Here is a 71,388-nt window from a genome sequence, read left to right as displayed (position 1 = left end):
TCTGCATGTAAGAAAACATAACCATACCATGAAATCCCAACCACCAAGCTGTCCAATATGCCCTGCTGCTCTTCTTCGTCTCTCTTCTCTTCACAAGTTTGTTACAACCCAGCCCACCTCCTCACACAACATTATTACCTCATGGTATCGGCAAAGAAGGAACGTCAAAAGACACAGGGAAGAACCATTGATGATAAAACTGCAACAAAAGCATGAGTGTATGTTTAGCGTAATGGCGGCAGCAGAAGCGAAAACAGAACGAAATATAGGCTGGCCAAATGGAACATTATTTGTAGACCAAAGGACCAAGTTGGTTTGGGAACTGAAAATCTTGAAGTGAAAAATAAATGATTACTTAGCAAATGGCTCTACAGATTGGCGGTAGAGAGGGATGGGGTATGGTTACAGTCGTTGCGTAATCACTACATGAAACAAGTAATTTGCCGTCTGTGGATCACAGACGGCAAAGACCTAAATCCAGACGGCAAAGACTTTGCCGTCAGGAAGCAGACGGCAAACTCAGACGGCAAAGATAAGTCGGCAAAGAATAATTTGCCATCTGCTTTTCGTCGGCCAGACGGCAAAGACTTTGCCGTCAGCCAAATCTGGTTCGCCGTCAGCCTTATAAATCACATACGGCAAAGAAAAGTACTTTTGCCGTCAGCCAGACTACATCATTGCCGTCAGCTATTCACAGATTTGCCGTCAGCCTCGTATATGACAGACGGCAAAGAAAGGATCATTTTGAAAAAAAAAACACAGCTTCCCAGGGATACGGTCAACGCATGCAGTGCACTACCTATGTTTCTTCTTCTTTTTTAACGGGGAAAGTCCCAGCCGTCTTTAGTGCCTTTTATTCAATGTTAGTCCAGTACAAAATACAAACATGATCCTGAAAAAACTAATGTTACAGAATAGTCCTCGAAACTAACACACAGGACCCTAAAAAGTAAAACTAAAAATCAATCGGGTCCTTCTCTATTGTAGTGCTCCGCTCGCTGCACCGTCGTATGGCCCTGCTCAGCCGCGCTCGGGAGCTGGCTCGCTCCGGTGCTGCGAGGAGGCATGCGAGGAAGCTCGGGGATGGGCGGTGCTCGACCGTCGGTGACGGCCCTGCTCAGCCGCGCCGCTCTGGCCCAGCGGCGCTCAGGAGCCGACTCGCTCCGGTGCCGCGAGGAGGCACGCGAGGCGGAGCTCCTGGCTGCTCTAGCGGTAGAGCTCGTGAGGCGGAGCGCACGAACGGCGGGTTGAGGAGGAGCTGAGGGTGTGGACGGGCTCGGGTGCGCGGCCAGAGGAGCTGGGGTGCGGACGGCCGGCAGGTGAGGACGAGCTCGCGAGGTGGAGCTTCACACGGCGCTGGTGATGTGGCGGACGGATGGGCGGAAGGAAGGATGCTCGGCCCCGCGGCGGACGGACGGGCTCGCGGGCGTCGGCCGTAGTGTGCGGCTCCTCAGGGACGGACGGGCGCTGGGCTCAGTGTGCGGCTGCTCGGGGGCGCCGGAGGCGCGGTCGGGCATTGGCCGGCGACGTGGTTCTTCTCGAGGGAGAAGGAGGGATGAGGGAGCAGGAGAGAGCGTGAAAGATGGAGAGAGGAGGGAGCACGGGGGAGAAGGAGATGGAGTCATGGGTGGGGCAGGTACGGTCGTGGCATCGTGGGTGGGGGCATGTGTGGGGGCGCGTGCATCATGGCCTGTTGGTGGGAGCGTGCGTCCGACGGCTTGAGAGTGGCTGGGATCTGCGGCTAGGATGCCGCCAAGTCATCGATCCGTGTGATCGATCCGCGTGGTGTGCTTTTCCTTTGCCGTCTGCAAAAAAAAATACAGACGGCAAAGAGCTCTTTATCGTCTACAAAAAAAAAACAGACGGCAAAGATTTTTTGCCGTCTGCCAAAATAAATGCAGACGACAAAGGTTCTTTGTCGTCTGTGATTTTTATTGCAGACGGCAAAGTGAGCTCTTTGCCGTCTGTATTTTTTTCTGCAGAAGGCAAAGTTTATTTTGCCGTCAGTTTTTCTTTGCCGTCTGCGAGTGACGGCAAACCCTTTCTTTGCCGTCTGCCCGACGAAAAGCTGACGGCAAAGATGCCTCCTGACGGCAAATTAACTGTTTCCCGTAGTGAATAAGTACTTGCATTCCAAAACTCTGGCACAAGCAACGGCACAACCGACTGGCTCTCTTTTTCGGATGTGGCTAATGAGGACAAAGGTTTCCTTCTTCAACAGGAGGAAGTTCATTGTTGGGAATAGAAATGGTACTAGGTTTTGGGAAGATATCTGGCTGGGAGAGGCACCACTAGCCCTGCAGTATCCTTCCTTATAACATTGCACAATGGAAAGAAATATCATTTAGTACAGTGTTGGGTTCTGTTCCTCTTAACATTCAGTTCAGGCGAACACTAGTGGGTGAACAATGGGATAGATGGTTGCATCTCCTGCGTAGGTTAATGGAGGTTAACCTTTCTGATACGTCGGATACCGTACACTGAAGATTGTTAAGTCGATGTATACGGACCTGATAAACACCGGACCTATCCCGAGGTCGATTCCCATTTGGAAAATCAAGGTGCCGTTAAAATAAAGGTATTTATGTGGTTTGTTCATAAGGGAGTAATTTTGACAAAGAATAATTTGGCAAAGCGTAGTTGGGAGGGTAGTAAACGATGTTGCTTTTGTGATCAGGACGAAACAATCCAATATCTTTTCCTCAAATGCCCACTGATTAAGTTATTATGGCGGACCATTCGCACAACCTTTAACGTACCTCTGTCCGTCACAGTTTCACATTTATTTGGGACGTGGTTAACCGGGGTAGAGCCTAAGACTGCGGCACATATTCGAGTGGAAGTGTATGCATTAGTTTGGGCTATATGGAATAGTAGGAATGATGTTTCCTTTAACAGATAAACCATTACAATTTTTTTAGGTTATCTTCATAGCGTCTGCTTGGATCCGTACGTGGTCGTTCCTCAGCCATGCGGTTCACAGGGAGCTTATGGATATTGGGTGCAACCGGTGGGAGCTGGTCGCGCGAGATACTTACAACCGGTTTGGATGACGGTCCAACAATAGGATAGGTGTCTAGTCATCTTACCCTATTTTCGCTTGTTGTGGCAGTTTGTTTGAGACCTTGTTCTGAACCTGAACCTTTTTTTAATAATATGGCTGAGTGCATCAAGAGATGCAGAGGCCGGGGGCTTTCCTCCTTTAAAAAAAAGCAAAAGCGATCAAATCAAAGCTAATTCTTCACACCAAATCAACAAGCATTTGAATGATCACTTTGTCTGCATGTAAGAACCTTCTCTGCATGTAATTAAGAAAACATAACCATACCATGAAATCCCAACCACCAAGTTGTCTAATATATACCTCGAAAACATTGTAGGACTAAGCTTGAATACTCCAAGTATTCATCAAGATATCAAAGAACCACATGTATGTCATGCCTCAAATGTCACACAATCAAACATTGTCAAACTCAAACCAATAGGTATCAATAGTAAGAATTTGAGCAAAAACAAATATGGCAAGAGAAGAATCAAATCGGGGCGGGGGCGGGGGGGGGGGGGGGGGGGGGGGGAGGGGCGGAGGCATAACGGTTTACGAGACAAACAAATCCATGAATGGTGACGAGCAAACTTCCACTAGAAGCCAACAAGAGAGATTCCAAGTCTTCAACTTTAACATCCAAATTTAGGTGGACTTGTAGATCGAACAACCTCAATTTTCTCCTTACTCTAGAACTCTCTAATTAACAGAAAAGGAACTCAACTCTCTATGTATTTCGAGTTTGGAGAGAGATATATATTGACAGCTTTGCAGAAAACCATTCCAAACCACTTCTTCTTTAGCGTGTGGCATGCATATGCAATGTTTTTGGATGATAAAAGAGCAAAAATATCTTTCAAATGGTGAAACAGAAGATGCACTATGTCACAATATAGGTAGGATGTTTCCATGTCACGACCTGCATGCTACAACCGGATCCCATCCCAAACTAAGCCATCGCCGCGGTTTTTTACCCCATTCACCTCCGCATTGAAGCTTGGCCACTCCGCCCGCTGCATTCATGGTCGGGCAGCGGGTGATTCGCTCGAGGAGCCTAGTCTGGCCTTTAAAGGGCGTCCGGCGAACCCAACACTAGCTCACATCACATTTCTCTCATTTCCACTTGTCCATGTTCTCGACCGTAATAGAGCCCCCCCCCCCCTACATCCACCTTCCCATCAGTCGTCGTCACCATGGTTCGCTTCAAGTTCACATGGTATAAGATGTTGATGTCGCAGCGCCGCGCCGAAAACACGGCAGAGCCCCCGCGCCAGGCCCACATTGAGGTAGGACAACCTCCGAGCTCTCCGAAGTCGCGCTCGGGAGGAGGAGGAGGAGGAGGAGGAGGGAGAGGATGAGAGGGTGATCCTATGGCGTTGGTGAAGAAGGAGGAGGAGGATGAGTGTGATCACATGGCGCTGCCGGAGAAGGAGGCACCGGGGAGGAGGAGGAGGAGGAGATATGGCAGGTGACGCCGCGACCGCAAGGGCAGACAACCTCTCCGTGACGGAGGCGGAGGAGCAAGTCTGTCTCACGCTATTGAAGGAGCACCGCGCAACAATGGCCCTACTGGAGGCGGAGCGTGCAGATGACGCAGGCATGGCGGAGCTTCTTGTGGACCCGGACCCCATCGACAAGAACCGAGCTATTTACTCATCTGTGCAGAGCAGACACACATGTGTCGACGCTAAGTGATGCCAGCTCCACATCAACAACAAGTGACACGATGCCCTATTGTGGTGCTAGAAGGCGAGGACAACGAGGTGCCGGAGCAACATGACGAGGATGGCAAAGAGGCACACATCGGCAGCTCCCGCTGGTTCGCTCCAGCCGCCAATGACAATGAGGCCAACGGCTCTGGCACGGTAGTCACTAACCTCACATCTGACACGAACGATTAGATTTAGGCATTTTATGAAATTTTTTGGGCGGGCAGATGTTTGTGGACATTTGAGGGTGTCTGTTTGATGAACGTCACTGAAGATGCCCTAAGGCTTGTAAATGCAAATTCCAATGTGAAACGACACAATTGTTGTACCTGCATCATGGGGGTGTTGTTGAGGAGAAGTCACAGTATTTATCATAAAACATTATGATGCCAAAAATTATGAAATATCAAAAAAAAACTCGAGAATATGGTTTTGTGAGAGGTTGTATTTTTTCTTATCTCGCAATTTTTGGGAACAAGTAAAAATAGTGATGATATGGCATACACGTAGCTGCCACATCACATGATATGGCGTACACGTAGGTGCCACATAATCAAATTCTCGTTTTGACGTCCATCGTCGGCTCCGTGGCCGGCCAGCGTGGGACACCGACCGGTTCAACTGCAGGTAGCGAACAAAATGATCCCCTTCAATCGGCCGGCCGCGCCGGAATCTGCCGTTCCGTTCTCGCTCGCGGCCGACCCATCCGGTCCAGCGGGCCTTGTCCTCTCCACCAACCATGGGGCCCCGCTCCAAGCCATCCCGACGCGGCGCTCGCCGGGCCGGCTCCCCGCCAGCCGCGTCCACATCCACACCGCGGCGCGCGGCAGCTGTTCGACGGAATGCCAGCCGCGCCGTGAGACGCCATCTCTTCTCCTGGACCGCGCGCGCGCGCACGCTGCTAACCACGATTATGCCGCGTGCGTGCTCCCATGCGTGCGCCTCTTCTTCCACGGCATTGCCCCGGCGGCCGCGATGCAATGCTGTTCCCAAGGTGCGGATGTCCTCCTTCTCTCCTCTGCTCTGCTTCATCGATACCATTGGCATACAACTCTCCTGATCGGTCCTGAAAAGACTTGATTGTTTGAATGAAATATGCCAATGCAAATGCGGAGATGCTGATCGACCTTTTCTCATGTCTTCGTCGCAAAAAGGAAAAAACGTTTCTCTTGTCTGGAAAAAGATGCTGGGCGAACAAAGTGAGCCTTACCTAGCTCGGGTCACGATCCTCCTTCCTGATAGTCCGTATTTGTTTGAGTGGAGGTGAGCTCCCAGGGACTTGTTGATGTTTGTGGATCGGTGTATAGGTGTTCACAAGCTAGCTTTTGCTGAGACAGAACGCAGCTTCCTGGTTCATCGTTGTCGTCGCGTCATTTGTGTGTCATTACATTATATATCAAAATTTTGAATGTTGTGAAGATATATAATGGAACAGTTAGACCCTGGATAAGTTAATCAAGTTGCTCATTAGTTTAGAGCCATATTTTTATCTGTGCTAGTAGTGGGTAGGACATAGATGCTTGCAGCTGGCATTTGTTTTAGGCATCCTAAACAAGTTGCTTTTGTTTTGTATGTACAGTTAGGGGTAATAGTGGAGTAATGGTAGAGTTGGCTGGCTATAACAGAAGGACTTGGCATAGGATAGCAAGTCTTGGTACCTGACCCCTTGTTTAATTTGTGTTTTGAGACGTACGTATGCCCTGATGTCATGTGTTAGAGTTGACCCATATGTTAAGAAAGATTGCCGTTAGGCGAAGGAGCTTATACATTAGCAGAATCCTTATTTCTTTCATGATGGTGTAAAGCTGCGCCGGATTAAGGTAGTGAAAACCGTCATAAAACTTTTCCTGTGAGGTTTCCTGAGGCATTACTTCACACAGATCCTTATCCAGGGAGAGCTATTATTCCTGGAAGGACTGGCATGGAAAGCTTTCCTGACAGTTACCGGTGATGGTTAACCTGCCGTATTGTACAGTTCCTGGGAGATACATGCCCTGCCAGTATGACACATGGATCAGCAATTCGAGCTAGCCCAAACAAATATCCGTCAATAAGTTTATGTCTCATGTGTGCAAATCTGCACCTTAATCTCTAGGGATAATCAGCATTCTGGTATTGATACGCCATCTTGGTCAACTCATCATATTAGTATTACGGATTAGCTGATGAGAACTTTTCTACAAAGCGCTGCAGGACTTGCAAGTATTATATTGATATAGTAGTGTGTGTATACTTACACAGGGAGGTGCGTGTACAAATGGAAGGAAGAAAGCCCACCAAGTTTCAGAGTTAGCTGCAGCGCATGCCCAGCCTCATCAGTTTCTTGCTACCAGTCCTAACAAAACCAAGAATTTTTCGGTAGAAGCTAGTGAGGAGCAGCAAGGGTGTCATTTCATGAGTGAAAGGAAAACCTGGCCGCCAATCTACATATGCATTCTCTCTGGTGAGATTTCGAAGCTCTTTCGGAAATATTGAAACAATGCAGAGCGAAAGCTCTGACATTATGATCTGTAGACATGTGCATGGCCAAGTCTTCACTGGCTTGCACATGGAAATGTGTATGACTATTTTCTGTGGTTGGGTTTGGCGTGGATCTAGATGATTAATTGAAGTTAATTAACTATGAACTGCATGCATGCAGCCTCGTTAACACTAGGCAGGGTGAATCTAGAGGACAACTACAGTTAATAATATCCTGCCAGTTGTTGGCCCTAGCGTGAACGTAGAGGTGATCCAGTCTCGATTAGTAGCTCGCAAGGAAAAAAGAAAGTATAAACTGGAAAGCAACTGGGAACCAACTCTGTAGGGTAAGTTCAGTGCAGGCCCGTCCTGTGAGAGAGACCTGTTGGAACGCGTGTCTCGTGTTAGGTTAAGTATTGCACATGCTTAATTTTTTAGACTCCATTATTGCAGAGGGCCGGTATCTTGTTAAGTTATGCACTTTCTTTCGTCTACCTCACTTGCAGCTGCAATTCAATGTCATCTTCTCCATAACCAGTAGGTGCGAGCTATTCCATTTTTCTCACAGACCAGATCTTGATCGACTGGTGAACCAGCCGGCATTCGGTGCTTCTCGCTTTGGCCATGGAACAGCCCAAGCACACGCTGCAAATTTCAGGTAACTAAATCTCTCCAAACTCAAGCTCATTTGCTGTGAAATTGCTTCCAAATCATCAAACTGCATTGCTTTCTGTTGGATTGGTTGGTATCTTCATTCCCTCTGGTTATCATGCTAGCTAGCTATCGGCATCTCGGAAGTTGTCTGGAGTCCCAATGAGGGTCATCTAGGAAGAAAACTATTCTGAAGTTCTGATCCATCCAATTCCCATTCTGCAGGAGTATAGTTAACCTGGGGCCAAGATAAGCTGTTCATCAAGAGATGGCTGGAATAATGGTGAGTGCTTCTACTGGTGTGATGAACTCTTTGTTGGGTAAGCTGACAACCCTCATGGGAAAGGAGTTTGCAAGGCTGAAGAACCTGCGAAAAGAAGTGAGGTTCATTAGCAATGAGCTTGCCTACATGAAGGATGCTCTTGATGGGCTTTCAGATCTTGAAGAGCTAGATTCACAAACTAAGAGGTGGAGAGACTCGGTGAGGGAGATGTCCTATGACATTGAGGACATCATCGATGACTTCATGCAAAGCATTGGTGAGAATGGTAAAACTACTGGGCTTGTTAGCAATACTGTTCGACGCCTCAAAACTTTGAGGGCTCGTCATTGGATTGCTGGACAAATTGAAGAGGTCAAAAACTTGTGCTAGAGGCAAGTGAACGTCATAGAAGGTATGCGCTTCGTATACCCCCATCAAGTGATGTTGACATTGATCTACGATCCACTGCACTCTATACAGAAGTGGCTGACCTTGTGGGTATAGAAGGGCCAGCGAATGAGCTTGTCAGTTGGTTAATGGATGAGGAGAAGAAGTTGAAGGCGGTATCAATTGTGGGATTTGGAAGTCTGGGAAAAACAACACTTGCCAATGAGGTATACCGTAGAGTCAAGGGAGAATTTGACACTCATGCGCTCGTGACGGTGTCTCAAAAGCCTGACATTCAAAAACTTCTCCATCCTTTACTATCCAAACTTGGCACAGAGACATCTATTCACACTTGTGAGTCACGTCTTATCGAAATGCTCAGAGAACATCTCCAAACTAAGAGGTACAAGTTCTTGCTTCATGTATTGAGATTTGTTATTGTGTCCAATAATAGGATTTCTCAAAGATACATTTGTAGTGTATATGCATAATTTAGTCTAAATATTTAAAACATGGGAGGAAATCATTAGATGACCTAAGAAACACAAAGAAGAAATATTGTTTAAAATGCATTAGTTAGTTGCTTTTAATAAACTTTGTACCAGATTATCAACTTAGTTTTATACTTCTAATTGGTTGCTACATTTCTTATGGGTGAAGAACATTTCTTAAACAAAACGTGTTAAATAGTTTTCATTTCTAGATATTATGATGCTTCCAGAAATTTACTTTACCAAGAACCATGATCTAAGTAAAGATCTATTTTGTTATTCAATCACAACTAATATTTGAATGAACAAAGTTAAGTTTTTCTAGTTCGACCTTTATACATTACTAGATGACCCGTTGCGCCAATGGCGCAAAGGGCGAGAGGGAGCCAAGTATTGAGAGAATATTCAGACACTCAAGTCTCTACTGCTCGTACATAGAACTCATCAAATATGGCTGGATTCTGGTCTGGAAGTTAGATAGGCTCGCCCCAAATGCCCTCTCAACATAAATCTAGTTGCTTCTTATTTTTGGGCAAAGTGAACTTTTTCTGGCCACTTGAATCGGGAATGGTCTTGACAAAGGTAGCCTACGGAGGATAGACGCTCTCAAGTCGATAATAGCCCGTGTTGTATCCATGTTGATTGAGAGTATAGTGGCAAGAAGGAGGTTTCCCTTCAGCCTACCTAACAAATAGAGAAATGGTGTTGAAGTCAAGAGAGAAAACAAATGCAGAGAGGAAGATGGGAGGATGAAGGCGCGAGGTATTCACATGTTGGTTTAGAAATATTTTATGACATCATAGCTTGTCGGTTGATTGAATGACAACATACAGGAATCGCTGTCGTAGTGTCATGTGTGCTCCGTCCCGGCCGTTGCCATGGCCGTGGAGTGGGGCAAGATCCGTGGAGGCGCGCATGGGGCGAGCATATCAACCCACACTCATTAGTTCTGGCCGGGAGTCATTTGGACTGGGCGGCAAAGATGGCGAATTCCAGCGCCTCGGGTGCCTCAAGTTCGGTTCCTTTGCTTTGCTATTGCTGTTTGGGGTTGTTGTGCGTTTCCTTGGCTTGTTCTACTTGAATTGAGCTTCCCTGGAGAGTAATGAGTTCCTGGGTGGATACTAAAGAAGTAGAGATGTGGACTTGGGTATAATTCAAGGAGACCCGGCATTGTTTTCTAGCACTAAATAACTTTTAGTAATATCGTTGTCTAGGTTGATTGTTTGGCACTTTTGTTATGCCTTGATGAAATCCAAAAGGGCATAGAGAATTTCTAGTAGTTTTGATAGTTTGGTTGATACATTATCTTTTCCTTTCCTTTTGGATGTTTGCAAATTCCAACCTGTTTAGTGGGGAAAAATGCTCGATTTGGTGCACCTCAAATTCTCAAATTCTGTGTTGAATAATCACAATGTGTTTTATCTTCACTTCTTATGGTTGTGGGAACCCTGGCTTCCTACCCGCTGTAAAACTCTTGGTTCATTGATGAAATGGAACAGGGTGCTGTAGTCCATGAAGCTCCTATATTTTGAGAAATAAAATCTTATGGTTATATTGTAAATTGGTGCTAGCACGTCAGGCAAGTGGTGGATCCCTGATCCCTGCATGTAGTACCCGTTTAGATACAGTAATGCTGGTTAAATTAACTCATGATCAGCTGCTAAAACCTACCACTATAAATTAAGGTGAAAGGCCCCTTGAATTGTATGCCTCGTTCACATAATAAATCCTTTGTGCAGGGAGTTCTAGCGACGCATTATACAGGGAGCTATGGCATGCTTGAGCTAGGCCATGGATCACAGTGCCTTGCCAAGGTGAAAGGCTTTACTACTTTCTGCATGGTTAATGGAACAGGTATGTCTCACAGCATTGGTGTTTGCTCTTCTTGATGCCCCATGACTAATGAATGAATTTTGCTACTCAACACAAACATTAGCTATCTGTGTTACGGGACACTGCTTGCTTCTTGTGTTAAAATGACAATGACTCTGTTTATGTGGAATAATCATCCAGGTATTTAAATAATAATAATCTAGGTATTTAAAGATTGTCCACGTACACATTTACAACCTGTTAGGGTCCTTGTGTGCGCGCTGCATGTGCCTCTAGTATGGCCATCTATTAGTTGACAAATGAGTATCCATGAGAGGGTACCACTTTACATGCAGTGCTTCCAGCCTTGTAGGCCTCACCAGAAGTCCCTTCGCCAAGCTTCACTGTGATGACTATCTCACAAACATCTTTCTTAACTAATAAAAGCAACAGTTAAGGTAAATAAACTCATTTTCACATGTCATGAGAAACTGATTTCTTCAAGTTGCCCAAAAACAAAGTACTGATACACAGAGAGACTGTACAATTGTTCAGGCTACTTTACAAATTAATTTTGGAACAGACTAAACATATCAGCATATACACCAGTTGACTCTGAAGAAAAGAAATCATCATCTACTAATACTCTACTAAATGAACTACATCCATTCACATCTCTAGTATTGTATTATACATGCCAGAGAATGACTAACAGTATTTGTTCTTCTCTGGAAGCTGTCAAGAAAATACAGTTAGTAGAGAAGTTAGAAGGATTTTGAGCTCTAAACTCCAGTTATCAATACACTTGACTGCCTACCGATCTCCAACCGGTTAATTTATGAATCATCAAATTTACCTATAAGTGGGCAATTGTATGTAAGATGTGACTTGCTTGGATGCATTTCATTGATAAATATGTAAATAAATGTTAGGACTTGCTTACATACCTGGATATTTATATTCACATACAGAGACAATATATCTTCAACTCACATGTAGGACAAGAATGTATAGTCACAAACTCACAATTCCATGGCAGCAAAAATCTTCAATAATCTGTTAACTCCATAAAACAATGATATCTTGTTTTGTTGATATATCAACATATAGAGTCAGCAGATGTGGTTGATAGGGGAGGACAAACAACCATCAATTGTGCTAATGTCACCTCTCCATAGTACCATATGTCCAAAGGCAATCAAGTAAAAAGTTATAACACAAAAACGACAAACGGCACTGGGAGTTTGGAGCCCATCCATCTGATTTAGATGATCTGGGAAAGAGCATTGATTTTACCCTCTTGTGGATTTAAAATACAATTAGAAAAGTTCAGTTAACTTCTGAATAGGCGCTTTAAGCTCATCCAACTTCCTTAGTATTTTTTTGAACTGACAACTTCCTTAGTTTTGAAATGAACAAATCCCTCTCATAACATAATTCAATACATCATATTTATACAGACATTACCAATTCATTTTTCTGGTACGCAATAGTCAAAAAATAGGAACTGCTAGTACATCACGCATATACACAGTATATCAGAAAGCATGGATAGAGTTCTTTTGTTATTAAAATGCTCCCTCTTGTGAGTTTAATAGCAGTTAAGGATAAAATCCTGGGTCGCTAGAGTTCTTTTGTTAATAGCAGTTTTGGTAGAAAATGCAAGCTTCAGCTAGCACCAAGTCATAAACTTACAGTAGATACTTCCTAGAAGAAGTAGGTTATCAGTCCGTCGTGGATTTTTCTCATAAACAATGTTATCATGCTCTGAAGCCTCTCTGCAGCTACAGTCGCTCCTTCAGCTGTAGGCATTGAAATTGTAGCCCAAACAAACACACTCTAAGTAATACTAAGTAATTGGTTAGGAATAATATGTAACACATATATAAATAACCAAGAGATATGGAAACTCATATGCATATTTTATTTGATAGTAGTTCTTTATCTAAGATACCTAATTCCATGTAACAAAGATGCCTAGACGGCCAAAAAAATTGAATCACCAGAGCTTACCTCTCAAACTATGGCACATCTCAAAGCAGATAAACCTGCCTAGGAGACCTCGACCACGGCAAGGCCTCTGCTTACATCCAACGGCGGCGAGCAAGACCTGCAAAGGTGAGCCTGCACATCAACACATGCTCAAAGAAGCGAGGACATAGCAGATCGAGGAAGGGGAAAGGGAAATCTTGCCTTGACCAACTGCGCGATCCCATCCACGCCGTCCACACACGTCAACCCGTCCTGCTGCCCCTCGTGTTGGCCGCTACCGCCTCAGGTTGATGATGTCGCAGAGTGTCTTCCTCCTTGTCAAGGTAGCGCCACCGCCGACGCATTCCTGGTCTGTGCCATCGCCATCTGTGGTGAATCGATCGGGCGGTCAAAAACGTCAGGCGCGAGCGATGCCTTCACATATGCAGGTGGTTTAAATAAGGCATGTACATAAACAAAATTGTAAACTTAAAAAAATTCATTTTTTCATTGATGCATGTTAATTCCGAAGGGCATAAGAAGGTAAAACTATAAAATATAAGCACCGTCACCATCAGATAGCCTAATTCATAAATCCTGGCACCTCCACCAAGCAGCTATTTCACATCTTCGGTACAAAAAAAAGAATGTTTATTTGAAATGATTGACATGTGGTTGATGATTATTTAAATCACAGAGTTTGCTCTGTCGTCCATCAACATAAACAGTGAAAAAAAATAGAACAAAACACCTTTTAATGTAGAGGAGGCGAGCAGACTATTGAAAAAGATGGCATATATTTCTGCATATTACTGAATCTGAAGCGGAGTACTGGCTGACCTTGCAAAGACTCCTTTTCTCGAGGGAGTTAACCCATATATATTAGAGGTGAGTAGAGAGAGGCTGTACCTGTCACCGGCTTCATACATATTAGAGGTGAGTAGAGAGTGGTTGTACTTGTCACCGGCTTCCACGCAGCCGCACCATACACACGAAGCTGAGAGACCATAAACACGAAGCTGATAGACCATAAACACGAAGCTGAGGCTGCTTTCAATGATTACACAGGTTACTCTCCAGGAAGAAATATATAATTCATAGAATTATACTGACATAGCAAAATCTTTTGATCTACATGATTCCACTAAGATTGGTTTTGCCTGGGCTGGGGACCCATTCAGAACTATAGGATAGCAAAATCAACAAATCAAACAAAGTGCAAGACAATGGGAAATGTTGGGGCAATGCAAGACCAGGAGGAGGGAACCTACGATAGCACGGTGGATTCAGTTGGGGGTGATGAATCCTGAGCTCTCCATCGCCAAAGAGTCCATCCTATGAAATTACTCTCAGTTAGATCAAGATAGTTCGGGATTCCAAGCCTGTGCAAAATTTCTAATCCCTCACATGCTTCTGTAGATAAGCTATTCTACAATCGACTATTGGATCGAAAGGTTCCACAGCTTTTTACATACTTGGAAGGGGAAACCACAAACGCTAGCAACCTCAAGCAGAGGTGTGCCCGGGTGAGGGGGCGCGTACCAGGAGGTGAATGCCTCGTAGGCAACGCGGAAGTCGTCGGAGGAAACAGTCGTAGGTGCAGGCGCCGCGCCCGTGTCCATGGCGACGCCGCACACCAGCAGTTCGAGCGGCTAGGTTTAGCCGTTGATGATGTTGGAGGACCTGCAGGTCGAATTAGATCAGTGGAAGATGGTAGGGCAACGATAGGAGAGCACGGGAAGATGCTACTCCTCCCTCTCCTCACGCCCAGCTCGACTGCGACCCCGAGCGCTGGCACCTCTGCCTCGACCAACTGCGCCGACCGAACACGATATCCGTCGCGCCGCCATGACCACGGCCTCCTCCTCGTCCTCCTCACGCATCTGCCATCATCGCAGCCACTCCTTCTGCCAAGCACAAGTGGCGGCGTCGGGGGAGTGGAGGGAAAGAGGAAGCCTGTGGGGGGATTGGGCTGGAGGCGGGGTCGTGGGGAGCCGGTGAGGGCGAGGGCGCGAGGCCCAGGAGGCGGCGGCGCCAGGGGAGGAGGCGGGGGTTGCGGGGAGGAGGTGGCGGCGGCAGGAGAGGAGGCGGGGGGGGGGGGGGGGGGCACGGGTTAGGTTTGGTCGCTGCGGGAGGAAGCAAGCGAGAGGAAAGGAGCGCTCATGACCTTATCCACTGCCTTGTCGCTACAGTAACGCGCGCACTGTTCATATGCGAATAAAAGGAGACGTGGCTATAGCCACTAGTAGGGCGAATGGCTTCATCTTTTACTATGTAAATTTGATAGATTTCTGCTACTTAACCTAACATTATGTTGAATGTTTGGCAGATACTTGATCATAATTGATGATATGGGCTTGGGCGATGGGCGACTCCACTGGCGCCTTCGCGGGCCCCTCCGCCGCCTCTGCCTCCGCGCCGCCGGTGCCCCTCCCCGCCCCCTCCCCGCCGGCCTCTCCAGTCGCGGCCCCGTCGCCGCCCTCCGCGCCGGTCGCCCCGGCGGCTCCCTTCCGGTGGGCCGACTGCGCGGAGGACGCGCCGTTCCCCCTCCCCCTCTCCCCCGGCTCCCTCCACCCCCCGCTCCTCCCGCCGGCCCGTCCTGCCCCGCCGGCTGGCTAGCTCAGCCCCCCACGTGAGGGGCTCTGCTCCCGGCAGGCGGGCGCCGCCGCCGGCCCCCTCGGCGCATCGGAGCCCGGCTCGGGTGCCGCCCCCCAAGGTGTGGCCTTGGCCGGTAGGCTCTCCGCCGCCGCCGCGTGCTGGCTTGGGGCGTGGCCGGGCACGCCGATCGGGGCCCCGCCCGCTCCTCCTGGCGCCGGCCGGTGATGAGGGCCCGGCCGCCGGCTCCTCCTTCCCCCCCGCTGTCCCTCTCCCTCCCTCCCCTCCTCCCGGTTCCATCGCCACGCCCGGCGCCGTACCGGCCGTTCATAGCGCATTTCGGCTCCTCCGGGCTCCATGTGCAGACGGCCCGGGTCGCCCGGCCCCCTCCCGCTGCCCTCGCCGGTCCGGCGCCGGCGGCGGCGCCGCTGGCCGCTTCCGGTAGGGTTTTCCCCTCCACCCCCGCTCTCCCCCGCGACAAAGGCCACCCGGCGGGGCTTGCTGGGCTGCTGGGCTCCGGCCCATCGCGCCCGGTGGCCCCTGCGCGGCCCACCGCGGGTCGCCCCCCCCTTCCCTCGCAGGCCGGCCCAATCTGGGTGGACCAACCCCGTGCCCTAGGCCCAGCGGAGGGGGCATCTGCTCGATTTGGCCTCCCCGTGGTCTCCCTCTGCCCCCGTCCCTGTGCGTCGCCGCCTCCTCTCCCCTTCCCCGTCCCGCTCCCCTGCCCACCTCCATCCCTCGCCTCGCTCCTCCGGCGCCCCCTACCGCTCCCCCTCCATCGTCCGGCCGGCCAGCTCCCCCTTCCCCGCCCGCTCCCCTCGCCCCGTCCCTCCTGGCCGCCGCCGCGCCGCGGTCGGCCATGCCGCGGGAGTGGAATGACCCGGCTCCCGGGCGAAGCGGAAGGCGGGAGACCCCCCCCCTCCTGCGCGACTCGTCCCGCCCCTCCCCCGGCTCCCTCCGGCGGGAGGAGGAGCTCCGGCGCGAGCTTCGGGAGCTTCGGGACGGCCGCCGTTCCCCCTCCCGCCGTGATGACCGGGCGCGGTCCCGGTCGCCGCGGGCGTCGTCGGGGGACTGGCGTGCCCGCCGGCGCTCCCCGTCGCCGTCCCGTCGTCGGGAACGCTCCCCGTCCCCCTCCCGTCTGGCCCGGGTCGGCTCGCCTCGCCCGCGGGACGGTATCCTCCCCATCCCGGACACTCGCCGCTACGTCCCTCCGCACGCGGCCTCCACTGGGGCTGCGGCCCCAGCTCCGGCTCATGGTGGTGGCACCTCCCGCGGCCGTCCTGGGCCTGCCAAGAAGAAGAGGCGCCGGGGTGTCCGCCTCACTCCGGCCGTGCCACCCCCCGCGGGTCCGGGAGCCTCCTCCGCTCCGGGCCCCGTCTCCGATCTCCCTCGCCCCCCATGCTTCAACTGTGGGGTGAGGGGGCATTCTCAGGTTGCTTGCGTCAACCCCAAGTGCTGCTACCTCTGCAAGGATCCCGGCCACCCTGCCATTCTGTGCCCGGATAGACTGGTGGTTTCGGAGCTCATGATGTATGGGCATGGGATCGAGGGGTTGGGCTTCTTCCACCTCGAGGTCCCGGACGCCCCTCCTCCGTCGCCCTCCCTTCTGGCGATTGTCACGGTCGTTGATGGGGTGGCGTCCCCAGAGATGATCGAGGCTGAGTTCAACCACCTCTACCGCCACCAGTGGGACTGGGTGGTCACCCCCACAGCCGGTCACATCTTCTCCGTCGTCTTCCCCGACTCCGTCAGCTTCGGCTACGCGACGCGTAGTGGCCGGATCACTCTCGCGCTCAACCAGCTGGTTGTCGAGATATCCAAGCCAGTACTCGACGCTCAGGCCGTGGCTGTCCTCGACACCGCCTGGATCCTCATCTCCGGTCTCCCTGATATTGCGCGGTCCGAGCTCGTCATCCGCCAGATGTCTCGCCTCTTGGGCAAGGTGGTGGTGGTCGACGAGCTCTCATTGCGCAAGGAGGAGGAGGTGCAGGTCAAGGTCAAGTGCCTCGACTCCTCCAAGCTGCGCACTTCGGTCCGGGTCTTCTTCAACGACCAGGGCTTCGACCTCAGGATCGCCCCCGAGCCTCCCAACCACGTTGGGCGTCCCCGCTTCCTCGATGTCGCCCCCCCTGGTGACAACCCGGGGGCCGGCGGAGACTACCACGGCCGCCACCGCTCCCGTTCTCACCGCTCGGATGAGGAGGGGGCGTCCGAGGACTCCCGCTCCCCATCCCCCTCGCCCCCCCTCCGTCTGCGGGGGGCAAGGGCCGCCAGGCCACCTCTCGCCCCCCGGTGGATGGCCCGCCGATCTCTGACGTGTCGCCATCCGAGGGGAGCGACATCTCCAATGTGGGCCTGGTGGTCGGCCCGGCCTCCTCCCCGCGCTCCCCCACCTCGTCCCCGCCACCTGTGCTGGCCCCGGTCGGCCTGCTCGGCGGCCTGCTCTTCGACTCTTCGGCGGCGCCCGCGGGTGGGGGGACGCCTCCTGTGGTTGTCCCCCCCACTCCGGCTTCGCCTCCCCCCGTCGCCGTCTCCTCCCCACAGCCTGACGTTCCTCCGGCCCCGTCGTCTCCACGGGCTCCCTCGGAGGCCTGCTCTCCGGCCCCCAGTGCGCCTCCTCCCCCTCTGGCCGCACCATCACCCCCGGCCCAGATCTTCCTCGGCTGTGCTGGGTCGGGACTGCTGCCCTCCCCTCCGTCGTCTCCTGGGGCGGGGGCGGCCCGGATCATCACGCCTCTGGCGGCCCAGCCCCCCCCTCCCCGGTCTGCCGCCTACTCCCGTCGTAGTCGGTCGGCCTCCTCCCCAGTGGTGGCCTCCCGCCGGAGTGCTCGGTTGGACGCTGCCCACCCTGAGGGCAGCCCGGCGCTGCCCATCCCCGAGCGGGCGGAGCTCCGCGCTGCCGCCCGTAACCTGGAGCCAGGTACGCCCTCCATTCCCCCCTCTGCTTCGTCTTGTTCTTTCTCTGCGCTTGAGTCTGTTCCGCCGGGTCATCTCGCCAAAGTGGCCTCCTACTCCGCGATCATTTTTCGAGGGGAAGTTGGCCCCCCTCTCGCCCAGATCGCGGCCATCAGAGCCCGTGAGGTTCTCGATGGGAAACTTGCGGAGGCCCGGGCGGCCCTCCTCGTTCCCCCAGCCACCTCTACATCTGGGGGATCTTCCTCTCCGCCTCGGCCGCAGCCGACGGCCCCTCCTCCCTCGATGGCCGTGCCGGAGATTCGGGGACGCACCCGCTCCCGCACGGCGGCCCTTCGTGCGCTTAGCGCTTCCTGTGTTCTGGGGTCAAGCAGCACCCCAATGGCTCCTTAATGCGGGCCCTCTTCTGGAACATCCGCGGCTTCGGCCATGATGGCCGCCGCCGCCAGTTAGTGGAATACATGCGAGATGAGCACATCGACATCGTGGCTGTGCAAGAGACCATGTGTCGCGATTTTGCGCTCCCTGAGCTTGACCGACTGAGCTCTCACCTCTTTGCGTGGCACTGGCTCCCTTCTAGTGGGAGCGCGGGCCACTCGGGTGGCATCCTTTTAGGTGTGAAGGATGCCACCTTTGAGGTGGGCAGCATGGATAGGGGCGAATTCTTCGTCAGCATGGAGCTTTTCGAGAGGTCGCTCAACTTCAAGTGGGAGATCATCATTGTCTATGGACCGGCCGATCATAGTAGGTCGGCCTCCTTCTTGGAGGAGCTCCACCAGAAAATCTCGGCCGCCTCCCTCCCCGTGGTTGTCGGGGGCGACTTCAACCTGCTGCGCGTTGCGGAGGACAAGAACAATGGCAATGTTTGCTTTGCCCGGATGGACATGTTTAACGACTTCATTGCCGACCTCGCCCTCCGGGAGATTGATCGGGTTGGGGCCCATTTTACTTGGACCAACCGACAAGCCTCCCCGACCCTGTCCGTCTTGGACAGGGTCCTAGTTTCCCCGGAATGGGACCTCCGATGCCCCCTAGCCTCTCTTCGCGCCATCACCCGGATTGGTTCCGACCACGTCCCCTTGCTCCTCTCCTCCGTGGACGAGCGTCCGCCGATCCCCCTTCGGTTCCGGTTTGAGACCTTCTGGCTTTCCCAGGCCGAGTTTACCGACGCCGTCTGTGCTTGGTGGATCGAGGCTCGGGCCCACCCCCACCCTCGCCCCCCTTCTGCTATTGACGCGTGGCACTTCTGTGCGAAGCGTGGCCGGCAATTTATGAATGGCTGGGGGGCCAACCTGGGCCGTGACGCCAGGGAGCGTAAGAAGGCGTTGCTCACCGCGATCCAGGCCCTCGACTTTCGGGCTGACGCGGTGGGTCTCTTCCTAGACGAGTGGCTCTCCCGCTATGACCTCGAAGACCAGCTCTCTGTGATTTACACCGATGAGGAAGCCTATTGGCACCTTCGGGGCGCTCAGCGTTGGGTCCTGAAGGGTGACGCGAATACGGCTTACTTCCAGGCGATTTCTAATGGGCGCCGTAGACGCAACACCATTCCCTGCCTTTGGGATGGGGTAACCCTCCTCCAGGACCCCCGGGACATCCGCTCCCATGTCGACGGCTTCTATCGTTCCCTCTTCTCTCCCGCTCCTCGGAGCGGCATCTCCCTCGCCCCTGATTGTTGGGCCGGCGCCCAACTTGCCTCTGACGCAGAGAACGCGTCCCTGACGGCCCCCTTCTCTGAGCAGGAGGTCTGGGAGGCCATCAAGGGTATGAACTCCTCCTCTGCTCCGGGCCCGGACGGTCTTCCGGACCATCTGGAACGTGATTAAACCAGAGATCATGGCCATCTTTGATGAATTCTTCGTGGGATCTATTGACCTAGGCCGCCTCAACTTCGGGACCATCTCCCTCATCCCCAAGGTCCCTGGGGCGACTGACATCCGCCAGTTCCGCCCGATTACGGTCATTAACGTGATCTTCCGGATCCTGGCCAAGGGGTACGCCAATAGGGTGACCCTGCTTGCAGATTGGATTACCCACCCTAACCAATCAGCCTTCATTAAGGGTCGATACATCCTGGATGGTGTCCTGGTGCTTCATGAGGTTCTTCATGAGGTCCGGGTCAAGCGCCTGAAGGCGGTCTTTCTGAAGATCGATTTTCACAAAGCCTATGATACGGTTAGCTGGTCCTTCCTTAGGGAAGTCCTTCTTCGGAAGGGCTTTGACGACCGGTGGATCACGAGAGTCATGCAAATGGTCTCTTGCGGTCGCACGGCGGTCAGCATCAACGGCGAGATCGGTCCCTTCTTCCCTACCCTATGTGGGGTGCGCCAAGGCGACCCCTTCTCCCCGTTCCTCTTCAATCTGGTCGTGGACGCTTTGGCCTCCATTCTCGATAAGGCTAAAGCCGCGGGCCACATCCGAGGTATTACCCCCCACCTCTCTGGGGGCTCGGGAATCTCCATCCTCCAGTATGCTGACGACACGATCATCATGGTCGAAGGCTCGGAGATGGACATCACCAACCTCAAGTTCCTCCTTCTTTGCTTCCAACAGATGTCGGGCCTCAAGATCAACTTCGATAAGAGCGATGTTATGGTGATGGGATATTCCCCCGCTGAGTCTGTGGCCATTGCCAACAGACTTAATTGCCGCCTGGGCTCTTTCCCCACTACCTACCTTGGGACGCCCATTAGTGACTCGCGCCTCTCTGTCGCAGACCTACGCCCCTCCGTGACCAAGCTCCAGACCAGATGCGAGCCCTGGCAGGGGAGGTGGCTTTCCAAGGCAGCCCGGACTATCCTTATCAACTCCTCCCTCTCCAGCCTCCTCTTGTTTCTTATGAGTTTCTACAGCCTCCATGAATCTCTCCATAAGGAGATCGCCAAAATCCAGTCCCGATTCTACTGGGCTGGCGAGCATGGCAAGCAGAAGTATCACATGGTCAGCTGGCCTGACATCTGCAAGCCCAGGGAGCAGGGTGGATTGGGCATCATGTGCTCTAAACGGATGAATATTGCCCTTCTATCCCGGTGGCTGTGGCGTATCACGCACGGTCATGGTGGCCTCTGGCTGGACATTATCCGGAATAAGTACCTGCGTGGTCAACCCCTTGCCTTCTGCCAGAAATCGGGAGGTTCTCAGTTCTGGTAGTCCCTCGTCCAGCTTCTTCCGGTGCTCCGCATTGGTACCTCTATCTCGGTGGGGTCCGGCCTCTCGATGCTCTTCTGGTTTGATCGCTGGGCCGGCGACTCTCCCTTCGCGGCCCGCTTCCCCACCCTCTTCTCTATCGTTGTCGACCCCATGATCTCTGTTGATAGGGCCCTTCTTGACTTACGGCGCCTCGCTTTCCGTCGGCCATTTGGGCCGGCGGAATCCGCCGCCTGGCGTGAGTTGCTTGACTGCGTTGCTCTGCATGAGCCGGTGGTGGATGGGGATCAGGATCTTGTGCGCTGGCACCTGGAGCCGTCGGGCCAGTTCTCTACCAAATCGCTATACTTGGCCATTGCCCCCTCCTCCGCTCCCCTTCCCCTATCGATGGTGTGGTCCGTCCGCGTCCCCCTGAAGATTCGCATCTTCATGTGGCAGTGGATCCGTGGACGGATCCCGTCCGGTGTGGAGGTCCGCAAGCGTAATGGCTCGGGCACTGGTATCTGCCCCCTCTGTGCTGTTCCCGAGGACTCCAACCACATCTTCTTCGCCTGCGTCTCCGCCCGGTTCCTCTGGAGCTGCTTTCGTGAGATTGTCGGTGGGAGTTGGTGCCACACCAATTTCCCGGACTTATTTGCTGAACTCCAATTGTCCCCTTCGTCCTCTCGCCACATTAGGTGGCTCGAGGTTGGGGTCCTTTCCTGGACGCTTTGGACCGTTCGCAATAAGCTAGTGATCCAGCGTACTCCTCTTCGTCGCGCTACTGATGCTCTCTACAAATTCTCGGGTTTCTTGCAGCTTTGGCGGCCGCTTAGCCGCCCCCTGGATCGGGACGCCATCTCTGCCTTCATCGCCGATCTCCGCTCGATGGCCGTCCGCCTGTCGCCCCCGCCGCCGCCGCCTCCGCCGGAGCCTGACTAGATCGCCTGCACTGGGCAGGCTTTGTTTTTTCTCTTTCTTCTGGGCTTGTTGAGCTGTGCCCTCAGCAGAACCTTAATACTTTGTTGTGGTACTTGGGTGGTGTGTGTGTGTGGACCTGTTATGGTTGTATGTCTTGTGGCAGTTTGCTTTATTTATAAAGCGGGGCGAAAGCCTTTTTCGGTAATTGATGATATATGGGATATATCAGCATGGAATATTATTAAATGTGTTTTTAGTAAAAATGATCTTGCTAGCAGAGTAGTAGAAAGCAAGACGTGGCTATGACATGTTGCTCCCGTGATTGCATTTTACAAATGAAGCCCCTCACCAACGAAGACTCAACAAGGCTGTTTTTCAGTAGGGTATTTGGCTCGAAAGAAGCTTGCCCTCCCCAGCTTAGAGATATTTCGGTTGAAATTCTCAAAAAATGTGGTGGTTTACCTCTTGCAGTTATTAGTATATCTGGTATGCTAGCAAATAAAGATTGCAACCAAAAGGAAAGGTGGGAATATGTACAAGATTCTATGGGCTCGGAAAGCAATCACATGCTTGACGGGATGAGGCAAATCTTAAACCTCAGCTACAAAGATCTTCCTCCTTATCTGAAGACATGCTTGTTGTATATTGGTATGTATCCGGAGGACTACCAAATAGAGAGGTCTAATCTGGAACGCCAGTGGATGGCTGAAGGTTTCATCAGTATAGAAAATGGACAAGATGTGGAGAAGGTTGCAAGAAATTATTTCAATGAGCTTGTGAATAGAAGCCTTATTCAACCTATAGAATTCGATAAGAGAGGGTCGGTGACAAAATGCAAGGTTCATGATATGTTGCTTGATCTTATCTTGATTAAGTCAGCACAGGAGAATTTTCTCACTATAGTGGATGACCCACATGCCTTTACAAGACTGCAATGCAAGGTCCGTCGGCTGTCTATCCGCTTGGATGGTGCAAGTAATGGCCGAGAAATAGTATCGACAAATACTAGTATGTCACAGGTTCGGTCGGTTATGTTCTTTGGGAGCTCTCAGATTACACCTCCTTTGTCAGAGTTCAAGTTCCTCCGAGTTGTTCATATTGACCTCGATGATGCTAAAGTCGACCTCACTGGACTGTGTAACCTTTATCAGCTGAGATATTTATGCATTAGTGATGGCTGTTCATACCAGCTACCAACAAAGATTGGAGTGCTTCAACACTTGGAGACACTTGAGCTGTTTAGTTGTGACAGGGTTCCGTCAGATATAATTCATCTCCCCGTTTGATGTTTCTGAAAGCTTGGACGAGACTACCTGATGGGATTGGCAATATGAAATCCCTACGGCATCTATTTGGATTTGATTTTGCGTTGTACAAGCTAGATAATATCAGGGGCCTTGGAGAGCTTACCAATCTGAAATTTCTATTTCTCACGTGCAGCTTTCGTAAGGATGACTGGGAGAGACGCATGGATGCTCTATGCTCTTCTCTGGGAAACCTGTGTCACCTAGAGAATCTGTTTGTCGATCTCATCGGCTGCATAGATGGCTTCATGCCATTGTCTCCTCCCCCAACTCGCTACCGCCTTGAGAGAATTATCATCAACGAAAAAAATAGCACGCTATTTCGCCGTTATAGCACGGTTATAGCGTATTAGGGAAGGCGACGCTACGTTTAGGCAAATTCGGCCGCTACAGCGCTATTTACGTGATTACCGCGCTACGCCTCGCTATAACGTTGTAACTTGTAACGTTGTAGCATGCACATGATGCAAAAATAAGATAACCACAGCTCAGCAGGCCTGAAAGGCCAAAACCACCCCTCGACAACACCCTTCTCCCTCTCTTTCTCATACTCTCACATGACAAGGACCCAACGCTAGTTCTCATCCCTAGTTTATGGTTTTGACTAAGTAACTGTGTATTTGTGTGTAGCTGAGTTGTCAAGCTACAAATTTGTTCTGAATTTGTAATTGTACACAGCGGAAAACATGTAGGGAGTATAGTATATATTTTGATTCTTTCTTCTCTTTGTAAAGTTTAGCTTGTGTTATACTCTTTATTGAACTGAAGCTTTGTTTATACTCTGTACTCTCTGTAATTATACTGTGTACTAAACTGAAGCCTGTGTTATCTATTGTGCCACGATAGGATAACAGGCATTCCTTTTTTATGCCTTGGATTTGGCCCTTTGCATGTGTTGCTCGTCAAAATTTAGTTGCTGAAATACTTTATTTCTGGATATATTTTGCATTTTTTGCAAACGCTATTTTGAAATATAGCACGCTATTAGCGTGCTATAACTTGTGTGGCATCTGAAGAAGGGCCTCGCTATATTTTGTAGCGCGCTATTTTTTTCATTGATTATCATGCAATGGAGGTGCTGGTTTTCCAGGGTCCCTAGCTGGATGCGGGAGCTCCATAACCTCTGCCAGTTGAAGTTCAAAGTTGCTGAGCTGCTAACTGATGGTGTTGGAATCCTTGCTGAGCTGCCTGCCCTCACTCACCTTGATGTAGAGACCGGAAAAGCCACAAACAAAGTGATTTCCATCGAGAGAGGAGCATTCCCTGCTCTAAAGAGTTTTAAGCTTCTACTCCCTCCGTTCCTAAATATAAGTTTTTGGAGAGATTCCACTATGGTCCACATACGGAGCAAAATATGTGAATCTATACTCTAAAATACATCTACATACATCTGTATGTGGTTCATAGTGAAATCTCTGCAAAGACTTATATTTAGAAACGGAGGGAATATTAAGTAGCGCTTTGTACTTGACCTTCCAGGCCAGAGCAATGCCCAGGCTCCAAAGGCTGAAGCTAAAATTCAATGTGCATGGGTCGGAGCAGATTGGGGCTGCACCTGCCGGCCTCGAGCAATTGTTAGCACTTGAAGAGCTGACTGCAAAAATCTGCTGCCACCGTGCTTCAGAGTCCGACAAGACAAGTGCGGAGTCTGACTTGAGGAGTGCCATCGACATGTTTCCAAGCCATCTTCTAGTCAAAGTCAGCTATGAAGAGGTTTGGAATTTTGGTTTTTCTGATGACTAGTATGGTGGCTACGACTCGGCGGCAAGCAAGCTGGTATGTATGTGCAAATTTACGCTTCCAGTTTCTGACGGGATTTAAAGTTTGTTTTGCATTTGCGTTCCTTACTTAGAACGAAATTTTATCAGCCAGCAGATATTTAATTTTCTGTTTGTGTACATTATTTCAGTAGAAGCACCTAAATCTTTTGCAGTATTTTTCTTAGCAAAACCTACACCTGTACAAACATTTACATTTTACATGGACATTTGTGAGGACTACTCTCATGTGGCAATAATAACAATTTTAGAAAGGTCGTTGTTTCCATGATCATAAGGGATACTTACTGAATTTCCCGTTCCGCATTTGAACGCATTCTCAATTTGGTTGTGCTTTCGCTAATGTAATATGTGGACCCTGCATTGCATGCTGATATTTGTGCCACTGTTGTTACATGAATGCTGAGGCGAAAATGGATGCGCTGACTGCTGAACTCCATAGCCTGCATAAGTTGGAGAATTTACACCATTCTCTCTATGGGACATAGGTTGGGAAAAAAATATTTTCAGTTTATTTTTCAGGAGATGCGGTGGACAACAATTCCTGACGTTTGGAAAAAGACGGACGGATCACTGCAGGCAGGCATATGGATCTCTCACATATATGTGGCGGCAGATTGAGACGGAATGCTGTCGTTTTTCCTGGCTGTAAAATCGAGCTACCGGTTTGCTTCTTTGCTAGTACTTCCTTCGTCCGGGTTTATTAGGCCTTCCAGCATCACAAGCATGTCTCTTTTTATAAGGCCTCATTTTGAAAAGGTGCATGCATGCAACGATTTCATTGGTTGCATTGAAAGTCATTGTTGTTGGTGCCATGGCTGGGAAGTTAATACACTTCATGCGTGTTTTTTCATTGGCTGCATGCATGTGAGAGAGTGTATTGGGAGTGAAATGAAAGAATTAATATGCGCAAATTACTATTTGTCTTGGTCTAAGAGAAGTTGTCTTTAGGCCTAATAAACCCGGACGGAGGGAGTATCTCATTTAGTTGAGCTGTTTCTTCTCCCTTTTCAGTCTGAAGTTGTGAACGATTGTTTCGTTGAGATGCTTGTTACAAGGCCGAGTTTGGTGATCGAGAGGAGATTGTACTGATCGATGTTGTCTCTGAATTGGTCGGTGCCTACTGCTCTGTTATTGAACTGCATAAGATGTTCCCTGTCTCTCGATTCATAGCAATAAAACTCGACAAAAGACAAGTATGATGCTGTGTTGTTGTGACACTCTCGGTCGGTTCCAAATTTAACTCTGCTACTATGACACGTTGTTTCACTCATTTTTTGGATATTTGTTTTACTACCCCGTCCTGGTTTATTGGCCCCCTTTGTAATTTGTGCTATATTTTGACCAAGGTTTTAACTGACAAAATATTAGTGCATGTCAACAAAAATTGTATTGTTGGATTCGTATTTAAACATAGATTTCGATGATATAATTTTTTGTGACGTGTATGAACATTTTCTTAGTTAAATTTATAGTGAAATTTTTTTTTGCGGAAAAACTTTCAATCTATTCATCTTCAATCATGACAGTACAACGAACACCAGAAATAAAAATTACATCCAGATCCGTAGACCACCTAGCGACGACTACAAGCACCGAAGCGAGCTGAAGGCGCGCCGCCGTCATCGCCCATCCATCACCGGAGCCGGGCACAACTTGTTGTAGTAGACAGTCGAGAAGTCGTCGTGCTAAGGCCCCATAGGACCAGCACCACAGAACAGCAACCGCCGCCGATGAAAAATAACGTAGATCGGAAGGATCCAAACCGAAGACACACGAACATAGACGAACAGCAACGAGATCCGAGCAAATCCACCAAAGATAGATCTGCCGGAGACACACCTCCACACGCCCACCAACGATGCTAGACGCACCACCGGAACGGGGGCTAGGCGGGGAGACCTTTATTCCATCTTTAGGGAGCCGCCGCCGTCTCGCCTTCCTTAGTAGGACACAAACCCTAACAAGATTGAAAAAACGACTAAAAACGGAGCCCTCCCGCCGGCCCTTGCCAGGATCCACAGCGCCTCCATGGCCCTAGGACCTGCGCCGGCGCCGGCGAGAGGCACGAACCCTAACTTTCTTTCTTGGAGGAGGAGGAGGAGGCGGAGCCCTGGCTTTAGGTGAAAAGATGTTGCTTTGATGATCAGGCTATTGATTTTTTAAATTTATAGTGAAAATTTGACACAGAATACAATAGGGACCAATAGACGAGGGTGGAGGTAGTATCTAAGTTTCCCGGAGATGATCTGTGTCTAGCAAGCTCACAATAGGTTAGTGTCATTGTACACGACGACGATGACAGAAACTGAATTGCATCGTGGGGCAGCTAGCTGATGCGACCCTATTCATATATCATCGGTTCATTTTTCATGCCATCATTCACCTACTCAAGATGTGATGGAAATTAATGGTTCCCACCCCACCCTGACAAGATGATTAGAGCTAACTCGTATACACTGGTACTACTACTATTTTTGCTGATGCGACCTTGTGTGTTTGTCCATGGCTGCGCAGCGCTTCTTTCTTTTTTCCTTTGGTCATTATCCCCCTCTCATGAGCCATCACAGGGCACATGAATATGACATTCACCTACCGGGGATGTGATACAAAGTCTCTCCAAAAAAATAAAGATGTGTTCCGACGAGTCGTTCGGTTGGCCACCACCCTTTGGCGAAGTGCAATGAGCCAAAAATGCAACTCAAAGCAACAAGTTTATCCAAGTTATTTATTTATTTATTTTAAAAAGCCAAAGGATCATATATGCTCCCTCCACCCCGAATTACGTGTCGAAGAAATGGATATAGATGGATGTATCTAGAACTAAAAACATGTTTAGATACATCAATTTCTGCGACAAGTAATTCTGGCCGGAGCAGTATTAAGTAGCATAGGCCCGTACAGAAACACCTTCGCTGATATCGAAAAACACACACCCAAGCTTTTAGGATGTCGAAGTCTTCCTCCTCCTACATTCCTGAGTTGCCCACACACACACACACACACACATCATTCAAGTCGAGTTTTTTTTATTTGCCGTTATAAGATGATGAAAGAGTATCATTGATTAAACATTCGGTTTTCCACGGTAGTCAGGAAGCAACAAAGTGGTATCCTCTTTGCTAACAAATATTTTTGTTTTCTTCTTTCTTTCACTGAAGAAGTGGTCTATTCTCAGAGGATTGACCAAATACGTTTCCACACCGTTTGTGAGTATCTCTGTCACGTCAACAGAGCAGCTTGCGAGGCAGGCACAGAAGGGCGTGACATTCTTGACCGTTGCCCTGTCCACGGAAGGCCAGCAGCAACAGCTCCTTGATTCTAGGGTGCATGTTTAAGATGGCACCAATCATCGGTCGGCCGGCGTCTTGGACTTTGTCTAACCATCTGATTTTACGCGGGAGTTTATGTCCACTCTTTCGGTCCGTCTATGCCTATGGTTTGCTTTGGAGGAAACAATGATCTGCCGAAATTGTTTTTTCGTTTGAAGCACATTTCTAACCGAATTCGGTGAACAACCGAATCAAAAGAAGCACATACCCCATTACTTTTGCATTTGAAGAACACCTATCTGGGATGTTGTGGCATGGTAGAAACTTGGTGCACCACCCGACGCGGGTAGTCATCGCACTATATGACCGGTAACGGCGAGCCGATGAGCTGCCGAGCTAGCGCCGAGCCCGGGTGACGGTCGGGCGTGTCTTCTCCGGCAAACCGCTGACGGGGCCGATTCGAGTGGCTAGAGGCCGAGCCGATACCTGCATGCGGCACGGAGGTGTTGCTGGGGCTGTGCGGTCTGGTTGCCGGCCAATCCATGGCAAGGCGCAGCGGCCGGCAATCAGAAACGCCAAATCCAGTTGCGGCGGCTGCAACCACAGATCCACCAGTTCTGTGCCGACGACGGGACGAGGAGGCATAAATCCAAGTGGTCGGGGACAACAGCGGAGCCTACGCAACGTCCGTGGCGGCGCGCGGGTGCCGGCGGGGGGTGGGAGGGACGGCACAGGAGTGGAGAGGGAGGTAGTGAAGGAGAGGCGCGGCTTTTACTCGGGCGCCGAGCGGCGGAGTAAATATAGGGAGATTCTTCCTTACGGCGGATTGGGGATCGGCTAGGTTCCAGTTAGAGGAGTAAAATCGAATTTTTACTCCTCCATAACCGGTTATAGGGGTTCGGCTAGAAATGCCCTAACCAACTGGTCGACTCCTACTTCCTCAAACTCTCAACCAAGCAACCAAGCTCTACCACCCGGTGCATTGTTGCAAGAAGAATAGCCAGGCACCAAGTAAATTCAAGGTGGAATTAATTCCACGTCACAACAGGCTTGAACCCGTGTGTGTGTGTGTGTGTGTGTGTGTGTGTGTGTGTGTGTGTGTGTGTGTGGAGATGAGACGAGAGAGAGCAGGGAGGAGGATATAACATCCGGCAGCTTTGGCGCCCAATAATGCAGGTGGCGCGCCGGACCCTACACGTGGATAACGTGAGGCGTGGTCCTGCCTCCGGCTGCTCACTATCAATCGGTGGTGGCGGCCGGCCGGTCCCGGTTGAACAGAACAGTCTGATGGTGGGATCATGCTCATACGCAGACGGACAGTTTTCCACGACGAATTGTTGTGTTGGACGCCTACATGGTACGCACTGTCCACCACACACTGCATGCACTGGCCACCCGGCCGGCCGGCCGGTCCGGCGTACGTCAGCCTTCGCTCACCAGCCAGCCAGTCAGCCGGCAACATGGAAAGGCGCCGCTCATCACGCGCGCTCGTGCGATCGTCTTTCCACGGTTCCCGCACCACGAAAAGCCGCCGACGAAGTGAGCGAGCGAGTGAGTGTTGTTTTGCTTTTGGCGCACAACGGTCGCCGTGGCCACCATCCGCCGGGCAATGCGCGCGCATGCATGGTCACCGGCGCACCGGCGAATAAGGCTGGTCATAGTGGAGAGCATGCTTCGATACGTTTTAGTCCCATGATTAAAAGTAGTGGGACTAAAACTTGCTAGTCTCACCTATGCTTGGATCCAAATACTAAAGAGACTAAAATCTAGTTATTGAGCATTTATTATCCTCCAAACCCTCCAATCCAGAACTAAGGAGAGGAATTAAATGAGGAGAGAGAGAGCTAATACATATTTTAGTAGGTTTCCCATGACTAAAAGATTTTAGCCTCAAGACTAGTCCTAGCCTCTCTTTAGTCAGGGGTGCTTGGAACTTTAGCCTAAGAGTCTATTTTTAGTCAGACTAAAAATAGTCCCTTGTATTCAAGCACCCTCTATGTTACTACCTTCATAGTGGGTAGTGTCATAGTTGTGGTAACATAGTTGCCTTCATTTATTACTTTGTAGACTCATTATGCATTGGAAACCGCTATGTGATGGTAACATATTATGTTACTCTGTTTGCCTCTCTCCTCATTAACTACTTGCCACATCACCATTTTTGCTTATGTGGCATCTATGTTACTACCTATGTTACTCCCACTATGACCAGCCTAAGTATACTACTCCAGGGCTCCTTCTAGTCTTGGCGCGGCGAGAAACGAGGAACTCGATTAGTACTTCCTCCGTTTAGGTGTATAAGTCATCTTACAAAAACCAAATAATCTCAAAACACTTAGGCGCGGTGCATTAACTTCTACCTCGTTTTTTGTTTTTTCACATAGTATCAACCAATAAGAGATGAGGGTGTGCATGCTTTTAATGACTTGAGACTACCAAACACGACATGCGGTGGTTACTTCATTGCATGCAATGCAATTAATTAGCAAATAAACATTAAGATCTCTTATTTTTTTCTCTTTCTTGGTCATGATGCACAACCTAAAATGACTTTACTTACCTACCTAGAGGGAAGGAGTATTTTGTTTCCCATGAGGCGGCCGCCCTCATGCACGGCATGCATGCATGGAACCTGGTAGTAACATTCTTTTTCAGCCGTGGATCGCCGTGGTGCGCATGCACCGGCCCCCCGCGCACCCAAGGCGAGATTGATTCGATTCGATCGATCGTCCCACGCTGAGCCGCAACTGGCCAGTGCCCACCCAACCACAGCCCTACTTTCTTTTTTCTCATATCACGCGCACGTACATACGTCCACCGGTGAACGAATCGCAGCCCATCCGCTTACTGGAGTTTCGGGTCCACTAATTGCTAAGGCTAACTCCACCGCACGAATCTCAAATGAACGTTCGGATTGACCGGATTTTGTCCCTTTGGAGTGTCAATGGGTTCGTCCGTGTCCGGCCTTGTCCATTGGGTCGTGCGTTCGCCCACCGCGCGGCCGCACCCCAAATCACGTCCGAGTCAGTTAATGATTTAAAAAAACAGAAAACATAAATAAAATGACAAAAAAAGTAAATAAATGCAGTTTAATAAACATAAAACTTAGTTAGGGGGTCACGACCACAAAACGGCCCAGTTCATGTCCGAGTGACATTAATAATTAAATATGAAAAAGAAAAGAAAAATGGACGCCGCTCGCCCGAACGCCCTACCCTTGCCTGTCGATGTCGTCGCCGTCGCCGTCTTCAGTGGCCGCCGGTGTCGTCGTCGTCGCTGACGAGGTCGACGTAGGCCGGCAGCGTCCAGAAGGATGGAGTGGGGCAGTGTGGACGACGACCGATCCACGGGTTGCCCATTTAAGAAGGACGGGGACACCTTCCACTGGGCCAATGACAGGTGGGGCCGGCCGCCCATGCGCATTTATGTTGGCGGGTGGGAGGTAGGTGCCCTCCCCACCACGCGACCAGACGCGGACGAGCGACGCGTCCGTTCGGTGTCCGCGGCGCCCCAAACCCGGAGCAACTTTGCTCTCCAAATGGGTCGGCCCGGACACAAAATGGACTAGAAGGGTCCGGGACGTCGCGCGCTGGACCGCCCCGTTTGTCCGTTTTACCCCAAATGGACGGGGCCGGACAGGATAGGGTTACGCGGTGGAGTTGGGTTAAGGTCCTTGCGATCAGGGAGGGCGCCATTTTTGTAGGCTAAGAGCAACTCCAACGTGTGGACGTGTCCGTTTGGGTTGCCGCGCGCAGAAAAGTCGGTCCAACACGCAAACCTAAACAGACGCACTTCTGCCTGCCGACCCATTCTCGGCCCAATCTTGGGCCTCATTTGCGTCGGCGCGGATACGAGGCGAACGCGCGCAGCGAGAAGATGCAGACCGACATGCTCAAGTTTGACGACGAGTGATCTATGACGGCGAGAGCTATTCCTTTTGTGTATGCCGGCAAATATGTTGCCATGACCATGGTTGAGATGGCGTGGTCGAATTCCCGTCCCTTTTTGTGTGCTTGCATGTGTGCTGGCTTTGGGTGCAGGGCCGACCCAAAAGAAAAACAGGACAGACGCCAAGCGGGCGGCCGATCCAAAAAAATTAGACAAAATCACCATTCGTTTTGATCGGCGTGTTGGAGTTGCTCTAAGAGGCATCACCGTTGTGGCCCTGAAAATCGACTGTCTAGAGGCAGCTAACCTCTGGAACACTAGCTACACTGATCGCTCGGTTGTAGCACTGATTTGTGCTGAAATTAGAGAGTCCGTTATTAGTTTTTCTTCATTTGCAATTCAACAAACATGTAACGAGAGCAATAAAGTGTGTGCGCTAAGCGTGCATGCACGCGTAACGTGACTGAGAGCTGGCTCGAGACTACCCGTGTCTTTCTGGTGAGCAGCCTTCAGCTGTTGGGCGAATTCCTTTGTTGAATAAAGCTCTCGAAAGTTCTACGGAAAGAAAATCCCATCACGGCCGTTTAAAAACACTACTACTACCACTCCGTCCACCGGGGCGCAGCGCACGAGTAGAATGCCACGACCGCACGAGTGGCTACCTAGCTTAGCTTAGCTAGTGGAGTCTTCCCCACATGCTATTCCGCTCGAGAATTTCATCGACGCCGGAGTCCAATCCGCGTTCGTGCGATGCGTCCACGCCACGGCAGTCGGTAGGTGAAGAACGCTGCCTCCCTCCCGGTCACTCACCCACCAACTCTCCGGCCGGTCAGCCAGGCCACCCCTTCGCCTCCCTCCGTGCTCATTATAAGTAGCGTCACGCCCGCGCCGAGTTAGCCAGCGACCGAGAACCACCGCCGCCACCTCGCCTCGCCTCCACGCAATCCCACCGCAACCGGTTTCATCTCCACCGCCGGCGCACGCAACAACAAGGACAAACGCCTCCAGCGATGTGGGTGACGTCGATGCCGCAGGTGTGGGACGAGGAGGCGAGGAGCCGCAAGGGCGACGGCGACATGATGTCCCCCGCGCCGGCGGCCGCCATGCTGGGGTCGCTGGCCGGCTGGCTGTCCCGCGCCGCCGACCCGCCGGCGCCCAAGCTCTGCGGCTCGCCGGGCGGCCCGCCCGTGACCGCGCCCCGCGTCGCCCTGCGCGACGGCCGGCGCCTCGCCTACTGCGAGAGCGGCGCTCCCAAGGAGCGGGCCCGGTTCAGGGTCGTCTTCTCCCACGGCTTCACCGGCTCCCGCGAGGACAGCGTCCGCGCCACCCAGGTACATACATGCATATAGACACACATGCAACGCATGCATACACCCCCCCTTGTGTGCCTCGACTCCAGCTCCGGCTAGCCGGCCGGCGTCGCATGTCTAGTTTAATCTCTCTCCGGCGGCCGGCCGACTACTATAATGATGCATTAGTCTCCGTTTGATCCAACTGATTAAAGTAGACTAATTTGTGGCCGAACTGTAGGAATGATTGGCAGCTCGATCACTTGGCCCCGATGATAGTACTCCCTCCGTCCGGAAATACTTGTCATTGAAATGAATGTATCTAGATGTATTTTAATTATAGATACATCTATTTTCATTCATTTTAATGACAAGTATTTCCGGACGGAGGGAGTATGATTTAGCGCGTACGCTAGCTAATGCTTAGCTGACGGGAAATGAAACCGCCACCCCAAAGCCGAAGAATCAAATCTGGCCGGGTGTGTGTGTGTGAGCTGGTGTGCACGGAGGCACGTTGGGTTGGGTGGGAGATGGAATCGAATCGATTCTCTTGTTGGCTCGTCGGGTGCGCTTGCGCTGTCGCCGATGGCAACGGGCGGGCACGTATGCACCCAGCTCCCGGGAAAAAGTCGTTGGTGTTTGGTGGGGATTTTTTTTCGTTGTTTCTTGGCATGTCAAAGTCATTTTTCAATTTGAATGAAAGCGAGGCCAAAAGAAAGAAAGAAAGGGCTCAGTCACCTTAACCATCTCGTCATCTGCAGCACAGTGATGAATCGATGATAAATTAAATTAGTTTGTTCAACCAACACCTCCAAGAAAAGGACACCTCTTTGCGTTCCAGCACAGCACAGTACATCTTCTAGTAGCACGTACTCCCTCCGTCCCATAATATAAGAGCGCTTTTTCTGCATGAACGGACAGAGAGGGAAGCTGTTGAGCCTGAGCTTTCCGAGCTGAGCAGAGCCTCACGTAACCTTCTCCTGTGCCTTGGCCGGACTGTTCAAAGATGGAGAAGTAGCAAGGTCTATTCTGTTGGGTGCGAGCAGAAATGTGTCGGCGTGTGGTTGGAGGAGGAGCAACCGGCGAGCGCGAGCAGAGAAAATAAAGATGCCAGCTTTGCTCTCCCGGACGGACGACGGTGACCTGTGGAATCCCGTGGAACGCGTGGAGGAGCAGGAATTAATGGCGGCCGCTTCACCGCGACCGAGGGTGGATCTCATCTCATCTCGCATGTGACCGTTTCGAGGAGAGCCAGCCAACACGTCCTAGTCCTCCCTCCTAGTGCCGCCTGCCCAATTAGGAGACGTCCGGCAGGCGGCAGCAGGGAGAGGTCCACTCCACCCCACCCGTCGCGCCAGCCCGGCGATGGAGCTGCTGTGCAAGGCGCCGGTGCTGAGCTGCGGCGCCAGGAGGGGCGGAACGGGGTCGCCCATGGGCCCGCTGGCGGGCGCGTTGGGCCGGTGGATCTACGGGGCCGTGATGCCGCCGCCGCCGCCGCCGCGGATCTGCGGGGCGCCCGGCGGGCCGCCCGTCACGGCGCCCAGGGTCCGGCTCAGCGACGGCCGCCACCTCGCCTACGCCGAGTCCGGCGCGCGCAAGGAGGACGCGCGCTACATGGTCGTCTTCTCCCACGGCTTCACCGGCTCCCGCCACGACACCGTCCGCCCCTCGCCGGTCAGTACACGTCGCCCCGCGCTCCGCTGCCCTGTAGAGCGACTCCACCTTTAGCCGCCGCGACAATGGCGAACATCAGAGCACGTGTAGGCTCGCAAACCGGGAGATTTTTTCCCTATCCGTGGATTGGATTGCCGAATTGGGGATCGTCCGCTGGAGAAGATCGTGCTAGCTCTTTTTGGATGTTCAGAGAATTTCTGTCCTGTTGCTACTCAAGGATGCATAAATTTTGCAACCTGGCTGGTCAGAGGATTCAGAGCAAGCAAGCATTTAGGCTTCACAAACTGCATTGCAGTGCTGGAATTTCACACTTGATTAGTACTCCCTCCGTCCGGAAATACTTGTCATCAAAATGGATAAAAGAGATGTATCTAGATGTATTTTAGTTCGAGATACATCTTGTTTTATCCATTTTGATGACAAGTATTTTCGGACGGAGGGAGCAGTACTCAACTGGAGCAGTACTTTTCTGGAGAACTCAATCCTACTATTTCAATGGCATTATTTGAATTCGGATTAGTTGGTGCCCATCTGTTGGTTCCTCTGTTTTTTCAGCTTGACAAACACTACCAATGCCATTGTTCTCTACTTGACCTTGACCATGACCATGTCATATATAGGCTGAACGTTTCCTCTGAAGACCTTTTCTTTCTGACGAAACAACACGCGTTGTTATTAGTTGCCGGCAAGCATGAAGATTTTCTCATGTTAATATGTTATTATGCAAGTGCTGACTAATTCTTTGTATGGAAAGTTCCAATTGGATATTTTGAGCATATCTACACTGTGATGCTTACTTTCCAGACGTCATATGCTGCTCATTTACGTCGCATTTTGTCTCGGGTGCTAACGTGTGAACCTAAATGTGGGTTTTCAGGAAGTGGCTGAAGAGCTCGGCGTGTACATGGTGGGTTTCGACCGTGCGGGTTACGGCGAGAGCGACCCGAACCCTAACCGATCTGTGAAAAGCGCCGCACTCGACGTCGAGGAGCTCGCTGACGCACTAGGATTGGGCCCTAAATTCTATGTGATCGGCATCTCCCTCGGGTGTCATGCTGTCTGGGGCGCCCTCAAGTACATCCCTGAAAGGTAAGCAGCGTTGTGACAGTCATGCCAAAGAACTCTGCTGCAGGCCAAGCAGCTAACTTGTTTGTGGCAACGTCAGTGTTTGATAAACGGCGATCACTCTGTGATGCAGGATTGCTGGAGCTGCAATGATGGCTCCGGTGGTGAACTACTGGTGGCCGGGCTTCCCTGCGGATCTCGCCGCGGAGGTGTACAACAAGCAGGAGGTGGGCGACCAGTGGGCGCTGCGCGTGTCACATTACGCCCCTGGCATCCTCCACTGGTGGATGGACCAGAGCTGGCTGCCCACCTCCACCGTCGTGGCCGGCACCACCCCGCTCCCCAACAAGCGTGACGCCGAGATCCGCGCCAAGCTCAAGGCCGACGGCACGTTCCAGCAGGTCAACCTCGGCTCCACCATTGTCATCACTACCGAACCGCAGCACTTCAGATCTTACCTAACGAGATTTCTTTGATCTTGCAGAAGATGGAACTGGCAACACAGCAAGGCATCCATGAGTCGTACTACCGCGACATGATGGTGATGTTCGGCAAGTGGGAGTTCGACCCGATGAGCCTGCCGAAGCCGGCTTGCCCTGTCCACATCTGGCAGGGCGACGAGGACGGCCTGGTGCCCGTGGTGCTGCAGAGGCACATCGCCAGCCGGCTCAGCTGGGTGAACTACCATGAGCTCCCCGCAACCGGGCATTTCCTGTCGCCGGTCCCCGGGCTAGGTGACACCGTTCTTCAGACCCTTTTCGGCAATGCTAAGCAATGATCAGCAACAGCAATAGCAGCTCTGAACATACTACGTTGCTGAAGTATAGCGTTCTTCCGGTGCATTGTTTTATTCTAAGGTGGTCAGGTAATCGCTGCTGATTAGCGACGATGTTATAGGTGAAATGGTGGTGTAGCATCAAGTGTTTTTTGTGGTGGAAATCGCGCGGCCAGGATGTGCGCGCAAAATATGTAATTGAACCTTGGAAGTTAGAAACGAGAAAGTAGTGGAACTACTATACCATGATGATCTTACCTTTTACTCCGTACTTATTTTTTGGATATATCCTGCCTTCCTGTTTCTGTGTGTGTGTGTGTGGGGGGGGGGGGGGGGGGGGAGTTGAGGGACACAAATAGTTGATTACTCATATTACCAATTTTTATAAAACTTTGGACATCCTGATATCTCTTCTATATCTTTAGATCTAGAGGATCCCAAAAGTATACCTTCTGAAGCTGTAGAGAAATTAACTACGGAGTTTTACATGGAAGAAATAAAATGTGTTGTTTTTAGTGTGCCACATAACAAATCTCCTGCACCCAATGGTTTTACTGTTGAATTCTATCAACATTTTTGAGAACCGATCAAATTTGATTTTAAAGCCTTTTTTTATGATCTCCATAGACGTGATTTGGATATACCCAGGCTATAATGTGGGCGATCTGGACTTCCAGGAACAATGTAACACATGATAGAGATAGCTTGGATCCGACTCGCTCAATGAAGATGATCATAGAGACCTTGTCCTTGCTAGAAATACCACAACACCATGCAAGGATTTTGCGGGGTCATGGTTGGAGGCCTCCTGAAGATGAATGTATTAAAATCAATACCGACGCTGGCATCTCGATGGAGGCAAGGCGGTGCGGTCTGGGAGGTGTCGTCAAATCACCTGATGCTTTCGTGGCCGCCTGGTGTAAACCGGTCCAGGGTGTCACTGACCCACTAGTACCGGAGGCTCTGGCCCTCCGCGAGGGAGTGGTGTTTGCTCAGCTACGAGGCTTTGTGCGAGTGGAGATGGAGACCGACAACTTGGAGGTCGTCAATCTTTGAAGCTCGCGCCGTTCTTTGCGCTCGCTTACAGCGCCTGCGTTACTTGATATTGAGGGACTAGCTGCTTCATTTCCCTTTTTTACTATTAGTCATGTTAAGAGACATGCCAATATCCCCACTCATCTGTGTGCAAAACTTGCTTGCACATTGGAAGAAACGGAGTGTTGAGCTTGCTGATCACCAGTTTGTTGGCTGAGAGCGCTGGAGCTGTTTCTTCTGAATAAAGCCCTCGATTCCCCGCAAAAAAAGGAATAAAAAATTCTCAAATGAATGACAAGTTGCCAGATCGCAACTTGTGTTACTATTTATGCAGCCGGTAGTTCCAACCAAATATATTACACGTGATGTATGCGCTACCAAAACAATAAGAAAACACTCTAATATTTGTGTAATGCAGTGCAGTTCCACATGGGTGGGATTTGGTCGTCGCGCATTTACTTTTATTTAATATATCTACCTTTTCAAGTGAGATATTGCGTGTGCCTTTACATTGCACTTGTTGTTAGTCATAGGCCAGATCGACCACCCAGCTAGAGATATCTACATATAGTACTTCTTTTGAGGACAACATAAGCTTTTCATGATGATAATGGTGCCGTCCTCCATAGCCTTGTGCTTTTTATTTTCTTACTTAATCACGATTATGTGGTTATCGCACTACTACTGCTACATAAGCTTTTCTAAGATACCAACTATGATGATACTTTGTGGCATTTTTTTATGGGTACTTTTGTGCTGTTTTAACAAGGGTTAACTTGCACCATTGCTTGAGCTAGCATAGAAGCTTGCCATGTGGTCGTGCCCTATGCATCCTTTCTTCATTATTTATAACCATATGCATGTATAAATAAATGCAATAGCGTGCACTAAGTATTTGTTTGACCAAATGGCCAAACAGAAGTTGGTGACGGCATCCCATGGTTCCATGAGCCTATGACTTAGTATTATTAGGAAACCAAGAGATTGGAAATGATAACATATTTATATAGTGCTTATCTTGTCACAGTTTAGTCAGGTCTCGTCCAGTGACACAGTACACACTACAAAGAGACATCAGTGGAGATAATAAATGCAAGAAGCTCTTTATTCTCTATAACAACAGCGTGGGATCATCATGTTTATTCGTGCAACACGTGACATAAACCATCAACCGCACAATAAATTTCTCTCACCACTTCTACTCAAAGAGATCTTCAAACAAGCAATTCGTTATATGCTGTAAATCGGCGCCGGACGGCATTGAACCAAAAAGTGAATCTCCCATGAAAGCATATATGCTTAGGCGCCATTCATTATTGGCTTCTTCATCTCCCACGTCGTCAAGTGGGATACCTTGATATCTTTTGGCTTCAGTGTGCTTCGTCGGTATCTTGGTGAAAATTGTATGATTCGACGACCGGCAATACTAAGGGATCGCCCCCCTGACCAAGCACGCTCAATGCTCATGGCTTCTCATTTTTTTTAGATGGGCAGCTCATGGGGCTTTGGCAAACCTTTGAAAATAGTCAAGTGCGTGCAGGTATACAAATGTGGTGTCACGACTTCGATGTGGTTTCATTATCCTTACTAAAGCCTTGGTAGAAGGTTATGTTAAACGGACTGCCACCATCGAGAATATGTCTCCTAGAAATATCTTTGTAATTCTTAGTAATAGGAGTTACACTACAATTACTCTGCTCTATAATCCAAAGGATTGTATCTGTAAAGTTTGTTGGGATTGAATACAATTACAAGTATTTCTAAAAACAAAGATGGAAAAGCATTTCTCATGGAAAAAAAGTCCGCGCCACGCGCTCGCAGTTTTTTAACCATGCAACCTATCTATATTATCCAATGGTTTAATTTTGCATTCCCTCCGATGGTAGGGCAAGCGGACTCGGGTTCCATGAGTACTACTTTGTACCTAAGTCTTTTGAGAAACCACGTAAGAAGATAAGAGCCGGTGACTCTGAAGTGAGGATTTCGCACCTCAAAGATGGAATCACTCAAGACAATGTTGTTGGCACTAACTAAAAGTGAATTTTACGGTGCTTGGTCTAATCTGAAGGTTGATCAATCATGTAACTATTTAATTTATGTCTCATAAGTTGAACGTACTTTTAGGTTTTAGGGCTTAATTCAATCGACTGAGCTCAATTCATCCCTGATTTCCCTCTCACTGTATAGTCGTGCCTCACTACCTCTCAATACTGCCCTGCCCCCACCCCTATCGCGTGGATCGTGCACAGCGACACTCCCTTGTTGCGCACTTCCGCAACATGCACAATGGAATGGATCATGCGTTGTGCCTGCTTTACCCTCCCAGCCGCCCTCCAAAAAAATGTTCACGAATTTATAATTTTTTGGTTTTTAAAAAAGTATGAACTTTTTTTAACAAAATCTTGTCAAATTTTATGACAAAATTAATGTTTACTTGTGTTTGGAAAGGTGATCATGTATTAAAAAATGTTCACACAATTAAAATGTTCCGGAAAATTAAAATTGTTTGCGTATTTTTAAAATATTCTCAAATTTATAAAATTTGCATAACTTAAAAATAAATAAGGATAAAATGGAAGCCCCCCCCCCCCCCCGCCCCCTCCAAAGAAAAACTGTTGAGCTGACCAACAAAATAACAGCGCTACCGTTTAAAACCGGTCTGATTCTATTCGTGACCAGGCTATGTATCGCCTACTGCAAAATCAAAGGACGTCTCGCCTCAAGGAGCCCTCCCCGTCCCTACTATTGGGCCGATCCAAGTAGCTCCCTGAAGGTTAGTTTTTTTTCCTTTTATTCATATTTTTCAAAGAAATATTCTAAATGTATTATCCCAAAAAACTTAATATTAATTAAGAAATTTAAAAACCACGAATTCCAAAAAATGTTAATCAGGGTAAGATATTAGTTAGGGTAGTTTTAGAAAAAGGTCTATAGAATTAAAATAATCATATCAGTTTAAAAAATGTTAAACATTTCAGTAAAATGTACGTGAAATTGAAAAAGTGTTCATACAAAAAATGAATAATTCAAGAAAATGTTTTCTACCATACAAAAACTGTACATTGCATTTACAAAAAATGTCCCCCCATTTCACAGAAACATGTTTGTGACATTTAAAAAATAGGCTTTCCACCACGATCGAGTGCATCGGCATGTTCGGCCTCCGGAGTACCCACATCATCGGATATTGTTGTACAGTAACTACTCTATCTTGTATGCTCAAATGAGTCAAACCCAACGACACGTTCCGCGCAGAATCATACTATGTGCGTGAATCACAATCATTTTTGATTGAAAGTTCGCGGCCTGCACGATTGATTTTATTGGGCTACAAGTCAATCCAAAGGAACAAAAAGCTTCTGCGACAGGTTGGCTGTCTTCAGCTACTTGTATGAATGGGATCGACACGCACACGTTGATGTTTATCCGACACTTTCTGGCTAGTGTCGCTCCAAAAGATCAAATAATCGTAAGGATAAATCGGTTTTTGTTTGCAGGGAGCCATATAAAACAAACAGAATTCGCTAATTGGGCTGCTAAGCTTGGAGTGGCTAGTTTTTAAATGAAATCGTATTCAGCATGCCATCTTCCTTGTGGACATTTCCCGTTCATACAGTTGTAATGATTGTTCTCTCGTAGCATCTATAACCCAAGACATCAAATGTGACACCTCAAATGCCTGTGGACACCTACGAGCGCGTCCGCGGGCACTCTTAATTTTGATGCGTCCGCACCCGTGTAGTTTAAATCCGGTCCCTCATATCCATGCAACGCATGCATGTATGAAAATAAAAATAGGTAGATCAACGAACTATCACTAACTCTACTTAAATCGGGCATAAATCAAGCATAAACGATCATCAGACAACAAAAAAAATGCAGTTTCAGTCAAATAGTACGTAAATATACTATAAAAAAAACTAAATTAGACGGGGAAGGGCGAAGGAAATCACCATTTCCTCGTCGCCCCCTTCCCCTTGCGGTCAGTAGTGTTGCTTTGGCTGTCGGGGTAGGCATCGGCCGCCGAAGGGTCGTCGTCGTTGCCGTCGAAGCTTGATCCGTTGTCGGAGTCGTCCGAGAGCTCCATGTGCACCCCGACAAACCTCTGGAGACAACGATCCTGCTCCTAACCGTGCCTCATCGCCTTCACCTTCGCCGCCGCCTCACGCTCCGACAACTCGATAGCGAGCAGGAGAGCTTTGGCGTTCTTCCGCCGGATTCGCCGTGCATCCGACTCCGCAGTTGTCAGGGTGCGCCGGAGGACGGACGCGATGAGCACGTCCTCAGGATCGACCAACATGCACATGATTGCCCGGCGCCTTGCCGGCGCATCACCCGCCGCTAGGGCCTCCCTCGTGCGTTGCCGCTCGCGCTATGCGACCCAGGCCTCCGACTCGGGTGTCCTCGACCGGTCCGGCATCACTAAGGGCATAAGCACCCAATGGTGCCCGTGGAGTGGGGTGGAGCGGGCGACGCTCCCCGGTGTTGCGAGCCGGGCCCGACAACATCAGTCGCACTGCGACGGCGGGAGAAAGGGGATTTTTGTGGTTACTCAACCAGGCCCAACTCAATCACGAGTACAAATATCTAAAAAATAATAATGAGACCTACCAAACACATCGTTAGTGGTTGTCCATTTTGCCGCCGGCGAAGTACTCTTCAAAGTCTTGCTCGATGGAAAGCCGGTGATCTTCTCGATTCTTGTCCGGTGCAATGCATGTTGACATGCTTGATGCTTTCATGCATGCGCCTAGCTAGTCCATGGCAGCTTGTGCCACCACTTGTGCAAAAGTGCATGACACTCACACACATGCGTATGCACGCATGCCATTGCCTCGTATGCAATCTGTAGTGCATGCAAGTCATGTCCCTTTCCATCACGATTGAGTGCATCACCGTGTATGGCCTCCGGAGCACCCAGATCGCTACTCTATCTACTATCTTGTATGCTAAAAGTTGTCAAATCCAACGACACATTTCACTAGAATCATTTGTGCGTGCATCGCAATCGTTCTGGATTGAAAGATCGCGGCCTGCAACGATCGGTTTTGTTGGGCTACAAGCCTACTAAGTCAATCCAAAACGTATATTCAGGATCGGCACGCTAGTGGTTATCTTAAAATATCTGGCCAATGAATGTCGGCTCAAGAGATCTAGCAATCATATGGTTATAGTACATCGGTCCATGTCCTTTTCGACATAGGTATAGCGTCCGTTTATATGACTCTATATTGTTACGGAATTTTGGTGTTTGGCTATGTACATCTAGTTATACAGAGACCGGATGCTACTCTTAATGATGTGTATCTGCTTGATGCTACATTTTAATTAATAAAAATGCCATTTATCAAAAATAATGGTTATACCATAAAATCCATGGGAGGAATAAAATACTAGCCGTAGGGCCAACCAAGATCTAGATATCTCGCTGGACCACATCCACATGCATATTTGCATGATCTAGATATATAGTATCACGTGAGTTTTTTCGCCCGCTGATTTTATTTGTTTGTTATTTATCATTGATCAGCATGCAAGATGAAAGTTGCCAACTAGGAGCAGACATTGTCCCACTCGAGATAACATTCCGCGGACATGAAGCCGGGCCAGCACAAGATGATGCATCCGCTGGCCGCCGGTATAATTATTGGCACGTTTACGTGCATGATCAAATCTGGAGCTGCGTCCACTCACCATACGTAGTGGAGCCATCGATCGCATTCTAGCTGCATATGGGGTAGTTGCCAGTTTGGGATCTCACGCACTCAACTGCTATCACTGTTCTCGTTTAGATCACACGCATTAGCTAGAGACGGGCTAGCTTCACCGGTTCTCTAGAGGATGGGTGCCGCGGGGGGCGGGGGGGGGGGGGGGGGGGGGGGGGGGTGTGGAATCCAGCCATCCAGGTCGACGAGCAACAACGTATCGTGCGCAATGTGTCAAGTTGCCTCCGTGTAGATCGACCCATGCCACTCGCCCACAGGGCAATTTTCCAAAACAAGATTTCTGTAGATCATGTGCCAGAAAGGAAGGAAGAGAAACACGTCCGGAATTAAGTAACTCGCAAAAGATGCAATGACGAGCAGGAAGATGTTCTTGTCTCAATAGTCATGTTCATGGCACGAATGGTTATGAAGCCTTTGTGACATTGTTTACCCAATTTAATTTCTTCTGGCAAGATTTATCCATACGTTTTTACAAAGTGTCACGACTGTATCATCAAGCCAGACCCACTATGTGAACAAAGAACAAAAAGAATCAAATGGTCATTTTATTCTTTTCGCAAAAAAAAAGAGAGAGACGAAAGCAATCATTTGATTTGCCGCAGGGGCAGCGTTGTGGGTTAGATGAGCATGGATGTGAAGTTGGAATACTGGTAACCAGCCATGTCGGCCTAAAAGGTGTACTGGGCGTCCAGAATTGGGACAAATCGTTAAATTGGGTTAAACTTGACAAGATGTAACAACTTCTAGATGAAATGTGAGAAATTTTAAAGTGGGGGTAAACACTATCACAAATGTATAAATGCGGGGTAAAAGTGAAAATTTTCACTCTATAATTTGACTATGTTGCACATGTTTACACCTAAAGTTACACATATATTCCATCTCTAAATTTGCACATGATAATGTACCTTTTTTTTATGGCAACTTGTCTTACTATTTGTTGTGACCTGTGATTTCAACTACTAGATTACACGTGTTATATGCGCTACCAAAACAATACTAGTAGATAAGTAAACGGAGTTTTGTGCCGTGCAGTTCGACGTGGGTGCAATTCGGCCGTCACAGATTTATTTTAGTTAATATATGCACCTTTTTGGATGAGACGTTGTATGTGCCTTTACATTACATTTGTTGTTAGTCGTAGGCAGATCCATCACCTGGAGATAGCTACATATAGTACTTCTTTTCAGGACAACATAAGCTTTTTCACGATGATACGGGCACCGTCCTCCGTACCCTTGTGCTTTTCTTTTCAAACTTAGTCACGATCATGTGGTTATCCCACTACCCATACTACATAAACCTACCACTAACCTTTACCAAGATTCCAACCGATGATACTTTTGTGGCGTGTTAGTAAGGCTTAATCTGCACCACTTAATCGCAAAAGAACAAGAATAAAGAATAATCTGCACCACTGGTTGAGCTAGCATAGCAGCTTGTCGTGCATCTATGCCCTGTGCATTTTTCGTTCACTATATATAATACGTACACATGCATTAAAAATAGGCAAAAGCGTGCACCATGTTTCTGCTTGACCAAATGGCCAAAAGAAGGTTGGTGAAAACATCCGTTGCTCCCAAGTGCTTCTGACTTCACCGAGAAAAGAGATTGTAAATAATTCTAGTAGTGCACTAGTGCTTATCTCATCGCAGTTGAGTCAGATTAGCATCATCGATCTCATCCCTTGGCACAGTACAAAGAGCTAGACATCAGTGGAAATAAGAAAATCATTAAGGTCTTTATTATCTTTATTAATAACAGCGTGGAATCATCATGTTTTTGCTCGTACAACAAATTTCTCTAGCCACTTCTACATACTCAAAGAGGTCTTCATTCAGACGAGCAATCAGTTACGTGGTGTAGGTCGACATAAAACAACACTAAGCCAAAACCAAAACTCCCAAGAAAGCATATACACTTAGGCGCCGTTCATCATCGGCTTCTTCATCTCCCATGCCGTTAGTTTGGACACCTTGATATCGGTCACCCCGTTGTTGAACACGTGAAGATGCGCGTCTTTCCCGATCGCCATGGATGGGTACACTCTCGATAGGATGCAGGTCCTCCCTCCGGCGCCGAAGCTCTCAACCACCGAACGGTCGATCTGAAAACGGAAATCAACGTTGGTCAACAAAAAATTCAAATACTCATGCGAAAGAAAATGCACTGGTCAAAATGATGTTACAAACGAGCTTTGTACGCACCAAGCTTCTCAAGGAGATCTTCCCGGACGAAATGTCGGTGTCGACAAACCCGGCAAACGTCGGCTTGTATAGACCCGCGGTGAGAGATGACCTGTCGACACAAAAAAAAGAATGGCCCATTGAGTTAGAAACTTAAAATGTTTTACACTTGAAATAGATGGACGGGAGATGAAAGAGAGAGAGAGAGAGATGTGGCGAAATCATACTTGGTGGGGTCACTGCACATGAGGACGAGAGGCTTGCCATGCCCGTCCTTGAATACTCTGAAGAACACGGCGGTCTTCTCGGCCAGGTTGTCGGAGGCCAGGACCCAGAGGCCGAAGGGCCCCACCCCGCCCTTGACGTCGGCGTTCTTCATCCCGCAGAGCTTCTGCGCGTCGTTGGCGTAGGCCGGATGGAACGGCTCCGCCTTGTCCAGGCTCGGCACCTCGAAGCTCACCTCCACGTCAGACTGCCAGAGCAAAATACCTCATCCATTAGTATATGTATATGAGCACCTCGAAGCTTCTTTGGAAATCAAACGAGGAGTGCACGCATTGTTTGCATCGCTCTGGACCAACAGCGTGCGCCCACGGACGCCGTTGACGACTACTTGACGAACGATTTTGCTACGTGATGTAGGTTACAAAAAAGACAATTCAACCGGTGGTGAGGATGATGCGGATGTGTGGATGGAAAAGGGAGGTTGAAAACGAGAGTTGCATCGGCGCCTTGCAAGCAAGCAAGATCTAGCGAGACACGGGCGTGGACAAGATCGATGACTTTGGAGTCCATGGTGATGGTGACAAGGACAAGCCGGAATTGGGCACGCAACAAGGATCGTGGCCCGTCAGACATGGATGGACCAGAAGCTACCTAGACAGCGACACTGGCTGCACTCGCAGGGGCCATGATGGCAGCTGCTTGCTTGTGTTACTTAGCGAGGATTTAGCAATGGTACTAACCTGGTAGGACTGTAGGCCAGTGACCTCAAAGTGCTGGCCGGGCATGACGACCTTGTCACCCACGCTGACAGCCTTGCCCCTCAGCTGGTCCAGCTCCTCCACGGGCCACTGCAGCAGCTGCTTCCCGCTGGGGTCCAGCCATATCTTCCTCGGGATCGCCTGCACATGCAGCACAACCAATCAGTCCATATATGCTCTGGTGTCCTTCCGTCCTATAATATAAGAGCGTTTTTAATATTAGTGTAGTAAAGACGTACGTGGATGCCGGCCCATCCCTTGGCGTTGTCGTGGGCGACGCTGTCGGACTCGTTGGCCCAGCCGAGCAGCACGCGGCGGTTCTTGGCGGGGTCGTAGAAGGTCTTGGACGCGTAGAAGTTGCCGTAGTCGTACTGGAGCCGCTGGTAGACGTCGCCGGTGGGGTTGTCGGGCACGTACCGCTCCGTGCGGTTGTTGTAGGTGCCGACCGTGTAGTAGTCGTAGCGGGTGAGGTCGAGGCTGTTCTTGAGCACGTACTTGTAGTGCGGGCCAAACTCCGACGTGTCGAGGCCGTCCGGGTGGCCCGGCTCGCGCACGGGGAAGAAGTCGGGGCACTCCCACATGCCGGTGAGGGCCGAGTGGAGCGGGTGCTTGGCGCGGACCCAGTGCTTGAAGTCCCGGCTCCGGTACAGGATGGCCATCCCGCGGAGCGTGCCGGGCTTGAGGCCGCCCACGAGCATGCGCCACAGCCCGTCGCCGGCGTGCCAGGCGGTGGTCGGGTCGCGGAACTGGGTGGCGTTCATGCCGGCCTCGGGGATGGCGATGGGGTTGTACCCGGGCTTGACCCACTCGCGGAGGAGCGGGTCGGAGGGGTCCTTGGGGAAGGCGATGTTCTGGATCTGGTAGTTGGTGCCCGGGCGGTCGATGCCGGTGTAGAGCATCGCCACCGTGCCGTTGGGGAGGATGGTGGCGGAGCCGGACCAGACGCCGAACTGGTCGGTGGGGATGGAGGGCTTGATGGCCGGGTCGAGGGCGATCCAGTTGATGAGGTCGCGCGACACCGAGTGCGCCCAGATGATGTTGCCCCACACGGCGCCCTTGGGGTTGTACTGGTAGAAGAGGTGGTACCATCCCTTGTAGTAGAGTGGCCCTGTATGTTCCAAAACCACGTCTCAAACATGTCAGCTAGCTGCTAGCACAAGTTGCATGCTGTCGACAGTATCACAAGGCCATCCTATCCTATACACTGCGGCATGCATGTGCATTTCGAATAGTACTACTAAATTTTCATGTCCTTATATATTTTGTTCTACAAAAATAAAATTTGGTCTTCGATTCTCTGATAATCTAAAAAAAGTGCTGCGCACATGCACAAACTGTTCAAGATCTGGTTGGGTAACAGTAGAAGACAGAGACAAGTAGAAGAAATGGGTCGCAGAAGTCGTACCATTCGGATCTGGAATCCATGAGTTTTGCCGTCCCAGCAATCACGATCAGACACCCAAAGAGACACGGAAAAAACAAGTTAATTAGAACCAAGCACTACAATAAGCTCTAGTAAACAATAGCTATATTAACATATACAAATAGTACTACTCCTACTACATAAATACAGATCAGATGTAATATTATATCCGAACAACGATTCGTGGCATGGTGAGCTGGAGGACTCCATCGTCGTCGTGCTACTGCGAAATCTTTGAACCTCCAGCTCGACTTTTCTCAAGGAACCAGAAGAAGGAAACAGCTGCGGGACTCCCTAACTAACACGGCGAGAGAGAAAGAAAGCCGTCGATTTTGACGCGCCCTCGCCGGCCGGGCTGCAATCTTTTGCTGGTCAAACTAACACTTGGCTACAAACTAACCACAAACTAAACAACTACTCTAGTCTATACTAGTACTCCCTGTCAAAAAACGTCTTACATTATGGGACGGAGTGAGTATGTATTATCTTTCTTGAATTCTCAGACCTGTGTGTTGTCTGTGATGTTGTGTCCGCCCCCATGACGAACAGAACACACGTCTAAAATCAGCATCGGCATTACCGATGGACATATCTCTCTGTCTACGGCCTGACATGTTCTGGCTACACATGTGTGTATTTAAGAACGAGAGCCATATCTAGTTGGAAGGCGGAGCGGAGCATAAACAGGAGAAGAATCAGACAGGTCCAGCAAGAGCAGCGGGTATCTTACCGTTGATCCAGTTCATGGGGGGCTGGAAGTGGTAGCCGGTCCGGAGCAGGGGGCTGAGAATGGAGGCCGGCACGGACGGCGACGCCGCCTCGGCCTCGAGGCTGCGGCGGACGTCATGGGACGCGCCGGCGAGCTGCAGGAGCAGCAGCAGCGCCAATGGCGCAACCACCCATTTCGGAGCCCCCATTGCTTGCTTGCAGTTAAGAGGGTCGAGGGAGGGGGGAGACAGGGATGGATGGATGGCGAGAAGACCAATGGGGCAGTTTATATAATACTCGGGTTAGCGCGTATGACCAATCGGATGAATTTTCTATACGCCGCATGTGATTGGCGTACGCTGCTTAGAATTTTGCAACCGAGCAATCGGCAGCTTCGTTTTCAAATACTGTATGAGAAAAAGTGGCACCACTCCATATGGTCAAGGGTCAAGTTTACAAGGCATAGTTTGGTTGCTACTCTATGCTGAACATTTTTAACTTTGGTCGAGTTTATCGATAAAAATGTCGATATCGACGGCACTAAATAATATCACTAGCAGTTTGTCATAAAATTTATTTCATATTGTTCTTATTTATTTGAAGTTGCAATGCTAATGTCTTTCTCGGTAAAGCTGCGGTTTATTCCCTTCCGAAGTTTTCATGAGTGTACAAAACTTGGCTGTTGATGAAAACAACTGGCGTGCCATATACGGAGCATGAAAATGCAAATGTTAGCAATACTTTTCGGAAAAGTCAGAAATTGGACACTGCACATGTATTGTTTTCTTCAGCACGGGTGTAGATGAGCCTGGGCATCGAATCGCTGTTCTCTCATTTATGCAGCTAATAAGTTATTTTGCCATCTCCACCAACATGTCTTGCAACTAGCCGAAAACTAAAAAGCCAGAAAATTCAACTTGGTCATGAGGCGCCAAGCATGGTCATGTCCTTGTCATGTCAGCACCGAAAAATATCCAAGAGGATGAAGGGGAATTCTACCACAAGGCCAAGAGAAAAGTCTCTGACTCGTAGTAGGTGGTTTCAGTCTTATTTTACTGTGGAAAAATGCAGTAATGCTCAGGAGAATCCTCACAAGAAAGTCCCCCATTGATTTCATCTGAACAAGCATGCTCCGGAGAAGAAACAAAAACGTGTAAATCAGTCCAACCAAGCGTACGTTCAGACCTCGCTTGGCCGGTCAAATTAAATCCAAGCACTTGATGATTTCGTTGACACTTACTTATCGGACAGTGGATGGAAAAGCGGCAAGAAAAAATTAGGTGAAAATTAAAACGGATTTGTAGGGCCGCTAATATAATCTGCCGGCCCGTTGGTCGTAATGAGGCCACGTTTTGCACCACGAGCTTTGCTGTAGTGCGTACGTTCGAAAAAGTAGGTGCTGTAGTGCGTACTATGAAACCGACGAATGGGCTTCAAGTCCTTGTGAACGATGACTGACTTGTGTGTAGTGTCAAAGCCGCTCTTATATTTTAGGAAGCAGGGAGTAGTAGGTATTAAGAAAAACTTGTTTAGTGAAGGTCTGTCTTACACGTGCACAAATCTTCAGTTCACAACCTGACTCGCCTCGAATTTTTACCCATCGCTCGGGCGGGTCATAGTGGGAGTAACTTAACAAATAATATAGCGCATTTCAAGACAAATTTGCTTATGTGGCATGTAGTTGACAAGGAGAGAGGTGTTTAGAGTAATATAAGGCCTTTCCTAGTGCTCCACCATGTACATGGGCAAAAAAATCTGACATGTCAAGTTAATTAAGAGGAGAGGGATGAGACCTCCTTCAATGCATTGATTGGTGAGGTGCTAAGTGCATTAGTTGTCTTTGCAACCAATGTTCCCAATGCATGGGTGCTTAGCTATTGTAGCTAAGCTTGCTTTATTTAATTCTTTATCAACAAAACTCCTTCAGGCATTGGTTGGTAGGCATTTTACATAGATTCACGTGCTTGGAACCGTTTCCTCCTGAGGTCATCATAATGCTCTCTCTCCTCTTTAATTGCTTTGCCACATCATTTTTTTGGGTCTATGTGGCACCCTTAGCACCCTTACACGATGGAGCACTGGGAGGGGTCTAAGTGTGGTGATCCCAGAAGAAAACAATGCCAAGCACGTGAACCTAGCTAGGCAAAACATTTAAATGAAAAAAGCCCACCCACGCATGAAGATCTTTAGTTGCTAAATAATTAAAGGAAGAAAGCTTAGCTACAAGAAGCTAAGCTCGTATGCGAAGTATAGTTGCTAAGCTATTTAATGTGCTTAGCACTTTATCTCGGTTGCGACGGCCCGGACTCGCGAGGTCGTTCGGGGCAGGATCGTTCGGATGTGCCGCTAAACGTCCAAACGGCTGGAAGTTACCACTGTCCTAGGAAAATATATCGACATTCACATTATGAAATCGATATTATTAGATGCATCGCGGAATTAACTTCCATATACCATATGACTTTGGGGTTGAGACGTTGATATTTTTTCGTATAAATTTGATCAAACTTTGTTTAGTTTGACTTTGGGCAAATTTTATATGCGAAGTAAAAGGAAACCGATGGAGTGCTACCATGGGTCATGGATGCATATATTTCCGCTCCAATTGGTACTGCAATTAATGCCAGTGGCGCGTGAGTGCGTGGTACTAATATCCGGTGAGCCGGTGACGGTGAGACGTCCCTGGCCGCGATCGACTTGCTCTCTAGCCTGTTCTTGAAACAGGCTTTCGCCCCTTTTTATAAATAAAAGCACAAACCGATCGACTTGCTCTCTAGCCTGTTGCCGTGGAAATGCCGATTATATACACTAATCTCTGTTTTATGCTACGACGTAGCATAACTGAACTGTTATTATCCGCTCCGGATTTGCAGCTGAAGGCATGCAGTACCAGCGTAAGCTGAAGGCATGCAGTACCAGCGTGTCCGGCAATGTCTTCCTCCATGCATGTCGTCGGCCGGCCGTGCCGTGCGTTGATCCGGCGGCCAAGATGGACCACGGGATCCAGACGCCGCGAGCGACAACTTGCGTTGTTTATTGGAGTATACTCTTGAGCTGGCCGTTGACCCGGCAGCTAAGATGGACTTGTGCTTGGACGTCCCTCGTCGCGATCGCGATCGACCAGCTATAGCATAGTCCGATGCATCTCTGCCGCAGAAAACCCGTTATTGTATAGTAGCATGATGATCTCTGCTCGGTACTGTTATCCGATCCGTATCTCCAGCTCAAGGCAGTAGCGTGCTGGGCATCTCCTTGTTGCTCGGCCTCCAGCGGCCGGCCGTGTGTTGACCCGGCGGCTAAGATCGTCGACGAGATCCAGATGCCGCGGGCGACAACCTGTGTTAACTATTATTGTGACATGAACTTTATTGTGACACGTATACCTTGGTAGTTAGACCTCGTTTTCAAATGGATGGAAAATCAGGGGACGGTGTAGTGTTCATGTCGGCACAGAAAACCCGGAAAAAATGACATTGTCCACGTACTGTTTTCTTCACAGGAAACGCTTGGCATCAACCGACTGATAACACGCGCGACATCAACCGCCTCGAGCTCATGATGCAGTCCATAGGTCCACGGGCGCGTCACCACCTCTACACCGGGGACATGGCGCTGGCAGCCGATCATCGCACATCCACCAAATGCAAGCTTTTGTTGCGGCAAACCCGTCCGTGTGATCCACCGTGCTCACATACATGTCATCCAGGTCAATTCTCCACCAAGTCCCTCTACCAGGCCACTGCTTCTTCCACCGCCCCTCCTCCCCTCACGGTGATTTGGCCCATCTGACTGCCCCTGAAAATCCGGATCTTTATGTGGCAATGGATCCGTGGACGGACCCTGTCTGGGGTGGAGGTCCACAAGAGGAATGGCCCTGGAACTGGCATCTGCCCGCTTTGCGGTGTCCCAAAGACTCGAATCACATCTTCTTCTCTTGTGTGTCCGCTCAGTTTGTATGGAGCTGCTTTAGAGAAGTGGTAGGTGGCAACTGGTGCCACACCAACTTCCCCGACCTATTCGCCGAACTCCAGGCCTCTGCCTTCTTGCCACATTAGGTGGCTTGAGATTGGGGCCCTCGCGTGGACCCTCTCGACGATCCGCAATAGACTTGTGATCCAGCGCATTCCTCTCCGACGGGCTACTGACGCTCTCTTCAAACTGCGTGGCTACTTGCAGCTCTGGCGGCCGCTTAGCCACCCTCAGGACCGGGACGTCATCTCTGCCTTCATCGCCGACCTCCACTCGATGGCCGTCCGCCTGTTGCCTCCGCTTCCCCCGCCACCGCCGGATCCTGATTAGACTTTGGACGTGTCTCCGGGTCGTCCTGTTTTCTTTTTGTTAAGGGCTTGTTGAGCTGTGCCCTCAGCAAAACCTGTGTACCTCTTCCTGTGCGACTTGTGTGTGTGTGTGTGTGCGCGCGCGCGCTGAACTATTCCTTGTATGTGTTGCTCTTGGCGGTTTGCTTTATTTATAAAGCGGGGCGAAAGCCTTCTTCGGTACATGTCACCCGAGCCAATTCGCCACCAAGTCCCTCTACCAGGCCATTGCTCCTTCCACCGCCCCTCCTCCCCTCACGGCGATTTGGTCCATATGCCTGCCCCTGAAGATCCTGATCTTCATGTGGCATTGGATCCGTGGACGGACCCCGTCTGGGGTGGAGGTTCGCAAGAGGAATGGCCCTGGAACTGGCATCTGCCCGCTTTGTGATGTCCCCGAAGACTCGAATCACATCTTCTTCTCTTGTGTGTCCGCTCAGTTTGTATGGAGCTGCTTTAGAGAAGTGGTAGGTGGCAACTGGTGCCACACCAACTTCCCCGACCTATTTGCCGAACTCCGGGCCTCTCCTCTGCCTTCTCGCCACATTAGGTGGCTTGAGATTGGGGCCCTCGCGTGGACCCTCTGGACGATCCACAATAGACTTGTGATCCAGCGCATTCCTCTCCGACGGGCTACTGACGCTCTCTTCAAACTGTCTGGCTACTTGCACCTCTCGCGGCCGCTTAGCCGCCCTCAGGACCGGGACGTCATCTCTGCCTTCATCGCCGACCTCCGTTCGATGGCCGTCCGCCTGTCGCCTCCGCTTCCCCCGCCACCGCCGAACCCTGATTAGACTTTGGACGTGTCTTCGGGCCGTCCTGTCTTCTTTTTGTGAAGTGCTTGTTGAGCTGTGCCCTCAGCAGAACCTGTGTACCTCTTCCTATGAGACTTGGGTGTGTGTGCGTGCTGAACTAGTCTTTGTATGTGTTGCTCTTGGCGGTTTGCTTTATTTATAAAGCGGGGCAAAAGCCTTTTTCGGCACATGTCACCCGGGCTGCTTCCCATGCCTACCAACCATGCCCACGCATGATGCTCCTGCATTCACCCCGTAGGCTCTCCATGGCTCATCAATTTCGATCATGTTGCAAATGGCTCAAAAACATTGATCATGTTGCAAACGGCTCTGCAATGCCGGTGATGCCAACGGGAGACACGGCGATGGCGGAAACAACTGTTGCTTGGCGCCGGTGCTTTGCTTCTGCAACATCCATTTGCAACATAGGCGATGTTGTGTAGCATTGATTTGCAACACATGCGATGTTGGGAAGCGGACGCTGCTGCGTTGACCTTGCTCCAAACCCTATTGCAACACGGTGTTGTTGTGATGGTTGGACGATCGCACGATGGCCATCACACGCATCAGGACTCGTGACCCGATTGATCTTTGGCAAAGAGCAGCCGTCCGACACGTATTATGGGACAGAGGGCAGTGTCAAAAACACTCTTATATTATGGGACGGAGGGAGTAAGAGATAAAACACCACGAGAAACTAAAGGACAAACCCTGTCAGCAGATCTAGCAACTTATCTAAAAGCCTTTTCGCGAAATGATAATAATAATATAAAGAGAAAATACTTCTAACTTGGTTAGACGCCAAGCCCTCTAGCAACATATCTAAAAGCCAGAAAATTCCACTTGGTTAGTCGCCAAGCCCTGACTGTCATATCAGCATGAAGAGAAAATTCTTCTACAAGGCCAGGTGAAAAGTTTCTAGCTTTTTCGCAAAAAAAAAAGAAGTTTCTAGCTATATGATTTCAGTCTTAATTAACCGAGAAAATGTAAATGCTCAGGAGAATCTCCCGTTCATTCCAGACAAGCTGAGGAAAAGAAACAAAAACGTGTCAATCCAAACATTCAGGTCTCCTTTGGCCCCTTTACCGGTCAAATTAAATCCAAGCACTCAAATTTTTTTTTTTGAAGCAAGCACTCAATTTTGTTGACTTGCTCATTGGGGGGGAAAGGTGGCGAGAGGATAATATTTAGGTGCACCAATCCCCTGCAGCTGGTGAAACTTGAATGGATTTGTAGGGTCACGTACTAGTAGTCTGCCCGGCCCGTTGCTCGCAATACAGCCACGTTGTGCACGATGGAGTGGACTCCATTGATTGCCACGATCGAGCTTTCGAAGCACAGTGCGTACCATGAAACCGACGAATCGACCTCGAGTCTTTCTTGGAGCTGGTTGAATTTTCCCGCTGTTACGGCCGGTGCCGTACGTGTGAAAAACCCTAACCTCGCTGCTCCGATGAGTTGGAAGGAATCTACGCCGAAACTTCGTCTAATCCGTCCCAACGAACAAACTTGAGAAGGATCAGAGCCCAGAAGACTGACTCGACGAAGAAGCACCGCCATCCATCCCGATTACTCCTATATAGGAGTGGGTAAATGCTCGAGGATATCCCTGAGATGTATATCGGCCCCGAGCCCTAGGTCGCCCCCGCAGGCGACAGGGTCGAACCCTAGCGCGCCGCCGCAGGCCCCTCCCCTCCATGTTGGAAATATGAGCAATTTACCGAGTGATTTTATTAACAGAAATATTAGATAAAGCATGACTAGTGTAGCAGTGATAAAACAAGCCATGCGATTTGACAAAGAGAAGGTAAACAACATCTTCATATATGAACCGTAACTAAACATATCTTGAGCAGACAGTATAGCAAGTTGCATATATGAAATAGAGTCTAACATATCTAGGGCAAATACTAGAACAAGGAATTGTAGCAGAACCTCTGATAGAAAGGGGACGAACACGTACAGGGTAGCAGCAGCAGAAGCGCTAGACTTGGGGTCGGTGTCCTCGCTAGCCATGTCGTCGAGGAGGTCGTGGACGTCGGGGAAGAAGTCGCCGTCGGGGAAGTAGTCGTCGGAGTCCGGGGCGTCCGTGACAAAGAAGTCAGTAGTCGCGCGAAGCGCTCCCCAGAAACCTTATCACCCTTCTCCCGTACAGGACTCAAAAGGTGCGGTTTCGGAGGCCTACTGTCCCGACTCGCGGTGCACGCCGCAAGCCGGGATGAGGAAGACAGCAGCAGCGCAGATATTGGAACCAGTGGCGAGAGGAAGGAGAAGTTCTGGTGCATCTCTTTGGGAGGAGCGACCTCCCTTTTATAGGCGCAAGAGAAGAAGGCGAGAGGCTGTGCAGGAAGCTGAAGGGAACGCGGGAGACGAAACGAATAGGCAGCAGCCGAAGAAGCGCGTCGTTCGAATTCAGTGTCCAGAGACAGAAAAATGTTTCAGCTTCCGAGTGACCTTTCGTATACCCGTAGTGCGTGGCAAAAATTTAGACATCGGCTCGGCTCATTCCCGCAAACCGCGGCACGGCGCGGCGCGGCGAGGCAGGCGGTGGAGGAGGAGCGCGTGGATGTCCCTCTTGTTCTCATGCTCATACAAGTGGGTAAAGAACCTCCCTTATAAGGAGGTCCAACTTCTACTCAACTAGCAATGTGGGACTAAACTTTAGTAGTATCCCTTGCCTTGCACAAATGGGCTAAGTGGGCCTCTAGGATTTATCTAGGATCACATCATATAGCATACCCTGCAAAAACAAGTTAGACGTCCTCTAATTGTTGTTTGCGTGTTTACGTGGCTGCTACGGGTTTCTAGCAAGAACGTTTCTTACCTACGCAAAAACCACAACGTGATATGCCAATTGCTATTTACCCTTCATAACGACTCTTTTCATTGAATCCGATCTGACTAAAGTGGGAGAGACCGACACCCGCTAGCCACCTTATGCAACAAGTGCATGTCAGTCGGTGGAACCTGTCTCACGTAAGTGTACGTGTAAGGTCGGTCCGGGCCGATTCATCCCACAATACCGTCGAAACAAGATTGGACTAGTAACGGTAAGCATATTGAACAAAATCAACGCCCACAACAACTTGTGTTCTACTCGTGCATAGAAACTACGCATAGACCTTGCTCATGATGCCACTGTTGGGTTATGTAGCAGAAATTCAAAATTTTCTACGCATCACCAAGATCAATCTATGGAGTAATCTAGCAACGAAGGGAAGGAGAGTGCATCTACATACCCTTCTAGATCGCTAAGCGGAAGCGTTCAAGTGAACGGGGCTGAAGGAGTCGTACTCGTCATGATCCAAATTACCGGAGATCCAAATTACCGGAGATCCTAGTGCCGAACGGACGGCACCTCCGCGTTCAACACACGTGCAGCCCGATGACGTCTCCCGTGCCTTGATCCAGCAAGGAGAGAGGGAGAGGTTGGGGAAGACTCCGTCCAGCAGCAGCACGACTGCGTGGTGGTGGAGGAGAGTGGCACTCTAGTAGGGCTTCGCCAAGCACCGCAAGAGACGAGGAGGGAGAGAGGTAGGGCTGCGCCAGGGAGAGGTGGAAACTCTTGTGTTGGCAGCCCCAAAGACCTCAACTATATATAGGGGAGAGGGAGGGGGCTGCGCCCCCTCTAGGGTTCCCACCCCAAGGGGTGCGGCAGCCCCAAAACCCATCTAGGGTGGCGGCCAAGGGGGGGAGAGGGGGAAACTTGCCCCCCAAGTAAGGTGGAGGCGCCCCCTCCACAAACCCTAGGCGCCTTAGGCCCTGGTGGGGGGGCGCACCAGCCCACCTGGGGCTGGTCCCCTTCCACACTTGGCCCATGCAGCCCTCTGGGGCCGGTGGCCCCACTTGGTGGACCCCCGGGACCCTCCCGGTGGTCCCGGTACATTACCGATAGCACCCGAAACTTTTCCGATGACCAAAACAGGACTTCCCATATATAAATCTTTACCTCCGAACCATTTCGAAACTCCTCGTGACGTCCGGGATCTCATCTGGGACTCCGAACAACATTCGGTAACAACGTATATCTATCCCCTATAACCCTAGCGTCATCGAACCTTAAGTGTGTAGACCCTACGGGTTCGGGAACCATGCAGACATGACCGAGACAACTCTCCGGCCAATAACCAACAGCGGATCTGGATACCCATGTTGGCTCCCACATGTTCCACGATGATCTCATCGGATGGACCACGATGTCGAGGATTCAATCAATCCCGTACGCACCTTTGTCTAGCGGTATAGTACTTGCCCGAGATTCGATCGTCGGTATCCCGATACCTTGTTCAATCTCGTTACCGGCAAGTCTCTTTACTCGTTCCGTAACACATCATCCCATGATCAACCCCTTGGTCACATTGTGCACATTATGATGATGTCCTATCGAGTGGGCCCAGAGATACCTCTCCGTCACGCGGAGTGACAAATCCCAGTCTCGATTCGTGCCAACCCAATAGACACTTTCGGAGATACCCGTAGTGCACCTTTATAGACACCCAGTTACGTTGTGACGTTTGGTACACCCAAAGCATTCCTACGGTATCCAGAAGTTGCACAATCTCATGGTCTAAGGAAATGATACTTGACATTAGAAAAGCTTTAGCATACGAACTACACGATCTTTGTGCTAGGCTTAGGATTGGGTCCCGTCCATCACATCATTCTCCTAATGATGTGATCCCATTATCAACGACATCCAATGTCCATGGTCAGGAAACGTAACCATCTATTGATCAACGAGCTAGTCAACTAGAGGCTTACTAGGGACATGGTGTTGTCTATGTACCCACACATGTATCTGAGTTTCCTATCAATACAATTATAGCATGGATAATAAACGATTATCATGAACAAGGAAATATAATAATAATAACTAATTTATTATTGCCTCTAGGGCATATTTCCAATAGTCTCCCACTTGCACTAGAGTCAATAATCTAGTTCACATTGCCATGTGATTAACATTGACAGGTCACATTGCCATGTGACCTACATCCAAAGAGTTTACTAGTGTCACTAAACTAGTTCACATCATCATGTGATTAAGACTCAATGAGTTCTGGGGTTTGATCATGTTTTGCTTGTGAGAGAGGTTTTAGTCAACGGGTCTGCAACAATCAGATCCGTATGTACTTCGCAACTCTCTAGGTCATATTGTAAATACTGCTTCCACGCTCCACTTGGAGCTATTCCAAATGGTTGCTCCACTATACGTATCCGGTTTGCTACTCAGAGTCACTCGGATAGGTGTTAAAGCTTGCATCGACGTAACCCTTTACGCCGAACTCTTTATCACCTCCATAATCAAGAAACATGTCCTTATTTACTCCAAGGACAATTTTTGACCGCTGTCCAATGATCCATTCCTGGATCATTCTTGCACCCCTTGACTGACTCATGGCAAGGCACACTTCCGGTGCGGTACACATCATAGCATACTATAGAGCCTACGTCTGAAGCATAGGGGACGACCTTCGTCCTATCTTTCTCTTCTGCCGTGGTCGAGCTTTAAGTCTTAACTTCATACCTTACAACTCAGGCAAGAACTCCTTCTTTGACTGATCCATCTCGAACACCTTCAAGATCATGTCAAGGTATGTGCTCATTTGAAAGTACCATTTAGCGGGTTTTTGATCTATCCTCATAGATCTTGATGCTCAATGTTCAAGCAGCTTAATCCAGGTTTTCTATTGAAAAACACGTTTCAAATAACCCTATATGCTTTCCAGAAATTCTACATCATTTCTGATCAACAATATGTCAACAACATATACTCATCAGAAATTCTATAGTGCTCCCACTCACTTATTTGGAAATACAAGTTTCTCACAAACTTTGTATAAACCCAAAATCTTTGATCATCTCATCAAAGCGTACATTCCAACTCCGAGATGCTTACTCCAGTCCATGGAAGGATCGCTGGAGCTAGCATACCTTTTAGCATCCTTAGGATCGACAAAACCTTTCTGATTGTATCACATACAACCTTTCCTTACGAAAACTGGTAAGGGAAACTCGTTTTGACATCCATCTGCCAGATTTCATAAATGCAGCTAATGCTAACATGATTCCGACGGACTTAAGCATCTCTACGGATGAGAAAATCTCATTGTAGTCAACTTCCTTGAACTTGTGAAAAACTCTTCGCCACAAGTCGAGCTTCATAGACGGTGACATTACCGTCCACGTCCGTCTTCTTCTTAAAGATCCATTTATCTTAATGGCTTGCCGATCATCGGGCAAGTCCACCAAAGTCCATGCTTTGTTTGATACATGGATCCTATCTCGGATTTCATGGCTTCTAACCATTTTTCGGAATATGGGCCCACCATCGCTTCTCCATAGCTCGTAGCTTCATTGTTGTCTAGCAACATGACCTTCAAGACAGGATTACTGTACCACTCTGAAGTAGTACACATCCTTGTCACCCTACGAGGTATGGTAGTGACTTGATCCGAAACTTCATGATCACTATCATAAGCTTCTACTTCAATTGGTGTAGGTGCCACAGGAACAACTTCCTGTGCCCTGCTACACACTAGTTGCAGTGACGGTTCAATAACCATATCAAGTCTCCACCATCCTCCCACTCAATTTTCGAGACAAACCTTTCCTCGAGAAAGGACCCGATTCAAGAAACAATCTCTATTGCTTTCGGATCTGAATTAGGAGGTATACCCAACCGTTTTGGGTGTCCTATGAAGATGCATTTTATCCGCTTTGGGTTCGAGCTTATCAACCTAAAACTTTTTCACATAAGCGTCGCAGCCCCAAACTTTTAAGAAACGACAACTTAGGTTTCTCCAAACCATAATTCAAACGATGTTGTCTCAACGGAATTACGTGGTGCCCTATTAAAGTGAGTGCGGTTGTCTCTAATGCCTAACCCATGAACGATAGTGGTAATTCGATAAGAGACATCATGGTACGCACCATATATTTCCAATAGGGTGCAACTATGATGTTGGACACACCATCACACTATGGTGTTCCAGGCGGTATTAATTGTGAAACAATTTCGACAATGTCTTAATTGCGTGCCAAAGCTCGTAACTCAGATACTCATCTCCATGATCATATCATAGATATTTTATCCTCTTGTCACGATGATCTTCAACTTCACTCTGAAATTACTTGAACCATTCAATAATTCAGACTTGTGTTTCATCAAGTAAATATACTCAGTATCTACTCAAATCATCCGTGAAGTAAGAACATAACGATATCCACGGCGTGCCTCAGCACTCATTGGACTGCACACATCAAAATGTATTACTTCCAACAAGTTGCTTTCTTGTTCCATTTTACTGAAAACGAGGCTTTCAGTCATCTTGCCCATGTGGTATGATTTGCATGTCTCAAGTGATTCAAAATCAAGTGAGTCCAAACGGTCCATTTGCATGGAGTTTCTTCATCATATACACCAATAGACATGGTTCACATGTCTCAAACTTTTCAAAAACGAGTGAGTCCAAAGATCCATCAACATGGAGCTTCTTCATGCGTTTTATACCAATATGACTTACATGGAAGTGCCACAAGTAGGTGGTACTATCATTACTATCTTATATCTTTTGGCATGAACATGTGTATCACTATGATCGAGATTCAATAAACCATTCATTTTAGGTGCAAGACCATTGAAGGTATTATTCAAATAAACAGAGTAACCATTATTCTCCTTAAATGAATAACCGTATTGCGATAGACATAATCCAATCATGTCTATGCTCAACGCAAACACCAAATAACAATTATTTAGGTTTAACACCAATCTCGATCGTAGAGGGAGCGTGCGATGCTTGATCACATCAACCTTGGAAACACTTCCAACACATATCGTCAGCTCACCTTTAGCTAGTCTCCGTTTATTCCGTAGCTTTTATTTTGAGTTACTAACACTTAGCAACCGAACCAGTATCTAATACCCTGGTGCTACTAGGAGTACTAGTAAAGTACATATTTACATAATGTATATCCAATATACTTCTATTGACCTTGCCAGCCTTCTCATCTACCAAGTATCTAGGGTAATTCTGCTCCAGTGGCTATTCCCCTTATTACAGAAGAACTTAGTCTTGGGTTTGGGTTCAACCTTGGGTTTCTTCACTAGAGCAGCAACCGATTTTACGTTTCATGAAGTATTCCTTCTTGCCCTTGCCCTTCTTGAAACTAGTGATTTCACCAACCATCAATAATTGATGCTCCTTCTTGATTTCTACTTTCGCGGTGTCAAATATCGTGAATATCTCAAGGATCATCATATCTATCCCTGATATGTTATAGTTCATCACGAAGCTCTAGCAGCTTGGTGGCAATGACTTTGGAGAAACATCACTATCATCTGGAAGATCAACTCCCACTTGATTCAAGTGATTGTTGTACTCAGACAATCTGAGCACAAGCTCAACGATTGAGCTTTTCTCCCTTAGTTTGCAGGCTAAGAAAATTGTCGGAGGTATTATACCTCTTGACGTGGGCACGAGCCTGAAATCCCAATTTCAGTCCTCGAAACATCTCATATGTTCTGCGACGCCTCGAAATCGTCTTTGGTGCCTCAACTCTAAACCATTTAACTGAACTATCACGTAGTTATCAAAACGTGTATGTCAAATGTTCGCAACATCCACAAACGGCGTTCGAGGTTCAGCACACCGAGCGGTCCATTAAGGACATAAGCCTTCTACGAAGCAACAAGGACAATCCTCGGTTTACGGACCCAGTCCGCATAATTGCTACTATCAACTTTCAACTATATTTTCTCTAGGAACATATCTAAACAGTAGAACTAAAGCGCGAGCTACAACGTAATTTGCAAGAATCTTTTGACTATGTTCAGGATAATGAAGTTCATCTTATGAACTCCCACTCAGATAGACATCCCTCTAGTCATCTAAGTGATTACATGATCCGAGTCAACTAGGCCGTGTCCGATCATCACGTGAGACGGACTAGTCATCGTCGGTGAACATCTTCATGTTGATCGTATCTACCATACGACTCATGCTCGACCTTTTGGTCTCTTGTGTTCCGAGGCCATGTCTGTACATGCTAGGCTCGTCAAGTCAACCTAAGTGTTTCACGTGTGTAAATCTGGCTTACACCTGTTGTATGTGAATGTTAGAATCTATCACACCCGATCATCACATGGTGCTTCGAAACAACGAACTTTCGCAACGGTGCATAGTTAGGGGGAACACTTTCTTGAAATTTTAATGAGGGATCATCTTATTTACTACCGTCGTTCTAAGCAAATAATATGCATAAACATGATAAACATCACATGCAATCAAAAAGTGACATGATATGGCCAATATCATTTTGCTCCTTTTGATCTCCATCTTCGGGGCTCCATGATCATCATCGTCACCGGCATGACACCATGATCTCCATCATCATGATCTCCATCATCGTGTCTCCATGAAGTTGTCTCGCCAACTATTACTTCTACTACTATGGCTAACGGTTTAGCAATAAAGTAAAGTAATTACATGGCGTTGTTCAATGACACGCAGGTCATACAATAAATTAAGACAACTCCTATGGCTCCTGCCGGTTGTCATACTCATCGACATGCAAGTCGTGATTCCTATTACAAGAACATGATCAATCTCATACATCACATATCATTCATCACATTCTTTTTGGCCATATCACATCACATAGCATACCCTGCAAAAACAAGTTAGACGTCCTCTAATTGTTGTTTGCATGTTTTACGTGGCTGCTATGGGTTTCTAGCAAGAACGTTTCTTACCTACGCAAAAACCACAACGTGATATGCCAATTGCTATTTACCCTTCATAAGGACCCTTTTCATCGAATCCGATCCGACTAAAGTGGGAGAGACTGGCACCCGCTAGCCACCTTATGCAACAAGTGCATGTCAGTCGGTGGAACCTGTCTCACGTAAGTGTACGTGTAAGGTCGGTCCGGGCCGCTTCATCCCACAATACCGTCGAAACAAGATTGGACTAGTAACGGTAAGCATATTGAACAAAATCAACGCCCACAACAACTTGTGTTCTACTCGTGCATAGAAACTACGCATAGACCTTGCTCATGATGCCACTGTTGGGTTATGTAGCAGAAATTCAAAATTTTCTACGCATCACCAAGATCAATCTATGGAGTAATCTAGCAACGAAGGGAAGGAGAGTGCATCTACATACCCTTCTAGATCGCTAAGCGGAAGCGTTCAAGTGAACGGGGCTGAAGGAGTCGTACTCGTCGTGATCCAAATTACCGGAGATCCTAGTGCCGAACGGACAGCACCTCCGCGTTCAACACACGTGCAGCCCGATAACGTCTCCCGTGCCTTGAAAGGTTGGGGAAGACTCCGTCCAGCAGCAACACGACGGCGTGGTGGTGGTGGAGGAGCGTGGCACTCCAGCAGGGCTTCGCCAAGCACCGCAAGAGACGAGGAGGGAGAGAGGTAGGGCTGCGCCAGGGAGATGTGGAAACTCTTGTGTTGGCAGCCCCAAAGACCTCAACTATATATAGGGGAGAGGGAGGGGGCTGCGCCCCCTCTAGGATTCCCACCCCAAGGGGTGCGGCAGCCCCAAAACCCATCTAGGGTGGCGGCCAAGGGGGGAGAGGGGGAAACTTGCCCCCCAAGTAAGGTGGAGGCGCCCCCTCCCCAAACCCTAGGCGCCTTGGGCCCTTGTGGAGGGGGGCGCACCAGCCCACCTGGGGCTGGTCCCCTTCCACACTTGGCCCATGCAGCCCTCTGGGGCTGGTGGCCCCACCTGGTGGACCCCCGGGACCCTCCCGGTGGTCCCGGTACATCACCGATAGCACCCGAAACTTTTCCGGTGACCAAAACAGGACTTCCCATATATAAATCTTTACCTCCGGACCATTCCGGAACTCCTCGTGATGTCCGGATCTCATCCGGGACTCCGAACAACATTCGGTAACCATATCTATTCCCTATAACCCTAGCGTCATCGAACCTTAAGTGTGTAGACCCTACGGGTTCGGAACCATGCAGACATGACCGAGACAACTCTCCGGCCAATAACCAACATTGGGATATGGATACCCATGTTGGCTCCCACATGTTCCACGATGATCTCATTGGATGGTACACGATGTCGAGGATTCAATCAATCCCGTATGCAATTCCCTTTGTCTAGCGGTATAGTACTTGCTCGAGATTCGATCGTCGGTATCCTGATACCTTATTCAATATCATTACCGGCAAGTCTCTTTACTCGTTCCGTAACACATCATCCCGTGATCAACCCCTTGGTCACATTGTGCACATTATGATGATGTCCTACCGAGTGGGCCCAGAGATACCTCTCCATCACGTGGAGTGACAAATCCTAGTCTCGATTCGTGCCAACCCAACAGACACTTTCGGAGATACCCGTAGTGCACCTTTATAGCCACCCAGTTACGTTGTGACGTTTGGTACACCCAAAGCATTCCTACGGTATCCGGGAGTTGCACAATTTCATGGTCTAAGGAAATGATACTTGACACTAGAAAAGCTTTAGCATACGAACTACACGATCTTTGTGCTAGGCTTAGGATTGGGTCTCGTCGGTCACATCATTCTCCTAATGATGTGATCCCGTTATCAACGACATCCAATGTCCATGGTCAGGAAACCGTAACCATCTATTGATCAACGAGCTAGTCAACTAGAGGCTTACTAGGGACATGGTGTCTTCTATGTACCCACACATGTATCTGAGTTTCCTATCAATACAATTATAGCATGGATAATAAACGATTATCATGAACAAGGAAATATAATAATAATAACTAATTTATTATTGCCTCTAGGGCATATTTCCAACAAAATTTGCCTTTGGTTCCAAAACAATGTTTTATATACCGGTACTACAGTGGAGACTGTTAAGTTGAACTTCCACCTAGAACTCTATGCTACACTAGTAAGCAACTTGGACAGTGGACTGGGCCTTGAACTGCAAGTTTTCTGCGAATCTAGCTTCACATAAAGCCTTGACCGATACGTGGCTACCGTGGGTCTTCCCCGCGGGTGGAGCTTATGCGTCATACTCCGAGACCTTTCGTGAGTTTACTAGAGAGAACCCTACTCTCATAGATTGCGACGTTTAACAGTCAGACTCATATAGGTGCGTTCTTCAAAAGATGTTCTGCAGGACAACATCTCTGCTTCAAAGAGCCACTTAGAACACATTAAGATATACATCAACCTTCCATGCAGATTAGGAGAGTATTGCATCTTCATGGAGTGGTATTTTTAACAGTAAGGATACTTTCCTCCCAGTTGACCATCAGCTTGTCTTCCACATCTAATTCACGGGATCTGCGATCACAAAGAATAGGTTACCACTGTGAACAACTCATATTGTGGGTCTCATACCCTTCTCCCTCGATGCATTATCTATCACATTACGTGATAGACCCTTAGTAAAAGGATCTGCCAGATTTTTATACGTTTGGATATAATCCAATGCAATAACTTCGGAGTTTTTCATTTTTCTGACAGACTTTAACCTTCTCTGAACGTGTCTTGATGACTTCATGTTATCCTTTGAGCTGCTCACTTTAGTGATCACAGTTTGATTGTCACTGTTCATAAGGATACCCGGTACAGGTTTCTCAACTACCGGCAAGTCATTCAAGAGCCGACGAAGCCAATCTGCTTCAACCGTAGCTGTATCTAGTGCTTTGAGTCCTGCTTCCATTGTTGACCTCGTTAAGATGTTTTGCTTGCAAGACTTCCAAGAAACAGCACCACCTCCATGAGTGAATACATATCCGCTCGTGGCCTTTATCTCATCAGCATCTGAGATCCAGTTTGAGTCACTATACCCTTCAAGCACCTTTGGGTGCCCGGTGTAGTGAATTCCATAATTCGCAGTGCCTTTCAAATAACGCAAAACTCTCTCTAGAGATTTCCAATGCACATCTCCTGGTTTTGAGACAAACCGACTCAGTTTGCTAACAGCAAAAGAGATGTCAGGTCTTGTAGCACTGGCTAAGTACATAAGCGAGCCAATAATCTGAGAATACTTCAATTGATCTCTAGCAATTCTTCGATTCTTTTGAAGCAACATGCTAGCATCATATGGTGTTGGAGAGGGCTTGCAGTCACTATAGCCAAAGCGACTCAAGATCTTTTCCACATAGTGAGATTGAAGCAATGTAATCCCACCATCATCATCTCTCAACAACTTGATGTTTAGAATGACATCAGCCACTCCTAAATCCTTCATCTCAAAACAGTGAGATAGGAAATCCTTGACCTCCTTAATAACATTCAGATTTGTTCCGAAAATTAGTATGTCATCAACATACAAGCAAAGCATAACTCCCTCGCCCCCACCATGGCGATAGTACACACATTTGTCAGCTTCGTTCACAACAAAGCCTGCAGCTGTTAAAGTTCTTTCGAACTTCTCATGCCACTGTTTGGGTGCTTGCTTGAGTCCATACAAAGACTTCAACAACTTGCACACTTTCCCTTCCTGACCATCTATTACAAACCCATCTGGTTGTTCCATATAAATTTCCTCATCCAACTCTCCATTTAGGAAAGCAGTCTTAACATCCATTTGATGAACGAGAAGACCATGTGAGGCAGCTAGTGAAAGTAGAACTCGAATAGTGGTCAGTCGAGCCACAGGTGAGTAAGTATCAAAGAAGTCTTCACCTTCCTTTTGGGTATAACCCTTAGCCACGAGCCGAGCCTTGTACTTTTCGATAGTACCATCAGGCCTAAGCTTCTTCTTGAATACCCATTTGCATCCTATAGGTTTGCACCCATAAGGACGATCAGTTATCTCCCAAGTTTCATTCGCCAAGATGGAATCCATCTCGCTACGAACCGCTTCCTTCCAGTAGTCAGCATCTTCCGATGCATAGGCCTCCGAAATAGAACTAGGAGTATCATCTATGAGATACACAAGAAAATCATCACCAAAGGACTTTGCTGTCCTCTGTCTCTTGCTCCTAGTAGGAACTTCATTGTTCTCCTCCACAGGACTTTCAAAGTGTTCCATCGAAATGGCAGGTTCGGTAATTGTAACTGGTTCCTGATTCGATGAACTAGGCATCTCCTGATTAGATGAGGTAGCCATATCCTTCATGGGAAAGATATCTTCAAAGAAAGTCGCATCATTCGACTCCATGATCGTACCGACATGCATGTCAGGTACCTCAGATTTTACAACCAAGAATCTATAGCCAATGCTATGAAAAGCATATCCCAGGAAAACACAATCCACAGTCTTTGGTCCAAGCTTCCGCTTCTTTGGAATTGGAACATTGACTTTTGCCAAACAACCCCATGTTCGCAGATAAGAGAGTTTTAACCTTTTCTTCTCCCATTCCTCGAATGGAGTTATCTCTTTGTTCTTTGTGGGGACTCGATTTAGGACATGACATGCTGTCAATATCGCCTCCCCCACCATGCCTTGGAGAGACCCGATGTGTCTAACATGGCGTTAACCAAATCAGTTAGAGTACGGTTCTTTCTTTCGGCCACCCCATTTGACTGAGGTGAGTAGGGAGGCGTCCTCTCATGGATTATACCATGTTCCGCACAAAAAGCATCAAATTCATTGGAAAAATACTCTCCACCACGGTCGGACCTAAGCCTCTTGATTTTTCGATCAAGTTGGTTTTCCACTTCAGCTTTATAGATCTTGAAAAAGTTCAAAGCCTCATCCTTAGATTTCAAAAGATACACATGGCAGTATCTAGTGGAGTCGTCAATCAACGTCATGAAATATTTCTTTCCACCTTTTGTCAAAACACCATTCATTTCACATAGATCTGAATGTATAAGTTCTAGTGGTGCAAGATTTCTCGTCTCCGCAGTCACGTGAGACTTATGAGGTTGCTTAGCTTGCACACACACTTGACACTTAGATCCCTTGACAGTGGTGAAACTAGGGATTAAGTTCAACTTCGCTAGTCGCGACATGCAACCAAAGTTAACATGACAAAGACGTGAATGCCACACATTTGATTCACTATTGTTGCAAATATGATTAACAACTTTATTGCAAACGTCTGATAAGGATAAACGAAACAGGCCTCCTGACTCATAGCCTTTACCAACAAAGGTTCCATACTTGGATATTACAAATTTATTCGACTCAAAGACAAGCTTATAGCCATCTCTACACAGAAGAGATCCGCTAACAAGATTTTTATTGACGGAGGGGACATAATGCACGTTCTTCAGCCGCACGATCTTCCCCGAAGTAAACTTCAGATCGACCGTGCCAACACCACGAACAGAAGCACTTGAACCGTTGCCCATTAGCACGGTTGAAGTCCCTGCGGTCTGATAAGACGAAAACATGGAAATATCACCGCATACATGCACATTAGCACCCGTGTCAATCAACCAATCAGGAGAATGACATACTGAAAGAATAGTGGGAAATATACCATACCCAACATCCTTCATGTCAGTGTCTCCAATGACAACATTAGCGGTCTTGCCGCCTTTCCCAGGATGACGCTTGTCATAGCGATTAGGACAACTAGGAGCCCAATGATCAGGATCTCCACACACATGACAAGCACCTTTCTTCTTGTCACTCTTCTTCTTGAAGTTCGTGTGTTGTACAACCTTGTTCTTTCCATCAAACTTTGCTTTACCATCAAGCTTGCCCTTGTTCTTGAACTTGTGGGACTGAAAGTTTTTCTTCCGTACCAGATTGGCACTAGATTCTCCCTCAATACCTTGAGCACGTGTGTCCTTTGCTCTCGCCTTTTCTTCCACATCAAGAGTACCAGTGAGATCCGGAACGGAAAACTCCTGTCTCTTATGCTTCAGTAAGGTAGCAAAGTTCCTCCATGAAGGAGGAAGCTTAGTGATGATACCCCCGGCAACAAACTTGTCCGGTAGCATGCAATTGAAGTGCTCAAGTTCTATAGCAAATGACTATATCTCATGAGCCTGCTCAACCACGGAGCGCTCTTCAGTCATCCTGTAATCATAGAATTGCGCCATGATGTACAGCTCAGTGCCGGCATCCGAGATCCCAAACTTGGCCTCGAGTGCGTCCCACATATCTTTTCCATTGTCAATTGACGCATAAGCATCAACTATGTTCTCATGAAGAACACTCAAGAGAGCAGCCTTAAACAGAGTATCCATTTTCTGAAAAGCTTGTGCATGTTGAGCATCAAGTTCTCCTTCAGGTCTGCCAAGAGTGGTGTCATAGCAACTCATGGTTTGAAACCATAAGACTGCTCTCACGCGCCACCTCTTATAGTGGATACCCTCAAATATAGGAGGTCTCATGGAAGCAGCAAAACCACTTGGGGTAAATTGTCTATAATAAGGTTTTTGGATTGTTGGAAATATGAGCAATTTACCGAGTGATTTTATTAACAGAAATACTAGATAAAACATGACTAGTGTAGCAGTGATAAAACAAGCCATGCGATTTGACAAAGAGAAGGTAAACAACATCTTCATATATGAACCGTAACTAAACATATCTTGAGCAGACAGTATAACAAGTTGCATATATGAAATAGAGTCTAACATATCTAGGGCAAAATACTAGAACAAGGAATTGTAGCAGAACCTCTGATAGAAAGGGGACGAACACGTACGGGGCAGCAGCAGCAGAAGCGCTGGACTTGGGGTCGGTGTCCTCGCCAGCCATATCGTCGAGGAGGTCGTGGACGTCGGGGAAGAAGTAGTCGTCGGAGTCCGGGGCGTCCGTGACGAAGAAGTCAGTAGTCGCGCGAAGCGCTCCCCAAAAACCTTATCACCCTTCTCCCGTACAGGACTCAAAAGGTGCGGTTTCGGAGGCCTACTGTCTTGACTCGCGGTGCACTTCGCAAGCCGGGATGAGGAAGA

At 48.9% G+C, this 71,388-nt stretch overlaps 3 protein-coding genes and 1 pseudogene across 4 annotated transcripts; 3 read left to right on the top strand and 1 right to left on the bottom strand.

Moving 5' to 3' along the window:
- The first annotated feature begins 5,360 nt into the window (after positions 1-5,360).
- LOC123089586 (uncharacterized) lies at positions 5,361-7,235 on the top strand. The gene is made up of 2 exons (XM_044511226.1): positions 5,361-5,746; positions 6,994-7,235. The coding sequence occupies exons 1-2, from the start codon at positions 5,392-5,394 to the stop codon at positions 7,089-7,091; spliced, it is 453 nt and encodes a 150-aa protein (XP_044367161.1). The 5' UTR covers positions 5,361-5,391; the 3' UTR covers positions 7,092-7,235.
- Positions 7,236-7,494: 259 nt separating this feature from the next.
- Positions 7,495-26,075, top strand: LOC123090345 (disease resistance protein RGA5-like; annotated as a pseudogene).
- Positions 26,076-33,194: 7,119 nt separating this feature from the next.
- On the top strand, positions 33,195-37,672 carry LOC123093841 (uncharacterized). 2 transcript variants are annotated; one of them, XM_044515894.1, is made up of 4 exons: positions 33,195-33,914; positions 36,424-36,635; positions 36,745-37,012; positions 37,096-37,672. In XM_044515894.1, the coding sequence occupies exons 1-4, from the start codon at positions 33,594-33,596 to the stop codon at positions 37,387-37,389; spliced, it is 1,095 nt and encodes a 364-aa protein (XP_044371829.1). In that variant the 5' UTR covers positions 33,195-33,593; the 3' UTR covers positions 37,390-37,672. The 2 variants fall into 2 exon arrangements, with proteins under 2 accessions (XP_044371829.1, XP_044371830.1); XM_044515895.1 differs by lacking the exon at positions 33,195-33,914 and adding an exon at positions 34,319-35,546.
- An 8,197-nt stretch (positions 37,673-45,869) lies between these two features.
- LOC101290655 (beta-fructofuranosidase, insoluble isoenzyme 1) lies at positions 45,870-49,738 on the bottom strand. The gene is made up of 7 exons (XM_044515893.1): positions 49,470-49,738; positions 48,722-48,730; positions 47,556-48,424; positions 47,299-47,457; positions 46,561-46,805; positions 46,355-46,445; positions 45,870-46,254 (listed from the first exon to the last, which is right to left on the bottom strand). The coding sequence occupies exons 1-7, from the start codon at positions 49,654-49,656 to the stop codon at positions 46,069-46,071; spliced, it is 1,746 nt and encodes a 581-aa protein (XP_044371828.1). The 5' UTR covers positions 49,657-49,738; the 3' UTR covers positions 45,870-46,068.
- Between the last annotated feature and the right edge of the window lie 21,650 nt (positions 49,739-71,388).

Source organism: Triticum aestivum, chromosome 4B (assembly GCF_018294505.1).
Source record: "Triticum aestivum cultivar Chinese Spring chromosome 4B, IWGSC CS RefSeq v2.1, whole genome shotgun sequence".
In the NCBI taxonomy this organism is placed as follows: Eukaryota; Viridiplantae; Streptophyta; class Magnoliopsida; order Poales; family Poaceae; genus Triticum; species Triticum aestivum.
The sequence above is the reverse complement of the archived record's forward strand: the minus strand, read 5'-3'. Positions and strand labels throughout refer to the sequence as shown.

Coding starts and splice junctions, on each gene's coding strand:
- LOC101290655 (XM_044515893.1), bottom strand. CDS start 49,656: ATGGGGGCTCCGAAATGGGTGGTTGCGCCATTGGCGCTGCTGCTGCTC. Junction 47,458..47,555: donor AGGGATGGGCCGGCATCCAC/GTACGTCTTTAC, acceptor CTGCATGTGCAG/GCGATCCCGAGGAAGATATG. Junction 46,806..47,298: donor CTGGCCTACAGTCCTACCAG/GTTAGTACCATT, acceptor TTGCTCTGGCAG/TCTGACGTGGAGGTGAGCTT.
- LOC123093841 (XM_044515894.1), top strand. CDS start 33,594: ATGTGGGTGACGTCGATGCCGCAGGTGTGGGACGAGGAGGCGAGGAGC. Junction 33,915..36,423: donor ACAGCGTCCGCGCCACCCAG/GTACATACATGC, acceptor GTGGGTTTTCAG/GAAGTGGCTGAAGAGCTCGG. Junction 37,013..37,095: donor CCGACGGCACGTTCCAGCAG/GTCAACCTCGGC, acceptor TTGATCTTGCAG/AAGATGGAACTGGCAACACA.
- LOC123089586 (XM_044511226.1), top strand. CDS start 5,392: ATGATCCCCTTCAATCGGCCGGCCGCGCCGGAATCTGCCGTTCCGTTC. Junction 5,747..6,993: donor GATGCAATGCTGTTCCCAAG/GTGCGGATGTCC, acceptor ATACTTACACAG/GGAGGTGCGTGTACAAATGG.